At 44.5% G+C, this 72,089-nt stretch overlaps 1 protein-coding gene across 1 annotated transcript; it reads right to left on the bottom strand.

Annotated features, from left to right (window-relative positions):
* Nucleotides 1-14,010: 14,010 nt before the first annotated feature.
* On the bottom strand, nucleotides 14,011-39,457 carry has2 (hyaluronan synthase 2). Its single transcript, XM_029743272.1, has 4 exons — nucleotides 38,673-39,457; nucleotides 26,153-26,779; nucleotides 20,008-20,109; nucleotides 14,011-16,623 (listed from the first exon to the last, which is right to left on the bottom strand). Exons 2-4 carry the CDS (start codon nucleotides 26,777-26,779, stop codon nucleotides 15,688-15,690), a joined length of 1,665 nt encoding a protein of 554 aa, XP_029599132.1. The 5' UTR covers nucleotides 38,673-39,457; the 3' UTR covers nucleotides 14,011-15,687.
* Between the last annotated feature and the right edge of the window lie 32,632 nt (nucleotides 39,458-72,089).

The raw sequence follows: 72,089 nt of genomic DNA, 5'->3' as shown, positions 1-72,089 counted from the left end.
CAACACATGGTTTATAGTGAACCCTGATAACCCCACCCAACACATGGTTTATAGTGAACCCTGATAACCCCACCCAACACATGGTTTATAGTGAACCCTGATAACCCCACCCAACACATGGTTTATAGTGAACCCTGATAACTCCACCCAACACATGGTTTATAGTGAACACTGATAAACCCACCCAACACATGGTTTATAGTGAACCCTGATAACTCCACCCAACACATGGTTTATAGTGAACCCTGATAACCCCACCCAACACATGGTTTATAGTGAACCCTGATAACTCCACCCAACACATGGTTTATAGTGAACCCTGATAACCCCACCCAACACATGGTTTATAGTGAACCCTGATAACTCCACCTAACACATGGTTTATAGTGAACCCTGATAACTCCACCCAACACATGGTTTATAGTGAACCCCTGATAACCCCACCCAACACATGGTTTATAGTGAACCCTGATAACTCCACCCAACACATGGTTTATAGTGAACCTCTGATAACTCCACCCAACACATGGTTTATAGTGAACCCTGATAACTCCACCCAACACATGGTTTATAGTGAACCCTGATAACTCCACCCAACACATGGTTTATAGTGAACCCTGATAACCCCACCCAACACATGGTTATAGTGAACCCTGATAACTCCACCCAACACATGGTTTATAGTGAACCCTGATAACCCCACCCAACACATGGTTTATAGTGAACCCTGATAACTCCACCCAACACATGGTTTATAGTGAACCCTGATAACCCCACCCAACACATGGTTTATAGTGAACCCTGATAACCCCACCCAACACATGGTTTATAGTGAACCCTGATAACCCCACCCAACACATGGTTTATAGTGAACCCTGATAACTCCACCCAACACATGGTTTATAGTGAACACTGATAAACCCACCCAACACATGGTTTATAGTGAACCCTGATAACTCCACCCAACACATGGTTTATAGTGAACCCTGATAACTCCACCCAACACATGGTTTATAGTGAACCCTGATAACCCCACCCAACACATGGTTTATAGTGAACCCTGATAACTCCACCTAACACATGGTTTATAGTGAACCCTGATAACTCCACCCAACACATGGTTTATAGTGAACCCCTGATAACCCCACCCAACACATGGTTTATAGTGAACCCTGATAACTCCACCCAACACATGGTTTATAGTGAACCTCTGATAACTCCACCCAACACATGGTTTATAGTGAACCCTGATAACTCCACCCAACACATGGTTTATAGTGAACCCTGATAACTCCACCCAACACATGGTTTATAGTGAACCCTGATAACCCCACCCAACACATGGTTTATAGTGAACCCTGATAACTCCACCCAACACATGGTTTATAGTGAACCCTGATAACCCCACCCAACACATGGTTTATAGTGAACCCTGATAACTCCACCCAACACATGGTTTATAGTGAACCCTGATAACCCCACCCAACACATGGTTTATAGTGAACCCTGATAACTCCACCCAACACATGGTTTATAGTGAACCCTGATAACCCCACCCAACACATGGTTTATAGTGAACCCTGATAACTCCACCCAACACATGGTTTCTAGTGAACCCTGATAATCCCACCCAACACATGGTTTATAGTGAACCCTGATAACTCCACCCAACACATGGTTTATAGTGAACCTTGATAACTCCACCCAACACATGGTTTATAGTGAACCCTGATAACTCCACCCAACACATGGTTTATAGTGAACCCTGATAACTCCACCCAACACATGGTTTATAGTGAACCCTGATAACTCCACCCAACACATGGTTTATAGTGAATCCTGATAATCCCACCCAACACATGGTTTATAGTGAACCCTGATAACTCCACCCAACACATGGTTTATAGTGAACCCTGATAATCCCACCCAACACATGGTTTATAGTGAACCCTGATAACCCCACCCAACACATGGTTTATAGTGAACCCTGATAACCCCACCCAACACATGGTTTATAGTGAACCCTGATAACCCCACCCAACACATGGTTTATAGTGAACCCTGATAACCCCACCCAACACATGGTTTATAGTGAACCCTGATAACTCCACCCAACACATGGTTTATATTTAAACCCTGATAACTCCACCCAACACATGGTTTATAGTGAACCCTGATAACTCCACCCAACACATGGTTTATAGTGAACCCTGATAACTCCACCCAACACATGGTTTATAGTGAACCCTGATAACCCCACCCAACACATGGTTTATAGTGAACCCTGATAACTCCACCCAACACATGGTTTATATTTAAACCCTGATAACTCCACCCAACACATGGTTTATAGTGAACCCTGATAACCCCACCCAACACATGGTTTATAGTGAACCCTGATAACTCCACCCAACACATGGTTTATAGTGAACCCTGATAACTCCACCCAACACATGGTTTATAGTGAACCCTGATAACTCCACCCAACACATGGTTTATAGTGAACCCTGATAACCCCACCCAGTGTATAGGGGAACTGTTCCAAACTGACTACATACAGAGAAAGACACTAGACAACCTCTGCAGTGTTTACAGAGTTTTAAATGAGCTCTCCTTGGTAAGGTCCACAACATTTAAAACTACATTTCCTCCAATACGCCACACACAGAGATGATAGTGCAATACGTAAAGGTCCAAGCAAGGTCAAATAATAAAGGTCAATAATTGGTTCAACTCTGGCGTGGTATCTTGTAATATATCTACTACTACTATCTAGAAATCATTGGATAATCATTTAGACCCTCAGACATCATTGTGAATACATTCAATTAATCATCTTTGACAAACCCTTGTTCCATACCCATGTTCTTCCAGACATAATGTTGGCAGCAGCACATTAATTAAAAAGCTCACAAGATGGTGTGCATTGACTTCCTGTCCTACAGCCATTCATCAACAGTCAAACACGAAATTACTTACAATGTTCATTCATTTGATTTCTGGCACAATGATCTCCAATGCCCAGTATTGGCTGTAGTAAGTAAATGCAGGTGGTGGTAGACCGTCCAGTCGAGACCTGTAGGGTTCAAGTACTACTTGAAATCTTTCAAACACTTGTAACGTTTGCTTTAGTTTGCCTGGAGTGCCAGGTGGGTGAGGTTTGCAGTTTTGTGACTATTCCATTAGTCCCATTGTGCCAGGCCAGCTCAATCAAGCCCAGATAAAGTATGTGAAATGATAACAAATAGTCTTTGAACCCAGGTCTGAGTCCGATCAGCCTCTCATGCTGTGTATTTTCCTCAGTGTTATGACATAATGTTTTCTTTATAAATGTGATATTCTTTTCAATCAACAGAGCAGCTGATTGCTGGCAAACCCCAATGATCTGGACTGGGGCAATCGGATATATTTGGAAAACTATCCCAAGTGGTTTACCCAATGGGAAAAGGGAAACTGCAAATCTCATTGCCAATATACTGTACATTTTATAAATCCTGTTTTTCAGGGTTGATCCATCATGTCAGTGTCTTTACTGTCATTTATCATCCTGTAGGGAGCAGCCCTGCTAGTAATGATATATAACCACGCTAAGTGACCTGCCATTGTGGAGTCACTAATTGACCTACCATTGTGGAGTCACAAATTTACTTGCCGTTGTGGAGTCACTAATTGACCTACCATTGTGGAGTCACACATTTACTTGCCATTGTGGAGTCACTAATTGACCTACCATTGTGGAGTCACAAATTTACTTGCCGTTGTGGAGTCACAAATTAACATACCATTGTGGAGTCAATAAATGACCTACCATTGTGGAGTCACTAATTGACCTACCATTGTGGAGTCACTAATTGATCTACCATTGTGGAGTCACTAATTGACTTGCCGTTGAGGAGTCACAAATTGACTTGCCGTTGTGGAGTCACAAATTAACATACCATTGTGGAGTCAAAAATTCACATACCATTGTGGAGTCACTAATTGACCTACCATTGTGGAGTCAAAAATTCACATACCATTGTGGAGTCACAAATGAACATACCATTGTGGAGTCACAAATTGACTTGCCATTGTGGAGTCAAAAATTGACTTGCCATTGTGGAGTCACAAATGTACTTGCCATTGTGGAGTCACTAATTGACCTACCATTGTGGAGTCACTAATTGACCTACCATTGTGGAGCATAAGCAAAGCGTCTTGATTCTTTCCAGACACTACTGCCCTGGGGCAGCCATGGTAAATCCCATTGACTTCTCCCTCCCAATGTTACGGGTGGTCGGGCTCATCTGGCCTGGTGCTGCACAATCAAAGTATCCACTCTAGTGTTTTTTCCTTCCCTTCTTCAGACCCTCTCTACTTAACCACTAATAACATCATTATCTATTCACCAGAACTTAACTACATAATTAGATGGAATCACCAGAACTTAACTACATAATTAGATGGAATCACCAGAAGGTAATGAGTTGATAACTCCCTTTTGTTGCAGCCAGCCAGGGCTTCAGTATGACGGGGGACGTTGGTAAACTCCGTCTGCTGCTCTACCAGAGGTTTGTGGTTGACCACCCAGGGTTCCCCCACAGAAACACCATGTCTGTATCTCAAATGGCACCCTATTCCCTACTATGGGCCAAAGGCCCTGGTCAAAAGTAGTGCCCTATATAGGGAATAGGGTGCCATTTGGGATGTAACACCATCAAAGTGGGGCAACCGTGGGATATACAGTTTAACCCTGTTAAAACACAATGGGTTCTTCTATGGTTGTAAACCTGATTCAGGGCAGACAAGCAGACAGGATGGCTGAGTCAGCCATATGGGATCCAGTCAGGATGGCTGAGTCAGCCATATGGGATCCAGTCAGGATGGCTGAGTCAGCCATATGGGATCCAGTCAGGATGGCTGAGTCAGCCATATGGGATCCAGTCAGGATGGCTGAGTCAGCCATATGGGATCCAGTCAGGATGGCTGAGTCAGCTATATGGGATCCAATCAGGATGGCTGAGTCAGCCATATGGGATCCAGTCAGGATGGCTGAGTCAGCTATATGGGATCCAGTCAGGATGGCTGAGTCAGCCATATGGGATCCAGTCAGGATGGCTGAGTCAGCTATATGGGATCCAGTCAGGATGGCTGAGTCAGCCATATGGGATCCAGTCAGGATGGCTGAGTCAGCCATATGGGATCCAGTCAGGATGGCTGAGTCAGCCATATGGGATCCAGTCAGGATGGCTGAGTCAGCCATATGGGATCCAGTCAGGATGGCAGAGTCAGCCATATGGGATCCAGTCAGGATGGCTGAGTCAGCCATATGGGATCCAGTCAGGATGGCTGAGTCAGTCATTTGGGATCCAGTCAGGATGGCAGAGTCAGTCATTTGGGATCCAGTCAGGATGGCTGAGTCAGTCATATGGGATCCAGTCAGGATGGCTGAGTCAGCTATATGGGATCCAGTCAGGATGGCTGAGTCAGCCATATGGGATCCAGTCAGGATGGCTGAGTCAGTCATATGGGATCCAGACAATAGCAACTGTATAAAAGAGGACAGGCGGCGTTGCCTTCAGCTGTGTGTGTGTGTGCGTGTGTGTCCTGTGTGTGTTTATGTATGTGCGTGTGTGTGCGTGTGTGTCCTGTGTGTGTTTATGTGTGTGCGAGTGTGTGCGTGTGTTGTTCCACATACCCCATGCCCATCAGGAGAGTCCTGACTTTTCACTGTTTTCAGATGGAGCTCACAGCTGTTTTAGCAGGGAGGGGAACGACAGCAGGCTGTTTTAGCAGGGAGGGGAACGACAGCAGGCTGTTTTAGCAGGGAGGGGAACGACAGCAGGCTGTTTTAGCAGGGAGGGGAACAACAGCAGGCTGTTTTAGCAGGGAGAGAACGACAGCAGGCTGTTTTAGCAGGGAGGGGAACGACAGCAGGCTGTTTTAGCAGGGAGGGGAACGACAGCAGGCTGTTTTAGCAGGGAGGGGAACGACAGCAGGCTGTTTTAGCAGGGAGGGGAACAACAGCAGGCTGTTTTAGCAGGGAGGGGAACAACAGCAGGCTGTTTTAGCAGGGAGAGAACGACAGCAGGCTGTTTTAGCAGGGAGGGGAACGACAGCAGGCTGTTTTAGCAGGGAGGGGAACGACAGCAGGCTGTTTTAGCAGGGAGGGGGACGACAGCAGGCTGTTTTAGCAGGGAGGGGAACGACAGCAGGCTGTTTTAGCAGGGAGGGGAACGACAGCAGGCTGTTTTAGCAGGGAGGGGAACGACAGCAGGCTGTGCGTTTCGTTGATTCTAGGTTCCAGTTCCATCTGTGATTTTATTAACGGCAGCAGGGTAAATATGATTTCTCTGAATGGCCTGTTGGTCAGGAAAGACTAATGACGACAGTTAGTAAATAATTGCTGTTGAGGGGAGGGGGGGTCTCTTCATGTGTTGTCACGCCCTGACCGGGTGAACTCGGGTGTTTTGGGTCAGGGTGGTTTATGTTGGGTGGTTTTCCTGTGTTTGTTTTCTGTTTTGCGTTGGAGCCTTGTGTTGGCTCTATTGGGGAGTATTTCTATGTTGGTTTCTGTCTTCCCAATCAGAGACAGCTGTCGCTAGTTCTCTCTGATTGGGATCTCATTTAAGTTCATTTTCCCCCACGCTGTTCGTGGGGAATTGTATTTGCATTGCTATTCGTAGCCTGTGAAGCTGTTCGTTCATGGTATCGTTTATTGTTTTGCTGGTTCACCGTTCTAATAAAAATGATGATGAACCAAACCTCCGCTGCGCCTTGGTCCCTCTATAACGACGAACGTTACAGAATTCCCCACCGAACCAGGACCAAGCAGCGGGAGGAAAAGGAGCGCGAGAGATGGGCTCGCGAGGGAAAGGAGTTCTGGACCTGGGAGGAGATCATGTCGGGGAGAGGACCCTGGCGGAAGGATTCCCAGGTCGAGGAGGAAAAGCCAGCCGGTAGACGGAGTCGCAGGCGGCGGTCGAGGAGGCCCGGAAAACAGCCCCAAGAAATTTTTTGGGGGGGGCTAATGGGGTGGTCCGGTAGGGCAGAGGAAGAGCCCAGACCACTGCTCTCGTGGGGGATGACGGCGGAGGAAGAGACGAGGATGAGGCAGTTGATTGAGGACCTGCAGAGGGAAGATCTGGAGGAGGAGCCCTGGTATGCGGAGTTGCGCGCTGTGTCGCCAGTGCGCCCGCACAGCCCAGTGCGTCCGGTGGACAGACCCAGCACATGCCGTGCTAAGATGGGAATCCAGCCGGGACGAGTGGCTAAACCAGCTCCACGCTACAGGTCACCTATACGTGTTCACAGTCCTGTCTGGCCCGTCCCTGCTCCCCGCACCAAGCCCACGGTGCGTGTCCACAGTCCTGTCCGGCCCGTCCCTGCTCCCCGCTCCAGGCCACGGGAAGCGGAGTTGCGCGATGTGTCGCCAGTGCGCCCGCACAGCCCGGTACGTCCGGTGGACATGCCCAGCACATGCCGTGCTAGGATGGGCATCCAGCCAGGACGAGTGGCTAAACCGGCTCCACGCTTCAGGGCACCAGTACGTGTTCACAGTCCTGTCTGGCCCGTCCCTGCTCCCCGCACCAGGTTAGTGGTGCGTGTCCCCAGTCCTGTCCGGCCCGTCCCTGCTCCCACGCACCAAGTCAGTGGCGCGTGTCCCCAGTCCTGTCCGGCCCGTCCCTGCTCCCCGCACCAGGTTAGTGGTGCGTGTCCCCAGTCCTGTCCGGTCCGTCCCTGCTCCCCGCACCAGGTTAGTGGTGCGTGTCCCCAGTCCTGTCCGGCCCGTCCCTGCTCCCCGCACCAGGTTAGTGGTGCGTGTCCCCAGTCCTGTCCGGCCCGTTCCTGCTCCCCGCACCAGGTTAGTGGTGCGTGTCCCCAGTCCTGTCCGGCCCGTCCCTGCTCCCCGCAACAAGTCAGTGGTGCGTGTCCCCAGTCCTGTCCGGCCCGTCCCTGCTCCCCGCACCAGGTTAGTGGTGCGTGTCCCCAGTCCTGTCCGGCCCGTCCCTGCTCCCCGCACCAGGTTAGTGGTGCGTGTCCCCAGTCCTGTCCGGCCCGTCCCTGCTCCCCGCACCAAGTCAGTGGTGCGTGTCCCCAGTCCTGTCCAGCCCGTCCCTGCTGCCCGCACCAAACCAGTGGTGCGTGTTCCCGGTCCGGCACGGCCCGGGTCCGGTCCACCGGTGCCCAATCCTGTTCCGGGCGACGGCTCCGCTCCAGAGCCTGGGCATGCCGCTCCACAGTGGTCCAGTCCGGGCCAGAGGGGTAGGGCTAAGGTGGAGGCGGGGGGGGAGAACACGCCCGGGGCCAGAGCCTCCACCGAGGGTGAGGCGCCCACCCGGATTCCCCCCCCTAATAGACTTAAGTTTGGTGCGCCGGGAGTACGCACCGTTGAGGGGGGGGTACTGTCACGCCCTGACCGGGTGAACTCGGGTGTTTTGGGTCAGGGTGGTTTATGTTGGGTGGTTTTCCTGTGTTTGTTTTCTGTTTTGCGTTGGAGCCTTGTGTTGGCTCTATTGGGGAGTATTTCTATGTTGGTTTCTGTCTTCCCAATCAGAGACAGCTGTCGCTAGTTCTCTCTGATTGGGATCTCATTTAAGTTCATTTTCCCCCACGCTGTTCGTGGGGAATTGTATTTGCATTGCTATTCGTAGCCTGTGAAGCTGTTCGTTCATGGTATCGTTTATTGTTTTGCTGGTTCACCGTTCTAATAAAAATGATGATGAACCAAACCTCCGCTGCGCCTTGGTCCCTCTATAACGACGAACGTTACATGTGTCTCTGTTTGGACCTTTCCCTGCTGAGCGAAACAATGAAACAAGTGAAATAAAACACATGTTAATTGTTGGGAGGCAAGAGACAAAACCCCCTGGAGATAAGTGAACAGGACATCTTGAGAACAGACACTTGAATGGTAGATGACGTTGAATGGTAGATGACGTTGAATGGTAGATGACATTGAATGGTAGATGACATTGAATGGTAGATGCCATTGAATGGTAGATGACGTTGAATGGTAGATGACGTTGAATGGCAGATGACGTTGAATGGTAGATAAAGGTTAAATAAAACATAAAAAATAATAAATGACTCAAATGTAAATATATAAGCATGGGAAGCAATAGTTCATGCTGAATCAAACACAGCTATTAAGACTCAGATCTTATGGCCTTGGATAACCTTTTCTATGTGGATAGATGTTATGTATTTATTTACATATATACCCTCATTAAGTATGTATTTTGGCCTCTCAAAACCATGGGAAACTGATAATGGTATAGTGGCCAGCCACATTTGAGTGTCTTGAGGAAAGAGACCTATAAAATGTACTGTAATGACCTCTAGATTCCTAACAATTATTCAGTGTCTTCTTCATCTAGCCTGAGTTTTTATAGCTTACAGTAACCATGCTCAAGTATGTCCCAAATCTAATTGTCCTATTAAGGCCAACAGTTGTAAGGAACATTGAAGTCACAAGTATAAACCTAAAACAGAAATGAATTCAGTGGAAATCAAACCTTTCTGCTCTTTCTTTTAACGTTAAGTGCCACAGTACTGTAGATTAATGTAAGGTTGGCCTGTAGATGAATGTAAGGTTGGCCTAGTATATACTGTAGATTTATGTAAGGTTGGCCTAGTGTATACTGTAGATTTATGTAAGGTTGGCCTAGTATATACTGTAGATTTATGTAAGGTTGGCCTAGTGTATACTGTAGATTTATGTAAGGTTGGCCTAGTATATACTGTAGATTTATGTAAGGTTGGCCTAGTATATACTGTAGATTCATGTAAGGTTGGCCTAGTGTATACTGTAGATTTATGTAAGGTTGGCCTAGTATATACTGTAGATTTATGTAAGGTTGGCCTAGTGTATACTGTAGATTTATGTAAGGTTGGCCTAGTATATACTGTAGATTCATGTAAGGTTGGCCTAGTGTATACTGTAGATTTATGTAAGGTTGGCCTAGTATATACTGTAGATTTATGTAAGGTTGGCCTAGTGTATACTGTAGATTTATGTAAGGTTGGCCTAGTATATACTGTAGATTTATGTAAGGTTGGCCTAGTGTATACTGTAGATTTATGTAAGGTTGGCCTAGTGTATACTGTAGATTTATGTAAGGTTGGGCCTAGTGTATACTGTAGATGAATGTAAGGTTGGCCTAGTGTATACTGTAGATTTATGTAAGGTTGGCCTAGTGTATACTGTAGATTCATGTAAGGTTGGCCTAGTGTATACTGTAGATGAATGTAAGGTTGGCCTAGTGTATACTGTAGATTTATGTAAGGTTGGCCTAGTGTATACTGTAGATTCATGTAAGGTTGGCCTAGTGTATACTGTAGATTCATGTAAGGTTGGCCTAGTGTATACTGTAGATGAATGTAAGGTTAGCCTAGTGTATACTGTAGATTCATGTAAGGTTGGCCTAGTGTATACTGTAGATTCATGTAAGGTTGGCCTAGTATAATCAAATCAAAATCAAATCAAAGTTCATTTGTCACGTGCGCCGAATACAACAGGTGAAATGCTTACTTACAGGCTCTAACCAATAGTGCGGGGGAAAAAAAGGTGTGTGTTTGTAGGTAAGTAAAGAAATAGAACAACAGTAAAAATACATTTGAAAATAACAGTAGCAAGGCTAAATACAGACACCGGTTAGTCAGGTTTATTGAGGTAGTATGTACATGTGGGTATGGTTAAAGTGACTATGCATATATGATGAACAGAGAGTAGCAGTAGCGTAAAAGAGGGGTTGGCAGGTGGTGGGACACAGTGCAGATAGCCCGGTTAGCCAATGTGCGGGAGCACTGGTTGGTCGGGCCAATTGAGGTAGTATGTACATGAATGTATAGTTAAAGTGACTATGCATATAAGATAAACAGAGAGTAGCAGCAGTGTAAAAGAGGGGTTGGGGGGGGGCACACAATGTAAATAGTCCGGGTAACCATTTGGTTACCTGTTCAGGAGTCTTATGGCTTGGGGGTAAAAACTGTTGAGAAGCCTTTTTGTCCTAGACTTGGCACTCCGGTACCGCTTGCCATGCGGTAGTAGAGAGAACAGTCTATGACTGGGGTGGCTGGGGTCTTTGACAATCTTCAGGGCCTTCCTCTGACACCGCCTGGTGTAGAGGTCTTGGATGGCAGGCAGCTTTGCCCCGGTGATGTACTGGGCCGTACACACTACCCTCTGAAGTGCCTTGCGGTCGGAGGCCGGTCAGGATGCTCTCGATGTTGCAGCTGTAGAACCTTTTGAGGATCTCAGGACCCATGCCAAATCTTTTTAGTTTACTGAGAGGGAATAGGCTTTGTTGTGCCCTCTTCACAATTGTATATACTGTATATTTATGTAAGGTTGGCCTAGTGCATACTGTACAACGCTCCCAAACGACCGAATAACCTTTGACCTCGTTAACAGTTAACTTTTATAACATAGCTTCAACATATACAGTTGAAGTCGGAAGTTTCCATACACTTAGGTTGGAGTCATTAAAACTTGTTTTTCAACCACTCCACAAGTTTCTTGTTAACAAACTATAGTTTTGGCAAGTCATTTAGGACATCTAGTTTGTGCATGACACAAGTCATTTTTCCAACAATTGTTTACAGACAGATTATTTCACTTATAATTCATTGTATCACAATTCCAGTGGGTCAGAAGTTTACATACACTAAGTTGACTGTGCCTTTAAACAGCCAAGGCCTTTCTCCCCCAATTGCTCAGTTTGGCTGGGCGGCCAACTCTAGGAAGAGTCTTGATGGTTCCAAACTTCTTACATTTAAGAATGATGGAGGCCACTGTGTTCTTGGAGACCTTCAATGCTGCAGAAATGTTTTGGTACCCTTCCCCAGATCTGTGCCTCGACACAATCCTGTCTCGGAGCTCTACGGACAATTCCTTCGACCTCACGGCTTGGTTTTTGCTCTGACATGCACTGTCAACTGTGGGACCTTATATAGACAGTTGTGTGCCTTTCCAAATCATGTCCATTCAATTGAATTTAAGACCGGTGGACTCCAATCAAGTTGTAGAAACATCTCAAGGATGATCAATGGAAACAGGATGCACCTGAGCTCAATTTTGAGTCTCATAGCAAAAGGGTCTGAATACTTATGTAAATAAGGTATTTCTGTTTTCTATTTTTAATACATTTGCTAAAATTCTATAAACCTGTTTTCACATTGTCATTATGTGTATTGTGTGTAGATTGAGGAAATCGTTTTTATTGAATCCATTTTAGAAGAAGGGTGTAACGTAACAAAATGTGGGAAAAGGGAAGGGGTCTGCATACTTTCCCAATGCTCTGGATCTTGTTTTGCAACAACATGTGATGGTTTGTCTCTCTGACATGAAACCACGTAGTGATAGGTGTCAAACACACCCATCTGTCATTCAACAACCCCGATCCATGATTAGATGGCGAAAACACACCAATCTCTTTCGTAAATTCTTTGAACAAAAAAAGCGAATTTTCGAAAGCGAATTATGAAAATGCATATATAACGTTTTGGAATGAAACTCTTCACATCTGTTCTATATCTACAGTATGAGTAGAACATTCACAACAGCCAATGTGTTCTTTAGAGTCTCAATGGTTTCTAGAACGGTTGAGTCATTCAGTCCCACAGATCCTCATGGTATATGTATCAGCTGTACTGCTAATGATTCCACTGTGCAGAGTCTGGCAGCTCTGACCAAGAACTGGAGCTCTGCATGCAGGAGAACATGACATGAGTTCCATACATTAATTCCCACAGACAGAGGGGAATAGCTGCAGCTCTGAGCGCTACTTTAATGCCTCTGGCAGAGCTGGGAATGGCGTTTCCCTGCTGACGCACTGCAGACCCTGGGTTCAAGTACTATTCCAAATCTTTTGCATACTTTCAGCATTTGCTTTAGCCTGCCTGGAGTGCCAGATGGGCGGGGTTTTACACTTTTGGAATGATTCCATTGGTTCCATTTCGCCAGGCAAGCTCAATCAAACATAGACAAAGTATGTATAATGATTTCGGATAGTTTTTGAACCCAGGTGTGACGCACTGGGGGACTTGGCTCCGGTGTTGCCCACATGTGCCGTTCTGGATGTATGACTGGGTCTCTCAGTCTGTTACTACAGTGAGGTAGCTAGACAGAGAAAACACAGCTGGCTTGGTGGCTGTGCAGCACTGAGAGAATTCACATTTACTTTTTCTTTCCATGACCCAACCAACCAGGAAGAAGCTGGATTTTTTTGACCACCTGTTGAAAGTGGTATATTACAGTGTTGTGGTTCCAGTTTTCCCCTTATGGTCTGAGACCAGACAAGAGTTTTCATCACAAATGGAACCCTATTCCCTATATAGTGTACTCCTTTTGACTAGGGCCATTTGGGAGCCACGTTGGAGACTGGACAGAAATACAGCAGATCTCAGGAGGATTTTAACAGCAGGTGTTCAATCCAATGTTAGTCTAGGAGGACTTGAACATGTCATATTGTGTGAGTAATAACCTAGTTCTGTACTCTGGAATGGGCTGCCTTGAATAATAGAGTATTGAGTTAGAGTTCTGTGGGAAAATTCTGTGAGAGAATTCTGTTCATTAAAGAAAAAGCAAAATCTTCCCCATTAATACCGTGTGATGTATCTCATTCAAAGTGAGCTTCCTGGACGATCTGGGAAGATTAGTGAGAGGATTCTTATGGAATGGCCAAGCCTAGACGACTGATTTCACTACTCTGCTACTTTCTACTAAAATGTTTGTGTGTACAATAAATAAGCTTCTCTGCCATGACAACTCTCCACCCCCTGAAACTTGTCTGGAGAAAAGCCTTGTATTCTCCAGATTCAGCTGTCTCCATTGAAACAATAAAACACAACAACAGCCAAACAGCAACATCCGCCAATGAAAACTAACACTACTACACTAGTGAGAATGTCTCATTTTATGTGCAAACAAGTGTGTTTTACTGACCATCAGTGTTATAAGACACGAGGGAGTCACACGTATTCATTATGACATAGGTAGTATTACAGATTAATAATGACAACTTTCTAAACATAGTAAGACATTGTTTTTTATTTTTTGGCACAACACAAAAGTGCTTCATGATAGTACTACCCATGATCCCAAAGTCACGGTTCAATATTCGGTCTGATCAATTCTAATAAGATGGACTAAAATGTGTTCTTAAACTCTCTAAAGAGTAAATACTCTGGAATAGATCATTACATAGATACATGATACATGAAAATGTATCTTTTGGGATTTTAATCTGATGTGGATTAACGCATTGTTTATACAATTTTCAGAATGCATCATGTGACGAATGTCCTCATGTGAACTCGTATGAAACCTTGAAACCTATTTCAGGAAGTCCGACAGTAAGGCAAGAGGTGGTCAAAACCGCCGCCTGAAGAGATACTGCGTGGCAGGCTTTTGCTCCAGCCCTGCCCTGCAGTAACAGTTAGCCTGGTCCCAGATCAGCTTGTGCTGATCAGTAGAATAGAGTGTGTTAGAGCTAGCCTGGTCCCAGATCTGTTTGTGCTGTCTTGCTCATTTAGATTTGCGAAAGGCTATGTTAAGATTAGGGCTGGAGCAAAATCCTGCAGAACGGCTACCTCTCCAAAACGAGCATTGGTCTCTATAAGGTCTGAAATGTATATTATCAAATATATAATTATCTATAAACCACAGAATGTTCTTATAAATATTGCTGGTTATCTCTCAATGTACATAAAAAACACAGGTTAATCACCCTTCTTGTATTCAATAATTTATCCCTAGAATTGCATTTTATTGTTATCATTGCAGACAAAAACCCAGCTGTTAACTTCACATTTTTTGGTCAGATACACATCATTGTTATAACAGTTGAATGCACAATGCATTTTTTTCTCCCCATCTTATATAAAAATGAATGAAAATAAAGAATCTTTGGTGGTTATTAAAGCAAAAATATAATTAAAAAAGTCTATATAAAAAGGCATTCAAATATAATATGTAACTTACAAAGTAACAAGTCAACAGATACAGCATGGCCAAAAGAACTGAGAAATTCCAGCTTTGACTTTCATTAAGAACTGTGTATAAAAAAAGGACAAATATGACATAAAACATCATAAATTATGTTATGATCAAGAACGAGCCATTTTCTGGGTGCATCCCGATCACTCACTCATACAATGAAAAGCATAACCACTGAGGTATTTCATCTTCAAATGACTCTGTCAAGCATTATGCACAATGGGAGTGAGACGTAAAAGTGCATAGGACATTATGCATATCATCTCTGTGTATCTATGTGGAAAAACAGGATGTCCATTTGGTGGTTTTCCATTTGGCAAAACACATCACCAACAAGAGTTCCATTTTTTATTTCTTTTTTACCTCATCATCATAATATTTCAGAAGGAAATATCTGTAGTTTCTTGTATCAGTCAGTCACAGCAGCAATGATATCGCTCTTCTGGCATCGTCACTTCACGTCACCTGCCGAGAGTCCAACAATCAATGAGCAGTTTGAGATTCTTCACTTTGTAAACGTTGAGAGGGAGAATGTCTGCATCTCAAACTGCACCCTGGTCCCTAAAAAGTGTGTTACTTTTTGACCAGAGCCCTGTATGGACCCTGGTCAAAAGTAGTGCACTATACAGGAAATAGAGTGGCGTTTAAGACCCAATCGAGGAGTTTCAGGGGAGGAGGAGGAGGAGGAGGAGGAAAGGAGGGAGATGTCATACATCCAGCACCATATCATACTGCTGTTCTTTCTTCCTCTTGCCACATTTAGTGATCAGTACCATGTACAACGTCAAGAGCATGACCCAGTAGCTGGCGTACACTATCGCACCAACGATTAAGACTATCTTTTCAGAGTCTGGAAAAGGAAAATCTTTTCTGGTTTCCTGGACGACCGTATAGATAATGCCAAGGAAGAGGATGGTGAACCAGACCGATATGGGAACGAGCCCTACGAAGTTAGTCACGATCGTCTTCCTCCCTGACGTGCCCCAGCCAGCCTTGTTTATGGTGGCGATAGCGAACATCTTGGCCGGTAGCAGACTGGACATGTACAACACTGAGTAGAAGGACATGAAGACCATGACGATGTTGCCCCTCATGCAGGAGGCAAAGGAGGACTTGATGAGGGCGACCGCCTGGATGATCAATAGGAAGAGAAGGATATTCCAGATCCTCCCCTGGTAGAACAGCTGTATCGCCGTGGCGATGAGGAAGAAGGGGAAGAACCCAGTGATGACAGCCTCGTAGGTCATCCAGAGGTGGTGTTTGTGGAACCACATGGCGTTGTAGAGCCACTCTCTGAAATAGGACTTACTCCAGCGGGTCTGCTGGTTCAGCCAGCGCAGGTAGGTGATGGGGGTCTCGGTCAGGCACTTGGACCGGGCCGTGTACTTGGTGGCGTAGCCCAGGCTCAGCACGCGGTTGGTGAGGTGGCGGTCATCGCCGAAGCTACAATGGCTGCCCATGAAGGTCTGGTTGTACCAATCCTCTATGAACTCGTGGAGCAGGTTGTTCCTGTACATTCCCAGTGGTCCGCTGATGCACTGGACGCAGCCGAAGTAGGACTGACACGCTCGCTCGATGTTGAAGGCCATCCAGTAACGGACGCTGCTAAGAAACGAGATCCAGGACTCGTATTTGTTCAGGATCTGTGGAGGAAGAAAGACACATAGGGTCAGGGTATTTAAGTTGGTTAACAACTGCTGTAAACACATTCTATAGTATTAGCATAGCAACCAAACGGCACAATCGTGGGCAATTGGTTTAAGGACCCCTAATTAGCAAAAGAAAATGGTATCAACTCTCCCAGAGCTCTTACAAATGTTCCACCTATCAACCTGCTATTGTGTAGAATTCTCACATGAGAGTAATCAATGTAAGCCTAAGGTATAGGCTAACTCAATTTTGTCAAGGAATGTCCTGTTGTGTAGATTCATTTTTATAGTTTGTATTATTTGGTATTCAGGGAACTTTAAATTCAATAAGGCCAGATTTGGTCCTCAACAACTGTGTAGGCTTAACCATTACTCTTTCTCTTGTCCAGAAATACTTTACAGGATCATAAAAGAAAGCACTAAAGCTTTATTTTATGTACTGAAGCTTACTTGTTGAAAAAGCTATCAAAATACTATTAAGAGGTTTGTGTTTATTTCTTTGTAACTTCTAAATGTGGGTCGTAAAGGCATCAACCATCACTACATCAGTTAATAAACCACAGTGTGAGAAGATTCTCTCAGTTTAACCCGGAGCAAATCTGAAGATTCTCTCAGTTTAACCGGAGCAAATCTGAAGATTCTCTCAGTTTAACCGGAGCAAATCTGAAGATTCTCTCAGCTTAACACGGAGCAAATCAGAAGATTCTCTCAGTTTAACCCGGAGCAAATCAGAAGATTCTCTCAGTTTAACCCGGAGCAAATCTGAAGATTCTCTCAGTTTAACCCGGAGCAAATCAGAAGATTCTCTCTCAGTTTAACTGGAGCAAATCTGAAGATTCTCTCAGTTTAACCCGGAGCACATCAGAAGATTCTCTCAGCTTAACCGGAGAAAATCTGAAGATTCCCACAGCCTCCCTATATCCACTACTGTTGGCCAGAGCCCAAATTGTGCTTATGGATCAAAAGGCTCTAGGTAAAGTAGTGCATTCTATAGAGAATAGAGTTCAATTTAGGCAGTGTAGACACGTAGACTACAGCAGTGTACTATATAAGGCAGGGGTCTCCAACCCCGAGTCCTGGAGAGCTACTGGGTGGTCAGGCTTTTTGGTCCAGCAGTAACACACCTGAATCTGCCAATCACGGTCCAGACTGAAGATCAGTATAATTGTTTACCAGCTTTGTTAGTGATGGGTCAGATCAGTGGAGGCTGCTGAGGGGAGGACGGCTCATGGTTTTCATGTGTTTGATACCATTTCATTCACTCCATTCCAGACATTATTATGAGTCGTCCTTCCCTCAGCAGACTCCACTGGGTTAGATGACCCACCTGCACACCCAGTACATCTCTGAAAGCAGTTGGACAACCCTAGCTGTGTATTCATGCCGTATGTACTGTAGGTGCTGAACCCAACACTAGTCTTCAATCAACAGAAGACTGGAGCTGGTTTCAGCACCTACAGTACGGTACCAGGCTAGGAGAACACCGTCTCAGACCAACAGACTAGTCAATAACAATGGAGACTGGAGCTGGTTTCAGCACCTACAGTACGGTACCAGGCTAGGAGAACACCGTCTCAGACCAACTAGTCAATAACAATGGAGACTGGAGCTGGTTTCAGCACCTACAGTACGGTACCAGGCTAGGAGAACACCGTCTCAGACCAACTAATCAATAACAATGGAGACTGGAGCTGGTTTCAGCACCTACAGTACGGTACCAGGCTAGGAGAACACCGTCTCAGACCAACAGACTAGTCAATAACAATGGAGACTGGAGCTGGTTTCAGCACCTACAGTACGGTACCAGGCTAGGAGAACACCGTCTCAGACCAACTAGTCAATAACAATGGAGACTGGAGCTGGTTTCAGCACCTACAGTACGGTACCAGGCTAGGAGAACACCGTCTCAGACCAACAGACTAGTCAATAACAATGGAGACTGGAGCTGGTTTCAGCACCTACAGTACGGTACCAGGCTAGGAGAACACCGTCTCAGACCAACTAGTCAATAACAATGGAGACTGGAGCTGGTTTCAGCACCTACAGTACGGTACCAGGCTAGGAGAACACCGTCTCAGACCAACAGACTAGTCAATAACAATGGAGACTGGAGCTGGTTTCAGCACCTACAGTACGGTACCAGGCTAGGAGAACACCGTCTCAGACCAACAGACTAGTCAATAACAATGGAGACTGGAGCTGGTTTCAGCACCTACAGTACGGTACCAGGCTAGGAGAACACCGTCTCAGACCAACTAGTCAATAACAATGGAGACTGGAGCTGGTTTCAGCACCTACAGTACGGTACCAGGCTAGGAGAACACCGTCTCAGACCAACTAGTCAATAACAATGGAGACTGGAGCTGGTTTCAGCACCTACAGTACGGTACCAGGCTAGGAGAACACCGTCTCAGACCAACTAGTCAATAACAATGGAGACTGGAGCTGGTTTCAGCACCTACAGTACGGTACCAGGCTAGGAGAACACCGTCTCAGACAAACAGACTAGTCAATAACAATGGAGACTGGAGCTGGTTTCAGCACCTACAGTAACGGTACCAGGCTAGGAGAACACCGTCTCAGACCAACTATTCAATAACAATGGAGACTGGAGCTGGTTTCAGCACCTACAGTACGGTACCAGGCTAGGAGAAACACCGTCTCAAGACCAACAGACTAGTCAATAACATGGAGACTGGAGCTGGTTTCAGCACCTACAGTAACGGTACCATGCTAGGAGAACACCGTCTCAGACCAACTAGTCAATAACAATGGAGACTGGAGCTGGTTTTCAGCACCTACAGTACGGTACCAGGCTAGGAGAACACCGTCTCAGACCAACAGACTATCAATAACAATGGAGACTGGAGCTGGTTTCAGCACCTACAGTACGGTACCAGGCCTAGGAGAACACCGTCTCAGACCAACAGACTAGTCATAACAATGGAGACTGGAGCTGGTTTCAGCACCTACAGTACGGTACCAGGCTAGGAGAACACCGTCTCAGACCAACTAGTCAATAACAATGGAGACTGGAGCTGGTTTCAGCACCTACAGTACGGTACCAGTCTAGGAGAACACCGTCTCAGACCAACTAGTCAATAACAATGGAGACTGGAGCTGGTTTCAGCACCTACAGTACGGTACCAGGCTAGGAGAACACCGTCTCAGACCAACAGACTAGTCAATAACAATGGAGACTGGAGCTGGTTTCAGCACCTACAGTACGGTACCAGGCTAGGAGAACACCGTCTCAGACCAACAGACTAGTCAATAACAATGGAGACTGGAGCTGGTTTCAGCACCTACAGTACGGTACCAGGCTAGGAGAACACCGTCTCAGACCAACAGACTAGTCAATAACAATGGAGACATTACCTGGACGTCTCCTCCCACTCCTCCCACCATGGGGTCTTCCTCCAGAACCTTCACCATCTCCACAGAGGACGCAGGATCCAGCATAGTGTCAGAGTCACACACCTGAAACACAAGGGGGACACACGATCCTGTTGAATCCACAAAACACTTTACCCAAAACACTTCTCACGCTCTCTCTCTCTCACAACACAAAGTTAGAAAGTTAAACTAGTCCAGAAGATCTCGTTACACGGACAAAGAGTCCTTCATCAAGTTTTTGGGCGGGATATGTTTGCTTTACATTGGCCAATTTGACCAATCAGCAGCTCATTAATTACACTGATTACTGATGTACGGTGTTGGTACATTAATTACACTGATTACTGATGTACAGTGTTGGTGCATTAATTACACTGATTACTGGTGTACGGTGTTGGTACATTAATTACACTGATTACTGGTGTACGGTGTTGGTACATTAATTACACTGATTACTGATGTACGGTGTTGGTACATTAATTACACTGATTACTGATGTACAGTGTTGGTACATTAATTACACTGATTACTGATGTACAGTGTTGGTGCATTAATTAAACTGATTACTGATGTACGATGTTGCTTTGTGTTTCTTTGAAACTCTTTTTGATGTCAAGTTGAAGATTTGTTTGCAACGTGGATGTTTCCCCGGAAAGATTGTTCCAAAACAAGTTGGTGTCAAGTGGGAAGGTCCGTCAGTTGGTCAACAACCAACCGTGTGAGTAAAGTCATATTTGCAGCGATCTCTTCACAGATCAGAAAGGTTTCTTCAGTCACTCCTTAATTGGGAATGATTTCATTGGGGAAGTGAAGTCATTGGGGCCGGTGTAAGGAGGGCTGGGGTTTGGCTGGAAGGCTGGAAGGAAGGTTGATGTGCTGTTTGGGACGGCTTCCTAGACTGGAAGTGATACAGTAAGGTTGTGTTCTGACTGAGAGGGCTGGGTTGTGATTGGTTGTGTTCTGACTGAGAGAGGGTTGTGATTGGTTGTGTTCTGACTGAGAGAGGGTTGTGATTGGTTGTGTTCTGACTGAGAGGGCTGGGTTGTGATTGGTTGTGTTCTGACTGAGAGAGGGTTGTGATTGGTTGTGTTCTGACTGAGAGAGGGTTGTGATTGGTTGTGTTCTGACTGAGAGGGCTGGGTTGTGATTGGTTGTGTTCTGACTAAGAGAGGGGTTGTGAGTGGTTGTTGTTCTGACTGAGACAGGGTTGTGATTGGTTGTGTTCTGGACTGAGAGAGGGTTTTGAGTGGTTGTGTTCTGACTGGGAGAGGGTTGTGAGTGGTTGTGTTCTGACCTGAAGAAAGGGTTGTGGTTGTGATTGGTTGTGTTCTGACTGAGAGAGGGTTTCTGATTGGTTGTGGTTCTGACTGGGAGAGGGTTTGTGTTAGGATTGGTTGTGTTCTGACTGGGAGAGGGTTTTGAATTGGTTGGTTCTGACGGGAGAGGCGTTGTGGTTGGATTGTGTTCTGTACTGAGAGAGGGTTGTGATTGGTGTGTTCCTGACTGTAGAAGGGTTGTTGTTAGTGGATTGGTTGTGTTCTGGACTGGGAGAAGTTTGGTTTGTACGGAGAGAGTGTTGATTGGTTGTGTTCTTACTGAGAGAGGGTTGGATTGGTTGTGTTCTGACTGAGAGAGGGTTGTGTTGTGATTGGTTGTGTTCTGATTGAGAGAGGGTTGTGTTGTGATTGGTTGTTTTCTGATGGTGACAGAGATTTTGTAGTATAGCTGTATAGCTGTTTCAAAATGGTCATATATGGAGAAAGATCAAGACAGCTGTTTGAATTGTTTGAAAAGGAATATATTTTGATCATGTAGCGCTGTGATAATTTAATTCTTTCTACTGTAAGAGAAATGTATTAAAACACAAATGGCATGAAAGGAGAGTAACTAAAGAGAATGATATGGCCAGAAGATAATCAAACCACTTCAGGAATAGACTTCTGTACCCCTAACCAGTCTATTGGTTTTGATACACAGAACACCAACACACATTCTCCCTTTCCCGGTGAGAACAGATACTCATGTGTAGTTTGGCATAGCCTGTTGGCACGTCTGCTAATGTGCACAACATTCCTCATGTTATTTTCATCATCTGTAGAGTGTTTGATTAAGCGATGCTGCATCACTACCATAGAAATGGAATTCTATTTCTTTGATCACTGCCCCTTGGCAACCAGTCCCATAGCAACGTTAGCACCAAACCTGTTCTGACAGGTCCATAAATGGCATGAATATTCACAGATCACCCGCAACAAATCACTGCAAAGACTACAGATGCTGAAAACGAAGGGGGAAAGTCTCATTTAATATTTATAGTTTGACTGTAAAAGAGGTAACAGATTGCAGCTGTAACGAGCCTCAGCTTGGGGAGATGACATGAAAACCGCTAATAATGAGTTGTTCCTTCGATAAGAGGTTATGGGAAATAGGTTGTGTAAAAGGTCTCCTCAGTAAAACATGTTCAATCTGGCGTCAGTCGGTTGACCTGTGCCACAAATACCACAGGGTTTTGACATCACAAAAGGCTAAGGTCGGGGGTCATAAAGTCAGCAGACGAACAATGGATTCACTGATGTTCCACCTGGATCCATACTACACGTAGGACATGTCCTCTGTCCGACAGACAGCGTTGTAGTCCTTCTCCTAACGTAGGACATGTCCTCTGTCCGACAGACAGCGTTGTAGTCCTTCTCCTAACGTAGGACATGTCCTCTGTCCGACAGACAGCGTTGTAGTCCTTCTCCTAACGTAGGACATGTCCTCTGTCCGACAGACAGCGTTGTAGTCCTTCTCCTAACGTAGGACATGTCCTCTGTCCGACAGACAGCGTTGTAGTCCTTCTCCTAACGTAGGACATGTCCTCTGTCCGACAGACAGCGTTGTAGTCCTTCTCCTAACGTAGGACATGTCCTCTGTCCGACAGACAGCGTTGTAGTCCTTCTCCTAACGTAGGACATGTCCTCTGTCCGACAGACAGCGTTGTAGTCCTTCTCCTAACGTAGGACATGTCCTCTGTCCGACAGACAGCGTTGTAGTCCTTCTCCTAACGTAGGACATGTCCTCTGTCTGACAGACAGCGTTGTAGTCCTTCTCCTAACGTAGGACATGTCCTCTGTCCGACAGACAGCGTTGTAGTCCTTCTCCTAACGCCGTAGTACGCCGGTCACATGGAGCTAGTCCTCGAACAAACGAGGGGTTGTCTGAGGACAGCTTGGGTGTCCTGGGGGGCTTTCCTCTCACAGTGTGGTGAATATTACCCATAATGTACCTGTCAACAGAATAATGACACCGCAAAGCAATGCCGGGTAACACCTTACACTAAGTTTCTCTTACGCCTGTGTAGTTAAGTGTTACCCTTTGCCACAATATCAATACATTCACACACAGTTATGGTGAGAATATAAGGTTTAGTTCTTTTGACCCTATGGGCCCTGGTCAAAAGTAATGCACTATATAGGGAAAAAGGGGTGCTATTTGGGACGCATTCGGGCCATGTTAGTTTATTGTGATGATCATGCAGCAGCCGGTAGCTAAATAAAGGTCACGTCAAGTTCATCCACTGATGCAACATATCTTATCCGACATAACAGGACTGCTAAGAGGAATTCTTAAAGGGACAACTCAATGTCATAGCCATCATCTCCAGCACCACTCCAACATCAACATATTTGAAAATGGCACGTTTCTATGTTTAGTAGTAAAAAAAGATGGAGGAAGGTAGGTGTTTCCAATGACATCATAAACTAATTAGTAGACAATTAGTAGGTAATTAGTAGGTAATGCCTCCTCACAATTGGTTAAAATCACATGATGCACACCGATGATGTCATTGGAAACACATCTTCTTCTATCTATTTTACTACAAAACATAGAAATGTGCAATTTTCACATATGTTGACGCAGGGATGGTTCTGGAGATAATGACTATGATGTAGATATTTTTTTTCATTTATTTCCATTTAAGCAATTTGGAGTAATTCAGTTTAAACTACCTTTGAAAGGACATGGCCTTAGAGAACAATCTGTCATGTCTGTGTTGAACTGTCGAGGCCCTCTGCTCCAATAGTAGCTAAAAGGAATAAAAGCGTCAGCATGCTTCAATTCGGCTGAATCTTCACCCAGGAATGCTTTTCCAACAGTCTTGAAGGAGTTCCCACTTATGCTGAGCACTTGTTGGCTGAAGCTAGTCGAACCGAACGAGTGTGCTCGCATACTCCCTTAAAAAGACCTTCACTTTAAAAATGATAAAAGAGCGGCAATAGTACTGTTTGTCCATTTTGAGACGCCGTAGCCAGTATACACTTCCTCAAAATAGTCTGAAATAATCTAAGATAACTCAAGAAATCTGTTTTTTGACGAAGTGATCTTAGTCACACAATTTTACATCTAACTAAGATGTTTGATGCAGTGTTTTTCAATAAAAAAATGTGAATGAAAACAAGTCGTCTTATGTTGAATGACAACAAAGACTTTATTGAAGAATCCCTACCGTTGACCAATCACCGACGAAAGGGTGGAAACTTCAGACACCGAACTTAGGCTTGCCTCCAGAAAAAAAATGTGTGTGCACGAACAGCTGAAAAAACCCTGACCGAAGTCCAAAACGAACAAAAATGTCACAAAATGTTGTTATAATACAGTATATCCACGAACTCTACCGAACTGTTTTGGCACCCTATTTCCTATATACTGCACTACTTTTGACCAGGGCCCTTAGGGTAGTGATCAAAAGTAGTGCACTATGTTTGGGAATAGGGTGCCATTTGGGACGTAACCTAAGTCAAGACAAGTAAGTCATCTGTGTGTTGCCAAGCCAAGGCTTTAACCGTCACGATCAGGTACGTTAGACAGACGACCCCACAGTGAGAATAACCACACAGGTCTGGTAGCTAATAGCTAGCTAAAACAGATCTGTGACAAGGCCAACACAGTTAGCCCTCCATAAGCTTTGGATCAGAGGTTAGAATTATAACTGAAACCAGGAGTTTACGGTGGAAAGACAGCAGTGTACTAGGCTGCGTCCCAAATGGAGCCCTAGGGGCCCTGGACAAAAGTAGTGCACTGAATAGATGCCATACACTCCAGTATTATCCAGAGCAGTTTGATCAGACCAACACTCCAGTATTATCCAGAACAGTTTGGAGGACCTACACTCCAGTATTATCCAGAACAGTTTGGAGGACCTACACTCCAGTATTATCCAGAGCAGTTTGATCAGACCTACACTCCAGTATTATACAGAGCAGTTTGATCAGACATACACTCCAGTATTATCCAGAGCAGTTTGATCAGACCTACACTCCAGTATTATCTAGAGCAGTTTGGAGGACCGACATTTCAGTATTGTCCAGAGCAGTTTGGAGGACCGACATTCCAGTATTATCTAGAGCAGTTTGGAGGACCGACATTCCAGTATTATCTAGAGCAGTTTGATCAGACCTACACTCCACTTTATCCAGAGCAGTTTGATCAGACCTACACTCCAGTATTATCCAGAGCAGTTTGGAGGACCAACACTCCAGTATTATCCAGAGCAGTTTGATCAGACCTACACTCCAGCATTATCCAGAGCAGTTTGATCAGACCTACACTCCAGTATTATCCAGAGCAGTTTGATCAGACCTATACTCCAGTATTATCCAGAGTAGTTTGGAGGACCTACACTCCAGTATTATCCAGAGCAGTTTGGAGGACCTACTCTACAGTATTACTGTATAACTATTCACAATGTAGTATATACAGCACAGTTGGTGCTGTTTACTTAGTAAATGTTAATGAAGGAACTTAATACACGTCTTGGGATAGTAGCTAATGCGGATACTGTCACTTTTAAAGTTCCTCACTGAGAATACTGTGTGTTTTGACACGATGCTATGCAACATGATCTGACTCCAACCTATTAGCCTACAGGTCTCCCCACTTTGTCTGAGTTGGACTGAGTGCAGAAACATATGTAAATGGGTTTCACGCTGAGCTCTAGCACTCTGTGAACAGCATTAGCTTTACAGCCGTAGGGCTACAGTACATACACAAGGCCTCCACACCATCCTTTTAAAGAAAGAAAGCACAAAGGATCTTTGTGTTCCCCACCGCCCCCCCTCCAACCCCTCCTCCCCCCAGGACTTACCTGAACATAGTCCACACTCCTCCCCAGGGCTTTGAAGGCTGTGTACATTACTTCCCTCTTGCCTCCCCACTTCTGCATGATGCAGACACATTTATTATTGAGCACAAGGCGCGAGATGGCCTGTAGGCTCTCAGCGTACATCTCGTCCGTCTCCTCAGGTCCCCGGTGGTGGTAGTTGTTTTTCCAGACGTACGTGGTGGCTTTATCCCACCCCATGATCTCCCGGAAGATCTCCATCATGTAGTTGTCGTCCTCGTTATTCCCGTCGATCACCATGATGACCTTGATGCCCGGGTAGGTCAACCTCTTGACCGATACCAAACACTTCCTCAGGTAGGCCGGGTCCTCCTGATAGGCTGCAATGCACAGGGCCAGTGATTTGGTGAGTTTGATGGGCGTCTCCAGGGATCTCCTCATGTTCCGGTGTTCTAGGACAGCAAACAGGCTCTGGATGATGAGGTGGATGACCAGGATGGCCCCGTACAGCCCGAAGGACAAGTGGTTTCGTGCCGTGGTGAAAAACTGGTAGCCCATGATGTAGGCGGTAGAGATTCCCACAAGTAGCGAGACTCCAAACATTGTCGTCCCGAAAATTCTTAGGTAGGTGAGAGCTTTGTCACATTTCATCTGGAAAAGCAAACCAGAACAGAATCATTGTCAATGTCAAATGAGATGACAGTAGAGACATACAGTGGGATCAATAAAGAGATGACAGTAGAGACACTGGGAGGACATTGATACGGTAATTACTAAATGAACACAGCTTCAGATATTAATTGGTCAACTTGTTAGAAATATACAGAAGACATAATGATGATAATGATGATATATGTACCTAATAATCCCCATAATGATGATAATGATGATATATGTACCTAATAATCACCATAATGATGATAATGATGATAACTGTACCTAATAATCACCATAATGATGTGTCACAGTAAAAGCTCTAACTCTACTCTGTCACCATAGCAACAGACTCCATGTTTTACAACAACAAAAAAACAGGATAAGACAGACTGTAAACAGACTCCTTCCATCCCTCTCTCCCTACATCCCCCTCCCCAAAATCCCCCTCTAAATGTCAGATGGTTCTCTATGGCCGATTGTTCCAAGTCTCTTTATTAATGCTGCATCCCATCTGCTGGGCAGACGTAAGAGTGGAGCGAGAGAGCGAGCACCACCCTCTGACATCATCTGTTTATATCTCCGTGGGAAGACAAGAGCAGGGAAATCTAAAACGCTGCCTCTCCAGTAAAGACCCTTCTGTCACATTGAAGAATATGCTGCTACATTTGATCAGTTTAGGCAGTAGGAGGGTGGCACCTTTTGTTTAAGGCTTAGACATGTGATAGTTTAAGTGACACTTCAAGGTGTCTAATGCCGTTGAAAAGCAATGAAACACTATCATGTCTTGTTTTATTTAAATGGCAGTTTTTTGGGTCTCCACTAAAGACCCTTCTGTCACAGTGATGCAGGTAGTAGTGCATCTTGTTACTTTGTTTTAATTAAAGATCTTGGATCTATCATAAGTGACACTTTGATGTGTCCAATGCTGCCTGCATGGGTCTGTCCAGTAACACTAAAGACCCATCTGTCACAATGGAGCACAAAGTGGTACGCCTTGGTCAAGTAAAGGCTGAGGTCGTCTTGGTAGACTAAATTAAAGGCTGAGGGCGTCTTGGTAGACTATATTAAAGGCTGCGATCGTCTTGGTAGACTATATTAAAGGCTGAGGTCATCTTGGTAGGCTATATTAAATGAAGAGGTAATCTTGGTAGGCTATATTAAAGGCTGAGGGCGTCTTGGTAGGCTATATTAAAGTATGAGGTCGTCTTGGTAGGCTATATTAAAGGCTGAGGGCGTCTTGGTGGGCTATATTAAAGGCTGAGGGCGTCTTGGTAGGCTATATTAAAGGCAGAGGTCGTCTGGGTAGTCTATATTAAAGGCTGAGGTCGTCTTGGTAGGCTATATTAAAGGTTGAGGTCGTCTTGGTAGGCTATATTAAAGGCTGAGATCGTCTTGGTAGGCTATATTAAGGGCTGAGGTCGTCTGGGTAGGCTATATTAAAGGCTGAGGTCGTCTTGGTAGGCTATATTAAAGACTGAGGTCGTCTTGGTAGACTATATTAAAGGCTTGTAGTATAAGTTGCAGTCCAAGGCTGTCCAAGGCTGTCTAAAAGCAAAGAAACCCTGACATGTCTTGTTTGACTTGAGTACTAGTTATTTGAGTTTTTAAATCAGCCGCCTACTTGACTTGGAATAAGGACTAGATTCCCTAGATTCCCTACATACTGGTCTGAAACTAGATTCCCTACATACTGGTCTGAAACTAGATTACCTACATACTGGTCTGAAACTAGATTCCCTACAGTACATCCTGGTCTTGACGAGAAGGAAATAAACTGTCGGGGGAGTTTCTCTTCTGCACTGTTCAACCAATCCAGTAAATGTGGAGGATGAGTTAAGATGGAGTGTCTCCTTGTTAACATCCAAAAGTGGAAGTCACGCGAAGTCACAGGCTCTCTTTCCATTTCCCCTGAAAACTGGAACATCCATCCGGTTGTTAGGGACTCAGCAGAGGCTACTCTCCATGAAAGACCCCTCTATCTGTCACAGTGAAGAAGAAGGTGGTACATCGTGGTTAAAGTCTTGGATATTTGATTGCATAAGTGACACCTTGAAGTGTTTCGATGCTGTTGTGAAGCAAAGAAACCCTGATATGCCTTGTGTCTAGACTGTAGTTTGGTTTCTTTTTATAAAATCAGCCACCTTCTTGGCATGGATTAAGGCCTGGATCACTTGATACAGGATGAAAAGTGGATGTAATCAGTGTGTGAGGCAAGCTGAGTGCTGAACTGGCATGTTTCTAGACTTTAAGCGTCATCACATTTACAAGACCTCTGACTCCATTCCCCTCCATATGTTCCAAGTCCCCACCCCTTGGCCAACTGGTTAACCTAACGCATTGGTGTTAACGTCTGTAGTGTTAAACCAGTACAAAGAGTGTCCCAACCCTAAAATCTTTATTTTCAAGTCTCACTGTTGTAGGCTACACTTTGTGTGAACTGTGAACCTAAACCCCCCATTCAGAGGGTGCTAAAACAGCCTAGATAGCTAAACCCTGCAGGCCAGACGCAGAAGTATTAACCACTAATGTGTGTGTGAAGTGACGTTTTGCCCCCCCCCCCTCCTTCTCTTAACCCCCTTGTTGTTCCGGACCCTATGTAGATCTAAACCCTGGTTTGATGTTGATGATGATGTGTTTTTCTGTGTGCCAAACACCAGATATTGTTGTTGATGGGGGCTGGGGTGAAGTGCTCATCTTGGAAGTGGGCTGCTCATTTGACGGCTACTTGGAGCAGGCCTTTGCCGAGAAGCTGCTTAAGCACCAGTCCCTCGTGGCACGCTTGGACAGCTTCGGGTGGAGCCTCCAGATTGTGGGCCTGACAAAAACTAGGACAAAGAAATTGGCTAGGTACTGCTCTGTTTCAGCTGTCGTGGGCTGTTTGGAGAAGGAGGTGCTTTCTGTACCCTTGAGTGCCATGCATACAGGGACCTTTGAAATGCTTGAATTGAATGGTGGATTGAAATAAAATGTAATTGGTGGATGTAAATAAAGTATTTCAAGTGTGTGTGTGTGTGTGTGTTTGTGTGTGCAACATTGAGGGTGTCATCAACGTATTGAGATGATGTCACCTCACAGTTGCACAAGGCCCTGTGTGTGATGTCCCTGGGCTGTTTGCTGGTGGGTTAGCTTGAACACTTCCAGACTGACAATACGTCCCAAATGGCACCCTATTCCCTGTATAGTGCACTATTTTTGACCAGAACCATATGAGCCCTTGTTAAAAAGTAGTGCACTAAATAGTGTGCCATTTGTGATGCGGCCTGACTGACGCACTGTGTCGGCTGGGGCTGGGTCTGGGCCTGGGTCTGGGTCTGGGCGGGACACTCCCTTTGCCTGAGATAACACCGCCAATGATCTCAATTGATAGTGAGTAAGGCTGAGTAAGTGAAGGGGGATGTGGGAGAGTGAAGGCTGAGTAAGTGAAGGGGGACGTAGGAGAGTGAAGGCTGAGTAAGTGAAGGGGGATGTTGGAGAGTGAAGGCTGAGTAAGTGAAGAGGGATGTTGGAGAGTGAAGGCTGAGTAAGTGAAGGGGGATGTTGGAGAGTGAAGGCTGAGTAAGTGAAGAGGGATGTTGGAGAGTGAAGGCTGAGTAAGTGTAGGAGAGTGAAGATAACCAATAAAAACCTTGTGGCTGCAGCCAACAGCAAGTCTAACACGTCATGTTATACTGTACTGTACCTTCAGCTGAGGTAGAGTGAGTGAGTGTGTGTGTGTGTGTGTGTGTATCTGTGTTTGTGCTCACGTGTGTGTGTGTGTGTATATGTGTGTGTGTATCTGTGTTTGTGCTTGCGTGTGTGTGTGTGAGCCTGTATGTGCATGTGCGCACATGTGTGTGTGTTTCTGTAGGCTATAGCGTAATGTATCTGCCATGTTGGTGAAACGGCATGGTAGCTGACATGTAAAGACTTCATATTTACACCTGTTGTCTGACTACATGTCTGAGAATCCAACATGAAGACCATTAGTTTGATTCTGCTGGAGCTGGACCTGTTCCAGGAGGGGTATAAAGGCTAGGCGGACACAGGGAGGGGTTCCTGTGCTGAGCTGGATAGACTCAACGGAGAGTTGAATCATGGTCAGTGGGGAAAACCTAAACTCCAAGGCTTTGACGGTTTAGATGAAATACAACACCGCGGCCAGAGCAGAACTGAGCAAAGCTGAAACTGGGCCAAGAGGACTTGAGGTCTGTTCTGTTCAACAACTGAAATATAATCGTGGCAATGACTGTGGTCAATGGACTTTACAGCTCTAAAAGGAATACCTGCTGTAGTCAAAAACACTTTATTAATGTAGTGGTCTACCGCCGTGGAGGTGCAGCTCACACCTGGTCAGCTACAGCTGTAAGAAGTGCACTAGATAGGGAATAGGGTGCCATTTCGGACACAACCACGCCCACCCTTGATATAACTTTAATAACCCTTGTCTTGGTAACACTTGTCTTGCTAACAGTTGTCTTGGTAATAGTTGTCTTGGTAACACTTGTCTTTCTAACAGTTGTCTTGGTAAACACTTATCTTGCTAACCATTGTCTTGCTAACCATTATCTTGCTAACACTTGTCTTGGTAACACTTGTCTTTCTAACAGTTGTCTTGGTAAACACTTATCTTGCTAACCATTGTCTTGCTAACCATTATCTTGCTAACACTTGTCTTGGTAACACTTGTCTTCGTAACACTTGTCTTGCTAACAGCTGTCATGCTAAAAGTTGTCTTGCTAACAGTTGTCTTGCTAACAGTTGTCTTGCTAATACGTGTCTTGCTAACACTTATCTTGCTAACAGCTGTCTTGCTAACACTTGTCTTGGTAACATTTGCTTGCTAAATGTTGTCTTAATAACCCTTGTCTTGCTAACACTTGTCTTGCTAACAGCTGTCTTGCTAACACTTGTCTTGCTAATACGTGTCTTGCTAACACTTGTCTTGCTAACACGTATCTTGCTAACACTTGTCTTGCTAAAATGTGTCTTGCTAACACTTGTCTTGCTAACACTTGTCTTGCTAACAGCTGTCTTGCTAACACTTGTCTTGGTAACAGTTGCATGCTAAATGTTGTATTAATAACCCTTGTCTTGCTAACACTTGTCTTGCTAATATTTGTCTTGCTAATACTTGTCTTGCTAACACTTGCCTTGCTAACAGTTGTCTTGCTAACACTTGTCTTGCTAACAGCTGTCTTGCTAACAGTTGTCTTGCTAACACTTGTCTTGGTAACAGTTGTCTTGGTAACAGTTGCCTTGCTAACAGTATGTGTAGAAGGAGGATGAAAGGATAGAAGAGGAGTGTTGAATGAAAAAATAAGACATTGAATTGACATACTGAGGTGTATGGTGAGGTGAAACTTCATGTGGGGAATAATCAATCAATCAATCAAATGGTGTACCATCACCATGAATATATGGCTTCAATGGCACTTACACCTTACAGCATGTGCAGAAGGGAGAAATATATCTGGATAGAAGGGGGTTGTTGAAGGAAAAAAATCAGTTGGTGTCCTGTATTTAATAAATGTTAAAGCGATGTCCTTGTGTTGCTGGATGGGATTTAGTGTAGCACTTACAGACTGCACGCTGAAGTGGAACCTCATGTGTAGTCATGAAGACTAGTAAAGTTAGATCCTCATTCCATTATTTATGGTTTCATAACGCATCTGTGTTACATGCTAATACAGTAACGGTACTATATTACAGTACTATAGTTCAAGTCTACAGAGATTCCACTTCATGTCTGAGAGGCACAGCTGCAGTAAAATGAAGATGGCCCTCAATACTGCCATTATAAATGGCAGGAAACACATGCCTCATGACGACTATTCTATAGCAGATTAAAAGACAGGAACGCCTGGAATGACCAGGGATCCTTGTACAAGATGTTAATTATATATACAGTACTGTACTATCTTAAAGCTTGCTACTGTAGTTAGTAACTTGTAGTTCTTGCTAGGCTTGCTACTGTTGTTAGCAACTTCTAGTTCTTGCTTGCTTCTGTAGTTAGCTACTTGTAGTTCTTGCTTGCTTCTATAGTTAGCTACTTGTAGTTCTTGCTAGGCTTGCTTCTGTAGTTAGCTACTTGTAGGTCTTGCTAGGCTTGCTTCTGCAGTTAGCTACTTGTAGTTCTTGCTTGCTTCTGTAGTTATCTACTTGTAGTTCTTGCTTGCTTCTGTAGTTAGCTACTTGTAGTTCTTGCTTGCTTCTGTAGTTAGCTGCTTGTAGTTCTTGCTAGGCTTGCTTCTGTAGTTAGCTACTTGTAGTTCTTGCTAGGCTTGCTTCTGTAGTTAGCTACTTGTAGTTCTTGCTTGCTTCTGTAGTTAGATACTTGTAGTTCTATCTGGGCTTACTACTGTAGTTAGTTCAGATCGAACCTTCTCTTGAACTGGACTTAAAAGCAAACTCAATGAACAAAAGTCACTGAGGTTCTGAAACGTGATTAAGAGACAACTAGTAATATGTCAAAAGGGTGTGTGTGTGTGTGTGTGTGTGTGTGTGTGTGTGTGTGTGTGTGTGTGTGTGTGTGTGTGGTTGTGTGTGTGTGAAGTGACGTCCCCGTCCCCCCCTCCTCCCCTTAACCCTCTTGTAGTTCCGGAACCCTATGTAGATGTAAGGCCTTTCCCTGTGGCTGCAGTATTCTCACCGGTGTGGGAATCATGTTGTCATTAAGTGTTCCATCATTAAATGGAACACCCTACTCCTCTTCCTCTCCTGATTGGAATCAGCTGTAGTAGTTACCGTACAACACAGAGTCTTCCCTCATACAGCTCCCTCTCTCTTTCTGGATGGGTTGAACCTCAGGAAGAGGAGGAGACTGTGTGTGATGTTGAACTTGGGCGGTGGTGGCGCCTTGCCATCCTTGGCTCCTGGATGCTTTCCTGATTCAGCTAGCTCTCTGACTCATCCATCACATCTCTCTATCCCTCCCTCCATCCTGTCTGGTCTGGTCAGTGATCCTCCACCACTACTACTTATTGTTGCTCCAGCTCCCTGACTTTCTGCTACTCACCCCCTCTTTATGCTTCCCTCCTTCGCTGCTTCCATCGCTCCTATCTTCCCTCCTTCCAAGCTTCCCTCCCTCCCAGCTTCCCTCCTTCCCTCCCTCCCAGCCTCCCAGCCTTTCTCCTTCCCTGCATCCCTCTTACCCAGGTTCCTTCATTCCCTGCTTTCCTTCTTCCCAGCTTCCCTCTTACCCAGCTTCTTTCCTACCCTGCTTCCTTCCTTCCCTCCCTCCCATCTTCCTTCCTTCCCTGCCTCCCAGCTTCCCTGCCTACCTGCTTCCCAGCATGCAGTGTTTAAGCATGGCTGGCAAGGCCCTGACTGGGAGCACTAATACGGAACAGGCGTGGAATGCTTCCTGTGAAAATACACAAACTAACTCATTAGTGGATAGTGCTACAGAACTCTTCCTCTGTAAATACACAAACTAACTCATTAGTGGATAGTCCTACAGAACTCTTCCTCTGTAAATACACAAACCACCTCATTGGTGGATATTCCACAGAGCTCTTCCTCTGTAATTACACAAACCACCTCATTGGTGGATAGTCCTAAAGAGCTCTTCCTCTGTAAATACACTAACCACCTCATTGGTGGATAGTCCTAAAGAGCTCTTCCTCTGTAAATACACAAACCACCTCATTGGTGGATATTCCTACAGAGCTCTTCCTCTGTAAGAACACAAACCACCTCATTGGTAGATAGAACCTACAGAGACCTTGATTGCACACTGTATATACTGTAGGTGGGATTAGATAGAGAGTACGCCTACTAGAAATGAGATAAATGGTAGTCTGAAATGCAGACATAAACAATGCATTAGTTTGTGTGTGTTGCCATCTCTCTGTGTAAGTTGTTGAGCAATGGCCCACACGTAGCCATGGGCATGCTGAGTCATGACTTTCCTCATAGTAAGTAAGAGTAAGTAACCTTGACCGAGCCAGAACGGACAAATGACTTCCCTCATAGGCAGCAGGCTTATTGTGACAAAGTTATTGTTCAACTATAAATGTGTACTGGTCCGGTAGATCAGGGATTCCCAAACTTGGTCCTGGAGCCCCCCCCCCCCCCCCCTCCCTTGGGTGTACGTTTAGTTTTTTCCCCTAGCACTACACACCCGATTCAAAGTGTTGATTATTTAAATCGGTTGTGTAGAGCTAAGGCAAAAAACAAAACGTGCACCCATGGGGGGGGGGGGGGCTCCAGGACTGAGTTTGTGGAACACTGCGGTAGATGACAGTGGTCTTAACTAGATGTCTGGATGTTTCAGTTTTAAGACAGTATTGCCATTGTGACATTCTATGTAGTGATGTTCAACCATTTAATAACAATGTCATAACTGTGGCTGAGGGAGTAGATAAAAGCTCGGTATCTGACCTATAATGCCTGCCATCTGTCATAACAATGTTGACAATATAGTGACATAAATTGAAAGGGAAGTCGGCCCACAGGTTTATGTCGTGGCTGTGTTAAACCTAGAATTCTTAGTTGCTACATTCATTTTGGGACTTTTTAATGAATGAATAAAAAAACAGAGGCGGGTGGCTGCTTTGTTATTGTTTCAACTGAGGATTCCAGCTTTAAGCATCTCCATATATGTTGAGTTGAGGACTACCATGTCTCAACAGGAGTCTTCATGCGGTTAAAATGAATGGCAGCATGTACTCTTGCAGTCATGTGGTTTTGTTTTCACACGGTTCAAAGCATGTATTTTATAATTTTACCATTTACAGTCATATCCCACTGGGCACACACTGGTAGAAAGAACATTGTTTCCACATAATTTTAATGAAATTAAGTTGAACCAATGTGGAATTAAATGACGTTGAACCAACGTAGCATAGACGTTGAATTGACATCTGTGCCCAGTGGGATATTTTACTTTCAGAAATGAAAATAGTCTACTGTATACTGTAGGTGTACATCTTTGAAAAAAATTCTAATCCCTACACAACAGATGAGATATGAATATCTCCACAAAGTATAGGCTTATCATAAATGATAACAAAGAATATGGAATCAAGTCAACTCAAAACCACTAACTAAATAAACTGCTATGGAATCAAGTCAACTCAAAACCACTAACTAAATAAACTGCTATGGAATCAAGTCAACTCAAAACCACTAGCTAAATAAACTGCTATGGAATCAAGTCAACTCAAAACCACTAACTAAATAAACTGCTATGGAATCAAATCAACTCAAAACCACTAACTAAATAAACTGCTATGGAATCAAATCAACTCAAAACCACTAGCTAAATAAACTGCTATGGAATCAAATCAACTCAAAACCACTAACTAAATAAACTGCTATGGAATCAAGTCAACTCAAAACCACTAACTAAATAAACTGCTATGGAATCAAGTCAACTCAAAACCACTAACTAAATAAACTGCTATGGAATCAAGTCAACTCAAAACCACTAGCTAAATAAACTGCTATAGAATCAAGTCAACTCAAAACCACTAACTAAATAAACTGCTATGGAATCAAGTCAACTCAAAACCACTAACTAAATAAACTGCTATGGAATCAAATCAACTCAAAACCACTAACTAAATAAACTGCTATGGAATCAAGTCAACTCAAAACCACTAACTAAATAAACTGCTATGGAATCAAGTCAACTCAAAACCACTAACTAAATAAACTGCAATGGAATCAAGTCAACTCAAAACCACTAACTAAATAAACTGCTATGGAATCAAATCAACTCAAAACCACTAGCTAAATAAACTGCTATGGAATCAAATCAACTCAAAACCACTAACTAAATAAACTGCTATGGAATCAAGTCAACTCAAAACCACTAACTAAATAAACTGCTATGGAATCAAATCAACTCAAAACCACTAACTAAATAAACTGCTATGGAATCAAGTCAACTCAAAACCACTAACTAAATAAACTGCTATGGAATCAAATCAACTCAAAACCACTAGCTAAATAAACTGCTATGGAATCAAATCAACTCAAAACCACTAACTAAATAAACTGCTATGGAATCAAGTCAACTCAAAACCACTAACTAAATAAACTGCTATGGAATCAAATCAACTCAAAACCACTAACTAAATAAACTGCTATGGAATCAAATCAACTCAAAACCACTAACTAAATAAACTGCTATGGAATCAAGTCAACTCAAAACCACTAGCTAAATAAACTGCTATGGAATCAAGTCAACTCAAAACCACTAACTAAATAAACTGCTATGGAATCAAGTCAACTCAAAACCACTAACTAAATAAACTGCTATGGAATCAAATCAACTCAAAACCACTAACTAAATAAACTGCTATGGAATCAAGTCAACTCAAAACCACTAGCTAAATAAACTGCTATGGAATCAAGTCAACTCAAAACCACTAACTAAATAAACTGCTATGGAATCAAGTCAACTCAAAACCACTAGCTAAATAAACTGCTATGGAATCAAGTCAACTCAAAACCACTAGCTAAATAAACTGCTATGGAATCAAGTCAACTCAAAACCACTAGCTAAATAAACTGCTATGGAATCAAGTCAACTCAAAACCACTAACTAAATAAACTGCTATGGAATCAAGTCAACTCAAAACCACTAGCTAAATAAACTGCTATGGAATCAAGTCAACTCAAAACCTCTAACTAAATAAACTGCTATGGAATCAAATCAACTCAAAACCACTAACTAAATAAACTGCTATGGAATCAAGTCAACTCAAAACCACTAACTAAATAAACTGCTATGGAATCAAGTCAACTCAAAACCACTAGCTAAATAAACTGCTATGGAATCAAGTCAACTCAAAACCACTAACTAAATAAACTGCTATGGAATCAAGTCAACTCAAAACCACTAACTAAATAAACTGTTATGGAATCAAGTCAACTCAAAACCACTAGCTAAATAAACTGCTATGGAATCAAGTCAACTCAAAACCACTAACTAAATAAACTGTTATGGGATGAATGGTGGGCTGCTGTGTTTCGAACAGCGCGCGCATCCACCCTGAAGGTATAAAAAACCCTGAGCGGGAAAGGAAGGAAGTTCGAAGATCGTTGTGTCCTTCAATAAGGAGGGAACTTCACCCTAATTTGCTCCAGTACTACTGTGGCTGACCGTGTAAAACACAATATTTCACCGCATCTAACCTGTGTATGTGACAATAAATACTAAATAAAATACTGTATCCATGGAAAAAACGATATTTCTAACGTACTGAGTTTCTCTGAAGGAAACCCAATACCTGCCTTGTCATTGGCTCAAACACCCCTGCGATTCGAATGACGTATGAGGCCGTGACGTCGACATAAGTTTTATTCTAACCTTACAATAAATGATTTGGACAGTGATTATGCCCAGCCTCGACGGAGTACCGTGTGAATCCAGTTTACTCTAAAACGTTACGGTGCAGATTTTTTTCTCTCCCGTAGGCAGTAGGGAATAATAAAGAACTACCTTGTTTCGACTTTATAGTTAAACTATTTAATTTATCCACCGCATATTGGCTGAGATTAATGCAATACTTAAGTCTATAAAAAAAGCCTTAACCAAACCACACATCAACATGTCTACAGGACTGTTCTGTATGGCATAGTAGCCCTACGGTCTATATCCTACCATAGTACTTTAATATAACAAACACTACATCCTTCCCACACCCTGACAGATAAAGCATCACTTCAGAAACGATTCACTGATGTGGATTAAACCATGACTTGGCAACTACCGGAAAACCATGACATGTCAGTTAACTTTAGTTGACAAGTTTCACCCAAAGCTCCATTCATTGAATTCAAATTATTCTAAATGAAAATGTCAAACAAAATAAAAATGTATGTTCTCATAATGAAATAAAACAGTTAGTTGATAACAAAGTTGACAAAGTGAATACATTTGATGTGATGGGCATACCTTGAAGCAGCTGTGTGTGGCTGTGCCGTTTCTTTAAATGGATGCAGTCAGCATAGGCTCGGTTTGCAGCGTTCAACTTGGAGAAAACTTCTCAGCAACGTCCCTTCTTGAGTCACCTTTGCAGAAACACTCATGAAGCTTCTTAAAATGTTCTTCATAAAGAAAAAAGTTTGTGCAATTTACCAAGTCTCCTTGCTTTGAACGGTTGAAAAGATTCATTCAAGTATTGTATTTTTTGTTTCTACTTTTAACTTCTCTCTTTGCATACGTTAATAATATAATGTATACATTTTAAGTGTATACAAATCATCTTGTTAGTCAACTTTGGCATAAGTGTAATTTATACAATGAATAAAAGAAATAAAGAAAATAAAGAAAAAGAAAAAACTGTCATTCAACAGTAGTCAATGTTGGTGAGAAGAGCTGTAGGTAATACAGGTTAAAGTCATGAACTGCCCAACCACGCTAGTTTTACTACTTCTTCAGCGTCTAATTCCTTCCAGACGCCCCGGGTTTATGCTTCCTGCACGTAGCTCCTTACATTTCAAAAGACTCTTAACCAGGGAGGGTTTTTGGACTTGTTTTAATAAGGGGGGAAGGTTTGGGGATGAGGAGGAGCAACTTATTGAGGAGAAGAGAGAGAAAAAAAGTTGATGCCCACAAGTAAGTACCCAATTCAAACTTCTGAGACGTGGACATGGGGATGGAGACGTGCCTGAGGCTAATTCACCTGAATGTTCTTGGGGGAATACATGTAGAGAGATTGCATTCGATTTTGAATACGTGCAATATGCTTTCGAAATCTGCAAATAGTTTTTTTGCTACTTTGTGTGAGGGTTTTCCATGACAATGTCAGAGTATAGCCTACAGGTAAAACGCATCCTCCTTTAGCAAAACCAAAAAAAACACCACATTTATTCGTTGTTATATTAGCTCGAAATAATAGATATTATTTTTGCAATATAACTTGTAATATTTTCCTGCTATCTTTTCTGTGCCCGTAAAGACCGTAATTATCCATCTGGTATTTGTCTGCCATCCATCAGTAGGAGCGCAGTACAAACATTGGCCAGCAGGGAGCGCCATATAATTCTAAATCCAGTACTAGAGCCCTTGCCATGGAATAGTCTACTGCAGAGTCATGTAATAAGATCTAAATATATGACTCTGGTCTACTGTAGATGCACAGTCATTGGACAAGACACATTCCTCTACCTTGTGATGGAATTCAAATAGGAGTAAAAATAACATTATCAGTCATTCTAAAAGCTAATCAAATGGCTAGCCAGAGTATTTGCATTGCCCCCCCTCCCTTTTTCGCTGCTGCTATTCTCTGTTTATTATCTATGCATAGTGACCTTAACTCTACCTACAAGTACATATTACCTCAATTACCTCGACTAACCGGAGCCCCCGCACATTGACTCCGTACCGGTACCCCCTGTGTATAGCCTCGCTATTGTTATTTTACTGCTGCTCTTTAATGATTTGTTACTTTTATTTCTTATTTTTTAATTATCTATTTTTTACTTAACACATATTTTTCTTAAAACTGCATTGTTGGTTAAGGGCTTGTAAGTAAGCATTTCACTGTAAGGTCTACACCTGTATTTGGCGCATGTGACAAATAGAATTTGATGTGATTCATTAGCTCATGTTTTAACAGAGAAAAAGTGATTTTCATCTAGCGTCCCAAGAGCTTTGTACCTTATCATTATTGAATGGGACAGAAATTCCAAATTAAAAGTCACTTGGATGAAATTCCAAACATAATATATAAGATGAAAATAATATTGGTCGCTCACATTTCTTATTATTATAATCCCTGAGTTGAACAAGAACAGTGGGATCGAATGACATGCCATTGAAATACCCCATACAGCTGTGTGTGTTTATTTGTTCTGTATAAAACATATGCCTGTCAAGCTCAAATGACTTTCTCTGCCAGGGAGGGACATTGTCACGGCCTGTTTGACAGAGGGCCAAATATGAGGACCCTTATTTCTCCTGTCTATGTTGCCCAGCCACTATATTGATTTAAACAAGGATACACAATTACTTTTACCTTCCCCACGCACACGAACACATACACACACAAACACACGCACAATCGTTTCCCATCAGTGTTTCACTGTGAGCTTTGGTGTGTGTACGCATATGCGCTTGTGTGTGTGTGTGTGTGTGTGTGTGTGTGTATTGCTTCTGGGAAATGGCAGGCAGCTCCAGCTTAGTTGTAGAGCTGGGAGGAAGAGAGAGAGGGACAGAGAGACAGAGAGACAGAGAGACAGAGAGAGAGAGAGAGAGAAAGAGACAGAGAGAGAGAGACAGAGAGAGAGAGAGAGAGAGAGAGAGAGAGATAGATAGATAGAGAGAGAGAGACAGACAGAGAGAGAGAGAGAGACAGAGAGACAGAGAGAGAGAGAGAGAGAGAGACTGAGAGACAGAGACAGAGAGAGAGAGAGAGAGAGACAGACAGACAGAGAGAGACAGAGAGAGACAGAGAACATGAAGGGTTCTATGCTATTCCATCAGCCCAGAGAGGTGCTGAGGGCTGGGGAGTGATGAGTTCAGGCCTTCACTGGTTCTCTTAGGATGCGTCCCAAATGGCACCCTATTCCCTATATAGTGCACTACTTTTGATCAGAGCCCTATGGGATTCCCTATGGGCTATGGTCAAAAGTAGTTCACTAAATAGGTAATAGGGTGTCATTTGGGACGCTGGCTCTCCCTGACTTTGATGAACAGCAACCATATGTTTCCCAACTGAGGATGCCCAGAGCAGAAGCAATGGCAACAGGCTAGGACACAAACCATGTATTGTTTTAAGGCCTAGTCCGTCTCGCCAACCAAGCACCGATCTAAACATCACGCTGGCTTCCTCGCTGGTGATAAAACAATTATGACATAACATTAAATGTCTCTGTCCTTCCTAACAGTAGACTGTTGAGGTGTGCACTTTTAGTACTGTTCCATTGGTCAATTTGGTTCCAAATTGGTTAAGGGTGAAAAAAAGGCTTCTTGACAGGTTGTACTGATATATACAGTACTTTAGAATCATGGAATTGAGGCTTTGATTTGTTCTCTTCTCTCAAGGCCCCTCTAAAGTAATGCAGTGATGTCCAGGACCCTCTAAAGTAATGCAGTGATGTCCAGGACCCTCTAAAGTAATGCAGTGATCTCCAGGACCCTCTAAAGTAATGCAGTGATCTCCAGGACCCTCTAAAGTAATGCAGTGATCTCCAGGACCCTCTAAAGTAATGCAGTGATCTCCAGGACCCTCTAAAGTAATGCAGTGATCTCCAGGACCCTCTAAAGTAATGCAGTGATCTCCAGGACCCTCTAAAGTAATGCAGTGATCTCCAGGACCCTCTAAAGTAATGCAGTGATCTCCAGGACCCTCTAAAGTAATGCAGTGATCTCCAGGCCCCTCTAAAGTAATGCAGTGATCTCCAGGCCCCTCTAAAGTAATGCAGTGATCTCAAGGCCCCTCTAAAGTAATGCAGTGATCTCCAGGACCCTCTAAAGTAATGCAGTGATCTCCAGGCCCCTCTAAAGTAATGCAGTGATCTCCAGGACCCTCTAAAGTAATGCAGTGATCTCCAGGACCCTCTAAAGTAATGCAGTGATCTCCAGGACCCTCTAAAGTAATGCAGTGATCTCCAGGACCCTCTAAAGTAATGCAGTGATCTCCAGGACCCTCTAAAGTAATGCAGTGATCTCCAGGCCCCTCTAAAGTAATGCAGTGATCTCCAGGCCCCTCTAAAGTAATGCAGTGATCTCAAGGCCCCTCTAAAGTAATGCAGTGATCTCCAGGACCCTCTAAAGTAATGCAGTGATCTCCAGGCCCCTCTAAAGTAATGCAGTGATCTCCAGGCCCCTCTAAAGTAATGCAGTGATGTCCAGGACCCTCTAAAGTAATGCAGTGAGCTCCAGGACCCTCTAAAGTAATGCAGTGATCTCAAGGCCCCTCTAAAGTAATGCAGTGATCTCCAGGCCCCTCTAAAGTAATGCAGTGATCTCAAGGCCCCTCTAAAGTAATGCAGTGATCTCCAGGCCCCTCTAAAGTAATGCAGTGTTTGTTTTTTTATTATAGAAAAAAATGCTCTCCTCACCAAAACACAATCAGTCAGAGAAAAATCATATTTGGCATGGAGTCCTAAGGTAAACATTACTCCCTCTCATTAACATACAGTAAATACATAGAGTTAAATCAATAACACTCCATTATACTATAGAACGACGTCATCACATATTGTCATGCCTCCTCCCGCTCTCCCTCTCTGGCGCTCGAGGGTGCCAGACCTCCCTTCACTATGCACACATGTCACCATCATTATGCACATCAGCGCTCATTGGACTCACCCCTGGACTCCCTCACCTTGTTGATTGCCCCGTCTATATCTGTCTGTTTCTCTATTGGTTCCCCATGTCAGCATTAATGTCGTTATGTTTTCCTTGTCCAGACACTGTCCGTATTCTGTTCCTGTCTGTGTTTCATTAAATGTTCACTCATTGTACTTGCTTCTCGTCCTTACACATACTGTACATAACCAATACATAGACGTATTTAACCTTCATTTATAGGCTTAAAATTATCTCAATTCAGACCTGGGTCTCTTTTTCAATGGTGTCCACTGTTACAACTATCAACAATCCAAACAGATTAAACAGAAACAAACTACAGACTTAAATGTTAACGAATGGTAAAGAAAGCCGTACTCATACAGTTGACACATAATGAATGTCCCTTTCATGTATTACCATTTGTCCTAATGAACATTGAGAGCCAAACTCCTTATCCCACAGTTGGATAAGCATATCATTTGTTTAAAGCATGAGCCTGCTGAAAAGAGCACAATTGAGAGTAATAACAGGTCTTGATATTTAGATTCCCGGGTCCTGTTGCTAAGAAGATTATGTGGCTTAGGGATTATTTAGACAGGTTGCACTGAATCAGCCCCTTCCAATGTCTTGTAGGATTACTACTGTACTGTATCGCCCCAGACCGGAGACAGTGGGAGTGGATCGTGAGTAATGGGTACTAATGCCCTTTGAACTCTTTAAGGAAAGCACCTTACTATGCTTTGAGGTGGCCGGGCCGGTCTCTCACCATCACATTTTCCACAGTTATATCCCTGGCTAGCTCCTCTCCTCCTTCACTAGAGTCACGTTCTGGTCAGGGGCTTCCTTTCAGCTATAATCACTCTTTTCACTGAGACTCCATTATCACTGACTAATCAGAGACATGGGAGAGCTGCATGCAGCAGGCTGCAGAGAGAATGGATCCATTGACTAAAGGGCAGTTAGTTCATGTAAGACGTTGTGTTGTTGAGTTGAGTGTCCGACTGTTTTTGCGTGTCTGCTACGTCCCCGAAGAGTTATCTTCTCCAAACGAAACATGTGTTCTTTAGTGTGGGAAGATTAAGATGACGATAGACTACACCCCTACTCTTCCTCCGCCTCCTCCTCCTCCTCCTCCGCCCTCTCCTCATCGCTTGTTTTTAGCGTTTCCCAGGCGACGGCTCAGAGAACAGCTCACTATAGTGCAGAATAACAGAAGACAGATCACTGTGATGGGAAGGGAGGGAGTTGGCAGGGAAACAACACAACATGAATAATAATGTAAAGATGAAAGTCAAAGGATCAGGTCTGTAATAACTGTAGTCAAGCCCCCTCAACACAGCAACATTCTTCTGATTTATCAGTGTCCATTGGCAAGTATTTTGATCGTGTTGTAAACAATGTTTTGAATGGCCGTGTATATCATTCCACCATATTTTTATACTGATTTAATGTCATTTTTAGGATGATTTACAATCCAAAAACTCCACAAATCACAATGTTGTTGTTCCTAAAGTCGCAAATCCAAGTCAGTTGTCACCAATGACTTACATAAACCCTGGATTGCTGATGCTTTGTATTGGCCAATGAGAGGCTTTGAAACCACTGGTCGACCATATTGGCACTCCCCAGAAGAAGCAGTGCTCCATAAGAATGAATGGAATTCTACAGTATTTCAATTAAGTGTTTCAATGACAAAATTACATGTATTTAAGTATTATGTTGTTGTAGTGCGCTCAGTAACATTAAAACTTTTTTTTTAAATATACTTTTGCGAAGATGGACGTGCGGTGGCTTCAAACAGCTCCTCCTGTCAGTTATCTAGTGTACATATAAATCACTGGTTGACACCATGCAATACGACTTGGTTTACTTTTGTAGTCCTGAAGGTTTCCTTTGAAGTGACTGGAGCCATTTGAGCCATGATGGAGTCACGGTCGCATTGCGTCAGTATTGCTTCATTACTGTATGGAAGCCCCTGAGAGGTCACAGAGTTAATCAATGCCCCTACGACAGACAGGAAGTCACAATACTGCTCTTTACTGCTTCGCTTCCACCCTGAGTCACTCTCCTCAGCTTCAAAGAGAAGCTTTATTACTACTACAGCAATAAGGGCAGTCTACAGACTGATTGTTCATGACTGTGGTTGTCTGTCATTGGCAGGACAGGACACAGTGATATGCAACTAAACAACAGGTTAAAGGGATGTATCAAGCAACGTTCCCACAAAAATGTTTTGGCACTGAGAAAAGGTCTTGAGAGAGGAAAAGTTCATTTTGTCAGCATTCTGTGTAACTTCTGGCGTGTGTTAACTGTGAACACTGAGGCTGTACCTGCTTGAAGTTACAGTTTCAGACAGTGGCCAAAAGGCTATTGTAGCTATCAGAGCAGGTAGGGCTATCAGAGTGGAGCAAATGCCATAACATTTCCACATGGATATAGCTATTGACTTTTGTGATATTGTCTACAATAGCCAATATTTGGTGTTCAATGAAGGCCTTTTTAAAACCTTATGCATGGCTTAACCATTTCATGACTGATGTTTACGTTGTAAGACATTATCTAAAACAATTGGCCAAATAGATGACTGACAAATGGAATTATATTGTGTTACATGATGCAAGAAACCACTTTACAAAAAATGCAATTCATTGTCATCATTATTATTACTACTGTATTTAAGCGTCTCAAAATAGGACACTGCCCCTTTAAGACAAAAAAAATGATCTGATTCTGATCACAGGAGGCATGTTGTCTCCAGTGATTATACACAGCGCTCCACACGTTTCCCACATTTACATTTGATAGTGAAAAAGGAAGAGAGAGCGTGACGTGTTGACCTCATTATCACTCCCCTGACCTGCAACTCTCTCTAGAAGCCTTCCTAGAACAACCAGTCAAAGGGTCACCTTTCCACCCTCAGGGGCTCTCAGCCTCTCGTCTCAGAGCCAGCTGGACATGGGATCAAATAGTATACATTTTCCTTCAAATTGAGTGTTTGCTACGAGTCTTCCTGGAATGCCAGATTGGGTGGGGTTTTGACTTTCGACCAGATTCTGCTTGACTTTAGGTTCAGCCAAAGCCTTTGAAGAACAGGCAGGCGAGTCGTGGAACACCTCTATTAAACGAACATCGGTCACCATCGGCATCGGTTTGAATTGTAACTGACAGCTGTGGCATCGAGTGGTGACTCCTGGGTGAAATAAACCTGCTCACACTGGCCTCTTCTCACCTTACTGGTTCACATCTTCTCACCTTACTGGTTCACATCTTCTCACCTTACTGGTTCACATCTCACTAGAGACCCTGACGTGTCTGAGAGGGATGAAACAACCACACATCATGAAGTTCGGATCTACACTCTTAGGGGGGAAAAAAGGTGCTATCTAGAACCTTTTGGTTCCAGGTCAAACCTTTTTGAGTTATATGTAGGAGCCTTTACACAGAAAAGGTTCTAACAGGAACCAAAAAGGGTTCTCCTATGGGGACAGGACGAAGAACCTTTTGGAACTCTTTTTTCTAAGAGTGTGACATCCTTAGCTGAGTGGACGGCTAAAAGACCCCTTTTAAGAGGCCATGATGTTTGAAAGCCCAGTATTATTGGACATGATGTTTGGTACCCCAGTATTAGAGACAATGATGTTAGAAACCCCAGTATTAGAGGACATGATGTTTGGTACCCCAGTATTAGAGACAATGATGTTAGAAACCCCAGTATTAGAGGACATGATGTTTGGTACCCCAGTATTAGAGGACAAGATGTTTGGTACCCCAGTATTAGAAGCCATGATGTAAAGAAACCCCAGTACTAGAGTTCATAATGTTAGAAACCCCAGTATCAGAGGCCAAGATGTTAGAAACCCCAGTATTAGAGACCCATGATGTCAGAAACCCCAGTATTAGAGACCCATGATGTCAGAAACCCCAGTATTAGAGGCCAAGATGTTAGAAACCCCAGTATTAGAGGCCATGATGTTAGAAACCCCAGTATTAGAGGCCATGATGTTAGAAACCCCAGTATTAGAGACCCATGATGTCAGAAACCCCAGTATTAGAGACCCATGATGTCAGAAACCCCAGTATTAGAGGCCAAGATGTTAGAAACCCCAGTATTAGAGGCCAAGATGTTAGAAACCCCAGTATTAGAGTCCAAGATGTTAGAAACCCCAGTATTAGAGACCAAGATGTTAGAAACCCCAGTATTAGAGGCCATGATGTTAGAAACCCCAGTATTAGAGACCAAGATGTTAGAAACCCCAGTATTAGAGAACATGATGTTAGAAACCCCAGTATTAGAGAACATGATGTTAGAAACCCCAGTATTAGAGGCCATGATGTTAGAAACCCCAGTATTAGAGAACATGATGTTAGAAACCCCAGTATTAGAGAACATGATGTTAGAAACCCCAGTATTAGAGGCCATGATGTTAGAAACCCCAGTATTAGAGGCCATGATGTTAGAAACCCCAGTATTAGAGACCAAGATGTTAGAAACCCCAGTATTAGAGACCAAGATGTTAGAAACCCCAGTATTAGAGAACATGATGTTAGAAACCCCAGTATTAGAGAACATGATGTTAGAAACCCCAGTATTAGAGGCCATGATGTTAGAAACCCCAGTATTAGAGAACATGATGTTAGAAACCCCAGTATTAGAGAACATGATGTTAGAAACCCCAGTATTAGAGGCCATGATGTTAGAAACCCCAGTATTAGAGGCCATGATGTTAGAAACCCCAGTATTAGAGGCCATGATGTTAGAAACCCCAGTATTAGAGGCCATGATGTTAGAAACCCCAGTATTAGAGGCCATGATGTTAGAAACCCCAGTATTAGAGGCCATGATGTTAGAAACCCCAGTATTAGAGACCAAGATGTTAGAAACCCCAGTATTAGAGGCCATGATGTTAGAAACCCCAGTATTAGAGACCTCACGTCACCCCGCTCTTCCGCTCTCTCCACTGGCTTCCAGTTGAAGCTCGCATCCGCTACAAGACCTCCGTACCTTCAGGCTCTGATCAGGCCCTACACCCAACAAGGGCACTGCGTTCACCCACCTCTGGCCTGCTGGCCCCCCTACCTCTGAGGAAGCACAGTTCCCGCTCAGCCCAGTCAAAACTGTTCGCTGCTCTGGCACCCCAATGGTGGAACAAGCTCCCTCACGACGCCAGGACAGCGGAGTCAATCACCACCTTCCGGAGACACCTGAAACCCCACCTCTTTAAGTAATACCTGGGATAGGATTAAGTAATCCTTCTAACCCCCCTACCCTCCCCCCCCCAAAAAAGATATAGATGTACTATTGTAAAGTGGTTGTTCCACTGGATATCATAAGGTGAATGCACCAATTTGTAAGTCGCTCTGGATAAGAGCGTCTGCTAAATGACTTAAATGTAAAAATGGAAATGGAAAATGATGTTGGAAACCCCAGTATTAGAGAACATGATGTTAGAAACCCCAGTATTAGAGGCCAAGATGTTTGAAACCCCAGTATTAGAGGCCAAGATGTTTGAAACCCCAGTATAAGAGCCATCATGTTTGGTACCCCAGTATTAGAGGCCAAGATGTTTGAAACACCAATATTAGAGGCCATAATGTTTGAAACCCCAGTATTAGAGGCCATGATGTTTGAAACCCCAATATTAGAGACCATGATGTTTGACACCCCAGTATTAGAGGCCATGATGTTTGACACCCCAATATTAGAGGCCATGATGTTTGAAACACCAATATTAGAGGCCATGATGTTTGAAACCCCAGTATTAGAGGCCATGCTGTTAGAAACCCCAGTATTAGAGGACATGACACAGCAAAGGAGTGACAATATAACCACACCTCCTGATTAGGGCACTGCTCCTCCAAGGGATTTCCAGTGTGATTTAGGTACAGTACTTCTAGAGGTCAAGCTAGATCACATGAGAGCATGTCCATATTTTTAAGCTGTCAGATTCAATTGATATCAGTGACTTTTTAACTCTACTACTGTATGTAATGTGGCCACAGCCAGGGCCTGATGCCTCATAGTGGATGTCAGTATGTAATGTGGCCACAGCCAGGGCCTGATGCCTCATAGTGGATGTCAGTGTGTAATGTGATGACAGCCAGGGCCTGATGCCTCATAGTGGATGTCAGTATGTAATGTGATGACAGCCAGGGCCTGATGCCTCATAGTGGATGTCAGTATGTAATGTGGCCACAGCCAGGGCCTGATGCCTCATAGTGGATGTCAGGGAGACAGCTGACCAGTCTCCCTGACATCAACCCCTACTCCCTGATCCCTAACCTTCCCACCAGCCATCCTTACCCTCAACCCCTACTATCCTAACCCTAACCTTCCCACCACCCATCCTTACCCTCAACCCCTACTCCCTGATCCCTGGTCAGTTCAACATCACTGGGTAGGGTTGCAAAATTCCAGTAATGTTCCCAAGATTCCCAGGTTTTCCAGAAATCCTGGTTGGAAGATTCCCAGATTTCCTGCTTATTCTTTCCTGATACCAGCAATCTTCCAACTGGGATTCCTGGAAAACCTGGAGTTTTCGGAAAGTCACCAGCATTTTGCAACCCTATCACTGGCTCAGTGCTGTCACAGAGTGGGGATAATGGTGTCGTGAACCCAACAGCCACTTCCGTCCCCCTTACTGGGGAGATGGGTTTCTGTTTCCTACTAGTAAGTACACAGATTTAAAACTAAGGTCTTGACCACTTCCCTGAAGCAGTAAAGTACAGATGATAAATGATGTTGATGGTGATCACTATGCGTCCAATCCTGTAACTTCTTCTTAAGAATGTTCTCTTAGTGATGTATTGATATCAATGAGAGAATAATAGAGTATTGTATTGTATTTGCATGGACATATGAAGACATGGACATATGAAGACATGACATATGAGGACATGGACATATGAAGACATGGACATATGAAGACATGACATATGAGGACATGGACATATGAAGACATGGACATATGAGGACATGGACATATGAAGACATGGACATATGAAGACATGGACATATGAGGACATTGACATATGAAGACATGGACATATGAGGACATGGACATATGAAGACATGGATATATGAGGACATGGATATATGAAGACATGGATATATGAAGACATGGACATATGAAGAAACGGAGTTATGAGGGCATGGACATATGAGGGCATGGACATATGAGGGCATGGACATATGAGGACATTGACATATGAGGACATTGACATATGAAGACATGGACATATGAAGACATGGACATATGAGGACATGGACATATGAAGAAACTGAGTTATGAGGGCATGGACATATGAGGACATGGACATATGAGGACATTGACATATGAGGACATGGACATATGAAGACATGGACATATGAGGACATGGACATATGAAGAAACAGAGTTATGAAGACATGGACATATGAGGACATGGACATATGAGGACATGGACATATGAAGACCTGGACATATGAGGACATGGACATATGAGGAAATGGACAATGCCAACGACATAAAATTGGGAAACAATTTTACGGTAAAGTTTTTTATTTTCTTTGTAGTGTCTTATGCTCCTGACTCAGTATCCATGATATGGCCCAGCGTCGTCCGGGTTTGGCCGGGGTAGGCCGTCATTGTAAATAAGAATAATACTTTACTATACAACGATACCAGTCAAACGTTTGGACACACCTACTCATTCAAGGATTTTTCTTATATTGTTACTATTTTCTACATTGTAGAATAATAGTGAAGACATCAACACTATGAAATAACACATATTGAATCATGTAATAACCAAAAAAAATTTAAACAAATCAACATATATTTTATATTTGAGATTCTTCAAAGTAGCCACCCTTTGCCTTGATGACAGCGTTGCTCACTCCTTGTGCTGAAAAAAATCAAAACCGCCATGAAATGAAACCCTGCCATTACAAATTACCAGATATTTCAAAGGATCCATTTGAATTTCTTTCTTACTCTCCATCCAGACGCACATTCTATTACCCACCGACGTCATGTTTTTGGAAATACGTAAACAGTGGAGCCGGCTGCCACTGTGGTAACACAATTATTACACAGGGGATCTGCTGTGTGATTTCCCAACAATAAGTATGAACATATGAGCTTTAAACCCTCGTCCAAGCATACTGCAGTGCTCTGCTCACCCAGCGAGCTCCAGCTCTGGATGCATCACCCAAACAGCACCCTATTCTCTATATAGTGCACTACGTTTGACCAGAGCCCATAGGGAACATATCGGGAATAGGGTTCCGTTTAGGACGCATAAAGATTTGTTTGTGTTTGTGTTCAGGCCAGGCTCAGAGAGGGACAGACAACTCCAGCTTGAAACACCGCAGGACCAAAACAAAGCCGTTTGCCACAGTGAAAATTAACCTTTCCTCCACCTCCTAGTTATTTCTGTAGGAAGACAGACAACTACACAGTTTACACTGGGAAGTTAAACCTTCACCTGTTTTAATCGTCATGTTAAACAATCTGAACTTTAGTGACTTGCGGTAATGAAATACTATAGAGGCTTAACTATCAAGTCAATACTATAGAGGTTTAACTATCAAGTCAATACTATAGAGGTTTAACTATCAAGTCAATACTATAGAGGCTTAACTATCAAGTCAATACTATAGAGGCTTAACTATCAAGTCAATACTATAGAGGCTTAACTATCAAGTCAATACTATAGAGGCTTAACTATCAAGTCAATACCATAGAGGCTTAACTATCAAGTCAATACTATAGAGGCTTAACTATCAAGTCAATACTATAGAGGCTTAACTATCAAGTCAATACTATAGAGGCTTAACTATCAAGTCAATACTATAGAGGCTTTACTATCAAGTCAATACTATAGAGGCTTAACTATCAAGTCATATCATATTCATAGATTGCATCTGCATGTTTAGTGTAGTAGTATAGACTCTATAGTGTAGTAGTATAGGTCCTATAGTGTAGTAGTATAGACCTTATAGTGTAGTAGTATAGACCCTATAGTGTAGTAGTATAGACCCTATAGTGTAGTAGTATAGGTCCTATAGTGTAGTAGTATAGGTCCTATAGTGTAGTAGTATAGACCCTATAGTGTAGTAGTATAGACTCTATAGTGTAGTAGTATAGACTCTATAGTGTAGTAGTATAGACTCTATAGTGTAGTAGTATAGACTCTATAGTGTAGTAGTATAGACTCTATAGTGTAGTAGTATAGGTTCTATAGTGTAGTAGTATAGACTCTATAGTGTAGTAGTATAGACTCTATAGTGTAGTAGTATAGACCCTATAGTGTAGTAGTATAGACCCTATAGTGTAGTAGTATAGACCCTATAGTGTAGTAGTATAGACACTATAGTGTAGTAGTATAGGTCCTATAGTGTAGTAGTATAGACCCTATGGTGTAGTAGTATAGACTCTATAGTGTAGTAGTATAGACCCTATAGTGTAGTAGTATAGACCCTATAGTGTAGTAGTATAGACTCTATAGTGTAGTAGTATAGACCCTATAGTGTAGTAGTATAGACCCTATAGTGTAGTAGTATAGGTTCTATAGTGTAGTAGTATAGACTCTATAGTGTAGTAGTATAGACTCTATAGTGTAGTAGTATAGACTCTATAGTGTAGTAGTATAGGTTCTATAGTGTAGTAGTATAGACTCTATAGTGTAGTAGTATAGACTCTATGAATCTGGGGGGGTCTATGTTGAAATAAAGGGATCCTTTGGGAGTCACAATACTATGAAATGTTGGCAGTACGTGGTGGATTACAGCAACTACAGTGTTTTGCCAGCCAGGCCAGCATACCATTACACAAGCACACTCGCACACACACACACACACACACACACACACACACACACACACACACACACACACACACACACACACACACACACACACACACACACACACACACACACACACACACACACACACACACACACACACACACACACACAGCCAGGATGCCACTCTTTACCCCAGCTGGAATTGTTTAACAGAACGATCAAACAATGTCTAAGAGATCACCTTTTTGCCTCGTACGATCACTCCCTTCCAGGTTGGCGTTGGGATCTCTGTGTGTGGATGTGTGGCTGAATAATGTGTTCTGGTTCTATGTCACCGGGGGATAAGAGATAATATATTCTTCCCTTCCTCTTTGGACAGGCCTCAATGTTTTCAAAACATGGTAGTGGCCATACATCTTTGAGGGATGGGATGCTCGTGATCATTGTTGGTAACACAGAACAGGATTCTATGTCCAATGGGGATTATTCTTCCTGTTCATCCTCTTGTTTTTCCAAACATAGAAGTGGCCATACATCTTTCAGAGAGATGGGATCAAATCAGTAGATGAATGAATGCTCAGTACTGTCTTCTGAAATCATTCTCATTCTCATGTGCGTTGGTAACACTGGATTTACCCTCAAAACAATATGAATTGGGTTTGTCATCAACATGTTGCAGAAATGTGTTTTCAATGTTGTGAATTATGGTTGTTCTTACATGTAACAAAGGAGATCCAGACCTCTTATATTCATGGTATTGTGTACCGCAGGAAGACATTTAGAGGTTCAGAGAACTGCACGGTGGGGTCTGTGTCCTTTCACATTGCTCGTTGATGGAGAACACATTTAGTCAAACCAAACTGGGTATATATCCTACACGGCCTTTGAGGCACATCCTGGTACCTATACACCATGGGGAACATCTGGTCTCATCAATTATTGTGCTATTACGCAAAGAAAGAAGCTATTGTTTAACCCACTTAGCTATATGGGAGTGCTGCATGATCTGCAGAGGAAGCATCTGAATCCTAGAGGTGCCTCGAGATCCCTTTGAAATCATTCACAGTGTCGGTCGGCTCCTATCAAACCCATTACAGTACTTTCTTACCCCACGATGCAGCCTGTTGCTGCAAGACAAACTGTGTGGACTGAAGTCATTCACAGTGTCGGTCGGTTCCTATCAAACCCATTACAGTACTTTCTTACCCCACGATGCAGCCTGTTGCTGCAAGACAAACTGTGTGGACTGAAGTCATTCAAGGAAGATGTGCTGCAAGTTGTTGGGGATAAGTGTTGGATTTAGAGGAAATAAATGATTGTTAGCTGTCAGTCAGCCAGTTACACTGTATCATATTATTCATTCAGGGTGACTAAAGGTGACGCATGGATTGAGAGAAATACCACTTTGTCACGATTCCCACCGAAGGTGGCGCCCCCTCCTGCTCGGGTGGCGCTCGGCGGTCGTCGTCACCGGCCTACTAGCTGCCACTGATTCCCTTTTTGTTTTCCCCCTCTCTGTTATTGTTTGCACCTGTTCTTAGTGGGGGTGATTAGCGGGGCTATATGAGCTAGCTGGCCCGCCTGCTCTTTGTGTGGGATTGTTTATCTGTTGTATGCTTGTGTACACGCTGGTTGTGTTTTTGCGCTAGTGCGTTGGTTTTGCGCCGACTGTGTTTTCCCCTGTGTTTGGGACACTTTGTTTTGTGTGCGCTCTCATCGCTGTTTGGGGTGGCTTGTGTTTTTCGCCATTTGGCCCATTAAAAGCCACTACCCTGTATTCGCTGCTTCCTGCGTTTGATTCCTCACCCACGACGCCCGAGCATTACACGCTTGACTTGGCAGTAGATCTTTTAATAATGTGTACAACTGTAGGAACCTGGAGAGTAGGGTTGACAGTAGGGAAAAGTAGAACAATTATTGGCAGTTGCTTCCCATGTCACGCCGCCGACTACTCCAAATGTCTCACTAAGCATAAAATACTGTATGCTACACCACTCCCACTTGTAGACGTGAGAGACACTCAGACATCAGATGACTAAGGCTGGTGCTGTGTACCAAATGGAACCCTATTTCCTATATAGTGCATTACATGACATGAGTAGGATCTGCAAAATTGCCTGGAGGCCAGTAAATGGCTGCCACATATAACTGAAATAAGAAAATAAACTTTGATGTTTATAAAAACATTGCCAACGGTTTTTACTTACAGGTGTAAATCAAATCATCTCTGGTTGAAAAAGACTGGTATTTTCAAAAGAGATTCAAAATGGACCCCACTGGGCACAGCGTCAGTTCAACGTCTAGTTTTGATAAAAATTTGGTTGAGTTGTCAACTAACGTGAATTTATCGTGAAATAAAAAAATAATAATGTCATTGTATTTAGGTTAAAAGTTGTGTGAAAAAAATACAAAATGCCATTACACTGATGAATTTTTCCTAATCTAATTAATTTTCCATGTTGATTCAAATTCATCACCTAGATTTTTTGGGTTGAAATGACATGGAAAGAACGTTTATTCAACCAGTTTTTGGCCAGTGGGAAATAACCCCTCAACTCCACGACCATGATCCTTCCACACAGCACAGTGCCTGTAACGTTTAAACCCCTTGCCAGATCCTCCCTCCTCCAGTCTAGTAACAGTAACACCCCAACATCCAACAACACTGAGGTCTGTGTCGGAGTGAGGCCTGTGTCTGCGAGAGAGAGAGAGAGAGAGAGAGAGAGAGAGACTGAGACTGTGGGATTACTGCATGGCTCTGCAGGGCCAGGCGCGTGGAGCTCAATGATGATGTCACTGGGGAACAGGGCATGGTAGTCGCCGGACCAACGAGGGCGGGTCCTTCAGGAGCCGACGCCCCAGTTGGACCAAGTCAGTCAGCTGTGAGTGTGTCTCTCTGTGTCTGTGTGTGTGTGTGTGTGTGTGTGTGTGTGTGTGTGTGTGTGTGTGTGTGTGTGTGTGTGTGTGTGTGTGTGTGTGTGTGTGTGTGTGCGTGCGTGCGTGCGTGTGTGTGTGTGTGTGTCGGTTACCTGTCTGCTGACACCATCCACCCGTATCCTGACATCATCAGAGCAGCTCAGAGAATAATGAAATACGGGGAAACTCCCTGTAATAAGTCAAAACAATGACCTCCTTTTAATCTCCTCCCTTATGTTTTGTGAGAAAGAGACACACAGGACTTTTGGCTAGAATGAAAGGAGGAGATGTTAGTAGCATGTAGACATTGGAGGACAACTCAAGTTGTTTAGAACACAAATACCCTGAGGTGTGTACTGTTAGAAAGGACGATGTCAAAGGCTCAGTTTCTTTAAAAATACAAAATCTAATTTGTTGAACTCTCTAGAGACTATTGAATATACGCACCAAGTAAAACATGTTTATATTCAAGTTGAGTGATCTTGATGGTAGGCTTAGATTGGATACCCAGGGTCTGAGGACTAGATTGGATACCCAGGGTCTGAGGAATAGATTGGATACCCAGGGTCTGAGGACTAGATTGGATACCCAGGGTCTGAGGAATAGATTGGATACCCAGGGTCTGAGGAATAGATTGGATATCCAGGGTCTGAGGAATAGATTGGATACCCAGGGTCTGAGGAATAGATTGGATACCCAGGGTCTGAAGACTAGATTGGATACCCAGGGTCTGAGGAATAGATTGGATACCCAGGGTCTGAGGACTAGATTGGATACCCAGTGTCTGAGGAATAGATTGGATACCCAGGGTCTGAGGAATAGATTGGATACCCAGGGTCTGAGGAATAGATTGGATACCCAGGGTCTGAGGAATAGATTGGATACCCTGGGTCTGAGGAATAGATTGGATACCCAGGGTCTGAGGACTAGATTGGATACCCAGGGTCTGAGGAATAGATTGGATACCCAGGGTCTGAGGAATAGATTGGATACCCAGGGTCTGAGGAATAGATTGGATGCCCAGGGTCTGAGGAATAGATTGGATACCCTGGGTCTGAGGAATAGATTGGATACCCAGGGTCTGAGGAATAGATTGGATACCCAGGGTCTGAGGAATAGATTGGATACCCAGGGTCTGAGGAATAGATTGGATACCCAGGGTCTGAGGAATAGATTGGATACCCAGGGTCTGAGGAATAGATTGGATACCCAGGGTCTGAGGAATAGATTGGATACCCAGGGTCTGAGGAATAGATTGGATACCCAGGGTCTGAGGAATAGATTACCAGGCTGTATCATCTCAAAACAGAGGCTTCATTTGTATAGGTACGTTACAGTAAGTGTTAGGGTCTCTTGACAACTCAACACTGTTGTTACGTCGACCTGTCATTATTTAATATGATCTACTGGGTGAGTGGGTGCGGAGAACATCATATCCCTTTCTGACTCAGTGCATGTCAGTAAAGACTAGTAGTACAGAGGCCAGAGCAAACATTGTCAACCTCACAGAGCATAGCATGACGCTGGTTCAGGGTGGGATCTTGTTAGCTAGCAACACTGGGCTGCTTTGGTTTGGACTCCTCGACAACCGGCCCAGCAACAGAAGCAGAACGAGTTGATTTCATCGTGCCGAGTGCTGTCACTCTGTTCCATTATACCAGAACCACCTATTATTGTTTAACAGGCCCCATGAGATCACAAACAGGACTGTATTTCTCATGGACACACACACACACACACATACACACGTGCCTTCTTCTTCGTCTGTATTGGTGAGCTCACTATGAACTGCACCCCATTTTACACTGGGCTGGCAAAGCTTGGGTATATATATATTAAGATTTTCCAGTAGGCAGGCAGTAGGCTTACAGGCCAGGCCACGTTTGAGAGGATTATACCTCTAGTTTGGTATTAATCTCTAATGGTTGAGCTAGGACGCTCATGGTTGAGCTAGGACGCTCATGGTTGAGCTAGGGCGCTCATGGTTGAGCTAGGGCTCTCATGGTTTAGCTCTCATGGTTGAGCTAGGACGCTCATGGTTGAGCTAGGGCGCTCATGGTTGAGCTAGGGCTCTCATGGTTTAGCTCTCATGGTTGAGCTAGGACGCTCATGGTTGAGCTAGGGCTCTCATGGTTGAGCTAGGGCTCTCATGGTTTAGCTCTCATGGTTGAGCTAGGGCTCTCATGGTTGAGCTAGGGCTCTCATGGTTTAGCTCTCATGGTTGAGCTCGGATGCTCATGGTTGAGCTAGGGCTCTCATGGTTTAGCTCTCATGGTTGAGCTATTACGCTCATGGTTGAGCTACGGCTCTCATGGTTGAGCTAGGATGCTCATGGTTTAGCTCTCATGGTTGAGCTAGGGCTCTCATGGTTGAGCTAGGACGCTCGCTCATGGTTGAGCTAGGACGCTCATGGTTGAGCTAGGACGCTCATGGTTGAGCTAGGGCTCTCATGGTTTAGCTCTCATGGTTGAGCTAGGACGCTCATGGTTGAGCTAGGACGCTCATGGTTGAGCTAGGACGCTCATGGTTGAGCTAGGACGCGCTCTCATGTTTGAGCTAGGGCTCTCATGGTTGAGCTCTCATGGTTGAGCTAGGACGCTCATGGTTGAGCTAGGACGCTCATGGTTGAGCTAGGACGCTCATGGTTGAGCTAGGGCTCTCATGGTTTAGCTCTCATGGTTGAGCTAGGGCGCTCATGGTTGAGCTAGGGCTCTCATGGTTGAGCTAGGGCTCTCATGGTTGAGCTAGGGCTCTCATGGTTGAGCTCTCATGGTTTAGCTAGGGCTCTCATGGTTGAGCTCTCATGGTTTAGCTAGGGCGCTCATGGTTGAGCTAGGGCTCTCATGGTTTAGCTAGGGTGCTCATGGTTGAGCTAGGGCTCTTTACCTCTGAGGTTAGTGACTATGGTAGTGGAGTCAATTACATTTAGACAGTTGGAAATAGTGTTGCAAAATTCCGGTAACTTTCCCAAAATTGCCATATTTTCCAGAAATATTGGGAAGTTTCAAGACCCTAGCTGGAAACAATACAGTGGGAATTCCACTTATCCTGACAGAAGGCAAGTTCTTATTTACAAACCCGGATGACGCTGGGCCAATTGTGTGCTTCCCTATTGGACTCCCAATCACAGCTGGTTGTGATACAGCCTGGATTCGAACTAGGGTGTCTGTAGTGACGCCTCGAGCACTGAGATGCAGTGCCTTAGACCGCTGCGCCACTCGGGACCGGTTGATTCATTACCATATTGCTTATACCCTACTTAGTAACACTTTCTGTGAACTTTAGGACACAGTGAAAACAGGCATGCCAATAGATTATTTGAGTTACAGCGTAGTTGATCTCCTCCGCGGTCATTTATTCCAGATTGCTACATTTCTCTGACCAGTTCTCTCAATGGGGCTCAACCCTCAGGTAGACGTTGGGTCAGGTTTCTAGGCTGTTAATTACCCATAACCACAATGGTGAAATAAACGAGATGTACCGGAAACTACTAAGTTATGTTGCGTGGGGGAATTAAATGTGATATTGCAACTCGACATGAGCTGTGTCCCAAATGGCAACCTATTACCTAAGTAGTGCACTAATTTTGACCAGGGCACATAGGGATAAATGAAGCAGTTTACTGAATAGGGAGCCAAAAGGGGGCCAATCTGGGACACAGCCAAAAAAGGGGGCCAATCTGGGACAGCTGTAAGGTTTTTTGTGTGTGTGTGGGGGGGGGAGCAAACCTGTAGGATTTACACTATGGGGTCACCATGAATCATAGCTGTTATCGTGGCACTCGCTCTATGCTCTACTGAGAGCCATACATCTCCCTATTACCGTGACAACTGCTAACTGATTCTTTCACTTAGCATAGCATGGTCCTGAATTAAATCAATTGAAGATACTGTATAGGGAAACAGCACTGTGGGCTCATTCAGAATTGTTATATTTACTGTATTTTTATGGACAGTTGTGGTTTTTTGTTAATATCCAATGATAATTTTCATGAGCAGTAAAGCTTGAGAATGTGTAAAGTTTTATACGGTTCACACCTTAGATGCAGCATAAACAGCTTAGACACAAACTGAACCTGTAATGTGGTTTTCATTTATATGCAATTGATTGAATTGGGTCTTAGGCAGTGGTAGGTCTGGAGAGAGTCGACAGTGGTAGGTCTGGAGAGAGTCTACAGTGGTAGGTCTGGAGAGAGTCTACAGTGGCAGGTCTGGAGAGAGTCTACAGTGGTAGGTCTGGAGAGAGTACAGTGGCAGGTCTGGAGAGAGTCTGGCTCAATAACATGACCATATACAGTGGTTGGTCTGGGGAGACTCTGTCTTAATAACATGACCATAGACAGTGGTAGGTCTGGAGAGAGTCTACAGTGGTAGGTCTGGAGAGAGTCTACAGTGGTAGGTCTGGAGAGAGTCTACAGTGTTAGGTCTGGAGAGAGTCTACAGTGGTAGGTCTAGGGAGACTCTGTCTTAATAACATGACCATAGACAGTGGTAGGTCTGGGGACAGTCTACAGTGGTAGGTCAATGTGGATGACGGGCATGCTCACCCATTGAGCGAACGGTTGTTGTCCTGGCACCACACTGCTAGGTCACTGCCCTCCTCCCTGTAGGCTGTCTGTTCGTCAGCAAACTTGATGATGGGGTTGGAGTCGTGCGTGTCCACCCAGTCATGGGTGAACAGGGAGTACAGGAAGGGGAATAAGCACACACCCGTTTGGGGCCGCTTACCCTCACCACCTGGGGTCGGCCCGTCAGGAAGTCCAGGACCCTCACCACCTGGGGTCAGCCCCTCAGGAAGTCCAGGATCCAGTTGTAGAGGGAGGGAGGGACCATGAATATACCTGCCAGCTGTTCTGCACACGCTCTGAGAATGCGCCCTGGAGTATCGTCCGGCCCCGCGGCCTTGCAAGTGTCGACTTGATTAAAAACCTTACTCATGTTGGCCTCAGAGAGTCGAGATCACCCAATCCTCTCAATCGGCGGGGGCCCTCATGCATGGCTCGGTGTAGTTATTTTCAAAGCATGCATAAAATGCATTGAGTTTGTCTGGTAGAGAGGCATCGTTGGGCAGATCACGGCTGGGTCTTCCTTTGTAATCCGTAATGGGCTGTAACCGCTGCCACATGCGGCGGACGTTGGAGCCTGTATAATAGTATTCCACCTTGTTCCTATATTGTCCTTTTGCTTGTTTGATGGCTCTGCGGAGGTCGTAGCAGGACTTGTTCTTGTCCTCAGCTGTGGCCTCAGGGTTGTCTGCGATAGCCCTGTGTGCGGTAGCCCTGTCCTTCAATTTAGCGCCAACCTCAGGGTTAATGCAGGGCTTTGATTGGATAAGCAGCGAACCTTCACTGTGGGGATAACATCAACGATGCATTTCCTATTGAAGCCGGTGACGGAGGTGGTTAACTCACCGATGCTATCGGCGGAGTCCCGGAACATATTCTAGTCAGCGCTAGCAAAGCAGTCTTGTAGCATAGCCTCCGATTCGGAGGACTATTTCTGTACGAAGCACGTCACGGTACTTCCTGTTTTAGCTTCTGCTAGTAGACAGGAAGCAGAAGTATAGTATGCTACCAGTGACCGAAGCAAGACAGACAAAATGACAAAAGTAAGCAAAAGAAGCATATATTGTCATATAAAGTGTATGAATTCACAATCCCAATTCAATTAGACCCCAAATAAAGTTCAGAATGTCCCAAGCCCAACAAACAAAATGGTCGCAAATCAAGAAAAAAGCTAAACATGAGCAATCCCCCTAAGTAATCCAAAAAGGTCCAAAATAAAACAGTCAACAGGATCAATCTCACCGGATGTTTCAGGAAGAGGAAAAGCCAGCCTGGTGGAGATTTCCTTAAAACAACTCAATGTTCATGGCATCCTCCAAAACAATCAACATATGATTTATTTGTCATTGGGGTTAACAATCCACAAGAATGAACAACAATTATTACTTAGAATGGCTAAAAGATTTTTCAAACGAATAGAAACTCAGCCAGGTACACACCAAACATTTATCAAAACTGTGTGTTTGCAACTATTCTATGTGCATTCCTCCAACTACTGTACAGGTGGAAAATAAAGATACCAAAATAAGAAAATGCGGGGTAAAAATTAAAACAAACTATCAATAAGGAAATGTTAATTAAACTAAATCAGCCTGCTTTTCTGTTTTAATCAGGTCCCTACACAGGCTCAGAAGGATCGTGTGATGAGGGACATTTCCTGGCGACAGTAGTCCTTGAGGTGCTTCTGCCGTTAAGTCTTGGTGGCCCAAAAAAACGTATTGGGTGCAGAGATCATGATGTCCAGCTTGTGCAGTACAATTAATAACTGTGGCTATAAACGCTACAAAATCCACCTTCTTCACAATAAGTGTATCCAGATCACTTGATTGACGTGAAACATTTGAAATTGGTTGAGGTCCATCCACCACCATATCTTCTTCAGACCTGTGACCTCTTACCCCTTCAACGCTCTTCACCACCTCCACATAGCAGATTTGATGTACAGTCCTGATCCTTGACACCTCAACCTCTTTCACTCTAACAGGGCACTCTGGGAATTTGGGAATATGATCCCCACCACAGTTGCAACATTTTACATTCCATAACATATTCCTTCCATCTGCAAACACTTGACACATGGCCAAACTTTTTACACTTCTGGCATTGCATGGGGTTTTGCACGAACGTTCTTACAGCGAATCTTATATATCCCAACTTTACATAGGGTGGTAAATACTCAGCAAACATCAATAATACAGATAAACGTTGCTTCTATTCCCATTCTCCATACGGGTCAAGCCACATGCATGAACTGCTCCTGGAAGGTTTTGCCTAAGATATTGATTGTCAATGTCCAATGGGATGCCAAAGATAACACCTTGCTCCAAAAATCAAAGCTGTCCACTTCATGCGTCGATAGAATTAGCGAACCACAATGCATCTTCCTTTTTATCTTTACATACACACGATATCGACACCATACCACTCTTGGTTACTTTGACTGCATCCACTTTTCCCAACATTTTCTTCACCATCCTCGTGACTTCAAAATGGTTTCCCAAATGAACATCCTTAATCAAAAACACATACTCCAACAAGCAACGATTCATCAGACTCATTTTTCCGCAACAATTTTTTGCCCTTTTTGTTTCATTCTTGGACTTCACTGTTGTCCACTCATCTTTTTCACTCTCCTCCATTTCTTCAAGAGACATGCCCTCTTAAAGGGATAGCTCACCAAAATGCTAATGGCAGCCATCTTAGATTTGACGGTGAAAATAACGCAGTCATAACTGGCAGATACATAATATAACAGCATGAAAATGAAAATACACATAAAGGTATAACCTTGCAAACTTTAAACCAGACAATTATATGTCTATGTGCCTATCACCTCACACTTGTGGCATCGTCACAGTGTCATGATCTGATTTCCCGACGGGGAGACAAGGGAGGGCCTTGTATGTTTACTTGTGGGTAGAGTAACAGTGGTCTAGGACTTTATCCCCCCGCCTCCGCGGTACAGTCAGCACACCATTTGCTGTTGATGAAGAGGCATACACCTCCCCCTCTCGATTTCCCTCAATTCAATGTCCTGTCTGTTCAGTGAATAGAGATTCCATCGAGTTGGATAACCATGGGGGGTATCATGTCCGAAAGCCATGTTTCAGAAAAGCAGAGAATATTGCAGTTACCAGAGACCCGTTAGTAGCAAATCCGAGATCTGAGGTCATCCATCTTATTATCACGTGACTGGCCAATAGAATGGAGGGAAGAGGTGGCCGGTTTTCCATTTGCCTGAATCTCACCAGGACTCCCCCTCTCCGGCGTTTCCTCTTGGGTAGCCTGAAAACTGGGTCAGAATTACACAAAGAAGTGGAGGTTGTAGCCAGATTTGAGGTGGGAAGGTGTGGGAAGGTGTGGGAAACATGGTTTCCGGGTGGGGAGGGAGGATGCAGGTGGATGGGGACTGAGGAGGTTTGGGGGAATGGGTTGTGGAGGGGGAGCGTTTTTCTGTTTATTTTCCAAAATACTAAATATTACACAACTGTTGATATTGGTGTTCATCTTTGTATGCATTTCTTTGATTGTTTGTTGTTACAATACAATATGTACAGGTATGTGAAAATATTAAATTTGAATATGATAACTGAATAAATGAGTGTATCTGCACCAATATGACTTTGAATGTTGTACCTGTATCTGTAATCCACTTCTGAAAAAATGACAAACTTTAACAAAAGTCGGTTACAAAAAGAAATCCATACCACATCTCTGAGCCCTCAGCTCTGCCAGTTTCATCAGGTTTTAGGCTTTGGATGAATTCCAAGGGTTAATACCTTTAACCATTCATGGCAGTAGATCCCTGAGCTTGTCAGAGTTTGGAGAATAAAAAAAATTCAACAGTATACTACTCACTTTTCACCCACATGTAAGCCTTTTCCTGGCACCAATGTCTGGTGAAAGCTGCCTTCCTGTGAGGCCAGCTCAGTTTATATCAAGGGATTACTTACCCCCTGCATCGACATCTGCCTCTAGCTACCACCACCACACAATGTTTCTACACTCTCTCTCTCTATCTCTCTCTTCCTCTCTTGTTCTCTCTCTCTCCTGTTCTCTCTCTCTCTCTCTCTCTTCCTCTCTTGTTCTCTATCTCTCCTGTTCTCTCTCTCTCCTGTTCTCTCTCTCTCGTTCTCTCTTGCTCTCTTGTTCTCTCTCTTGTTCTCTCTCTTGCTCTCTTGTTCTCTCTCTCCTCTGTCGGTCGGGGCTGCTGGGGGAGCAAGCAGCCCTAGAGGGGTAAAAGTATTTATAAGAGCTTGGCGTTGCACAACAATATTCCCTTTTCCTCCACAGTTTGCTGCTCTCTATTCTAAACAGGCCTGGTAGGGGGTTGACGGCATGGCAGGAGGGCCACAGGGCAGCAGTGCAGTTGGTACAAGGGTCCCTGTCAGTACCATTGTGGGTGCACACTATTCCTGTGTATGTGTCACATAGGGCTCTGGTGAAAAGTAGTGCACTAAATAGGGAATAGGGTGCCATTTGGGATGCAGGGTAGTTTACCACTAGACCCCTATGTTAACGACAATGATCGTTAAAAAACTGCCTATGAAAAGTTGTATTGTATATTGTATTGTGAACTAGTGAAAGCTGTCTGTAACTGCAGCTAGTGAAAGCTGTCTGTAACTGCAGCTAGTGAAAGCTGTCTGTAACTGGAGCTAGTGAAAGCTGTCTGTAACTGGAGCTAGTGAAAGCTGTCTGTAACTGGAGCTAGTGAAAGCTGTCTGTAACTGGAGCTAGTGAAAGCTGTCTGTAACTGGAACTAGTGAAAGCTGTCTGTAACTGGAGCTAGTGAAAGCTGTCTGTAACTGGAACTAGTGAAAGCTGTCTGTAACTGGAGGTAGTGAAAGCTGTCTGTAACTGGAGCTAGTGAAAGCTGTCTGTAACTGGAGGTAGTGAAAGCTGTCTGTAACTGGAACTAGTGAAAGCTGTCTGTAACTGGAACTAGTGAAAGCTGTCTGTAACTGGAACTAGTGAAAGCTGTCTGTAACTGGAACTAGTGAAAGCTGTCTGTAACTGGAGCTAGTGAAAGCTGTCTGTAACTGGAACTAGTGAAAGCTGTCTGTAACTGGAGCTAGTGAAAGCTGTCTGTAACTGGAGCTAGTGAAAGCTGTCTGTAACTGGAACTAGTGAAAGCTGTCTGTAACTGGAGGTAGTGAAAGCTGTCTGTAACCTGAACTAGTGAAAGCTGTCTGTAACTGGAGGTAGTGAAAGCTGTCTGTAACTGGAGCTAGTGAAAGCTGTCTGTAACTGGAGGTAGTGAAAGCTGTCTGTAACTGGAACTAGTGAAAGCTGTCTGTAACTGGAACTAGTGAAAGCTGTCTGTAACTGGAACTAGTGAAAGCTGTCTGTAACTGGAGGTAGTGAAAGCTGTCTGTAACTGGAACTAGTGAAAGCTGTCTGTAACTGGAGCTAGTGAAAGCTGTCTGTAACTGGAGCTAGTGAAAGCTGTCTGTAACTGCAGCTAGTGAAAGCTGTCTGTAACTGGAGCTAGTGAAAGCTGTCTGTAACTGGAGCTAGTGAAAGCTGTCTGTAACTGGAGCTAGTGAAAGCTGTCTGTAACTGGAGCTAGTGAAAGCTGTCTGTAACTGGAGCTAGTGAAAGCTGTCTGTAACTGGAGCTAGTGAAAGCTGTCTGTAACTGGAACTAGTGAAAGCTGTCTGTAACTGGAGCTAGTGAAAGCTGTCTGTAACTGGAGCTAGTGAAAGCTGTCTGTAACTGGAGCTAGTGAAAGCTGTCTGTAACTGGAACTAGTGAAAGCTGTCTGTAACTGGAGCTAGTGAAAGCTGTCTGTAACTGGAGCTAGTGAAAGCTGTCTGTAACTGGAGCTAGTGAAAGCTGTCTGTAACTGGAGCTAGTGAAAGCTGTCTGTAACTGGAGCTAGTGAAAGCTGTCTGTAACTGGAACTAGTGAAAGCTGTCTGTAACTGGAGCTAGTGAAAGCTGTCTGTAACTGGAGCTAGTGAAAGCTGTCTGTAACTGGAACTAGTGAAAGCTGTCTGTAACTGGAACTAGTGAAAGCTGTGGAGACCTAATAGAGCTGTTGTGTCGCAATGGAAGGGTTCATGTATCTTTGTCTATGATCCAAGAAGTTGTAGCCGTGTTAAGCTTCATTGATTAGCAGATATTGTAGGCTCCTGCTCTTCCATGAAAACAGCCCCATGTCCTGCTCTCAAAAATGTATTATAGTCCCATAGTTCCTTTTAGGGTAAACATTGTGTCTCTTGCTTTGAGCAATAACCTTTGGCTGTGTTGAGTCCATTCTGTGTGCCGGTCATTGTGTCTGGTGGAGGGGTGGAGAGATAGAGGGGTGGAAGGTCAGAGGGGTACGTCTGAGGGGTCTGAGGCGTTGCAAGGTTGGCCACCGGGTCTCTAAAAGCTTATCCTCCAAAGATGGATTGTTTTCCCATCAGATTCATTCAATAATTGAATAGAGAAGCATGAATACAGGCTTTATTTATCTGTCCCTTTCCCTCTACCAACACCAATCCATTGTGTGGGGCCCTGTCCCTGTCCCTCTACCAACACCAATCCATTGTGTGGGTCCCTGTCCCTGTCCCTTTCCCTCTACCAACACCAATCCATTGTGTGGGTCCCTGTCCCTGTCCCTCTACCAACACCAATCAATTGTGTGGGTCCCTGTCCCTCTACCAACACCAATCCATTGTGTGGGTCCCTGTCCCTGTCCCTGTCCCTCTACCAACACCAATCCATTGTGTGGGTCCCTGTCCCTGTCCCTCTACCAACACCAATCCATTGTGTGGGGCCCTGTCCCTGTCCCTCTACCAACACCAATCCATTGCGTGGAACCCTGTCCCTGTCCCTCTACCAACACCAATCCATTGTGTGGGTCCCTGTCCCTGTCCCTCTACCAACACCAATCCATTGTGTGGGTCCCTGTCCCTCTACCAACACCAATCCATTGTGTGGGTCCCTTTCCCTCTACCAAAACCAATCCATTGTGTGGGTCCCTGTCCCTGTCCCTCTACCAACACCAATCCATTGTGTGGGTCCCTGTCCCTCTACCAACAGTAATCCATTGTGTGGGTCCCTGTCCCTGTCCCTCTACCAACACCAATCCATTGTGTGGGTCCCTGTCCCTGTCCCTCTACGAACACCAATCCATTGTGTGGGGCCCTGTCCCTGTCCCTCTACCAACAGTAATCCATTGTGTGGGTCCCTGTCCCTGTCCCTCTACCAACACCAATCCATTGTGTGGGTCCCTGTCCCTGTCCCTCTACCAACACCAATCCATTGTGTGGGGCCCTGTCCCTGTCCCTCTACCAACACCAATCCATTGTGTGGGGCCCTGTCCCTGTCCCTCTACCAACAGTAATCCATTGTGTGGGTCCCTGTCCCTGTCCCTCTACCAACACCAATCCATTGTGTGGGTACCTGTCCCTGTCCCTCTACGAACACCAATCCATTGTGTGGGGCCCTGTCCCTGTCCCTCTACCAACAGTAATCCATTGTGTGGGTCCCTGTCCCGGTCCCTCTACCAACACGAGTCCATTGTGTGGGTCCCTGTCCCTGTCCCTCTACCAACACCAATCCATTGTGTGGGGCCCTGTCCCTGTCCCTCTACCAACACCAATCCATTGTGTGGGGCCCTGCCCCTTTCCCTCTACCAACACCAATCCATTGTGTGGGGCCCTGTCCCTTTCCCTCTACCAACACCAATCCATTGTGTGGGGCCCTGTCCCTTTCCCTCTACCAACACCAATCCATTGTGTGGGGCCCTGTCCCTGTCCCTCTACCAACACCAATCCATTGTGTGGGGCCCTGTCCCTTTCCCTCTACCAACACCAATCCATTGTGTGGGGCCCTGTCCCTTTCCCTCTACCAACACCAATCCATTGTGTGGGGCCCTGTCCCTTTCCCTCTACCAACACCAATCCATTGTGTGGGGCCCTGTCCCTGTCCCTCTACCAACACCAATCCATTGTGTTGGGGCCTGACCCTGTCCCTCTACCAACACCAATCCATTGTGTGGGGCCCTGTCCCTTTTCCTCTACCAACACCAATCCATTGTGTGGGGCCCTGTCCCTTTCCCTCTACCAACACCAATCCATTGTGTGGGGCCCTGTCCCTGTCCCTCTACCAACACCAATCCATTGTGTGGGGCCCTGTCCCTGTCCCTGTCCCTCTACCAACACCAATCCATTGTGTGGGGCCCTGTCCCTTTCCCTCTACCAACACCAATCCATTGTGTGGGGCCCTGTCCCTTTCCCTCTACCAACACCAATCCATTGTGTGGGGCCCTGTCCCTGTCCCTCTACCAACACCAATCCATTGTGTTGGGCCCTGTCCCTGTCCCTCTACCAACACCAATCCATTGTGTGGGGCCCTGTCCCTTTTCCTCTACCAACACCAATCCATTGTGTGGGGCCCTGTCCCTTTCCCTCTACCAACACCAATCCATTGTATGGGGCCCTGTCCCTGTCCCTCTACCAACACCAATCCATTGTGTGGGGCCCTGTCCCTGTCCCTGTCCCTCTACCAACACCAATCCATTGTGTGGGGCCCTGTCCCTTTCCTTATACCAACACTAATCCATTGTGTGGGACCCTGTTAGTTACCTTTTCTATTCATGTTAATATTGAGCAATATTGCCCCAAAATGTCAGTGTCTCCATGACCCTGAGTTTTTGAGCTAGCTAAATTAAATCTTCCATATTAACCTACAAAAATGCAATCGAAATGTCTGGAGATAATAATCACAAAATCATAGCTGTCTTCAATTGCATTCTTTGTCTTGGAGCTATTGGAGAGAAATACCTTCTTACGTTATCTAATACAGAGTACTTGAATGCTGTCTTTTAAAGTCTGGACAAATATATGTCTGATGTTTGTTGACAGCCAGTTCAGTGTCCAGGTGACCATCATGCAGGGCCTGACAGTCTAATGTTTGTTGACAGCCAGTTCAGTCTCCAGAGGAACATCATGCAGGGCCTGACAGTCTGATGTTTGTTGACAGCCAGTTCAGTCTCCAGAGGAACATCATGCAGGGCCTGACAGTCTGATGTTTGTTGACAGCCAGTTCAGTCTCCAGAGGAACACCATGCAGGGCCTGACAGTCTGATGTTTATTGACAGCCAGTTCAGTGTCCAGAGGAACATCATGCAGGGCCTGACAGTCTGATGTTTGTTGACAGCCAGTTCAGTGTCCAGAGGAACATCATGCAGAGCCTGACAGTCTGATGTTTGTTGACAGCCAGTTCAGTCTCCAGAGGAACATCATGCAGAGCCTGACAGTCTGATGTTTGTTGACAGCCAGTTCAGTCTCCAGAGGAACATCATGCAGGGCCTGACAGTCTGATGTTTGTTGACAGCCAGTTCAGTCTCCAGAGGAACATCATGCAGGGCCTGACAGTCTGATGTTTGTTGACAGCCAGTTCAGTGTTCAGAGGAACATCATGCAGGGCCTGACAGTCTGATGTTTGTTGACAGCCAGTTCAGTCTCCAGAGGAACATCATGCAGGGCCTGACAGTCTGATGTTTGTTGACAGCCAGTTCAGTCTCCAGGTGAACATCATGCAGGGCCTGACAGTCTGATGTTTGTTGACAGCCAGTTCAGTCTCCAGAGGAACATCATGCAGGGCCTGACAGTCTGATGTTTGTTGACAGCCAGTTCAGTGTCCAGAGGAACACCATGCAGGGCCTGACAGTCTGATGTTTGTTGACAGCCAGTTCAGTCTCCAGAGGAACATCATGCAGGGCCTGACAGTCTGATGTTTGTTGACAGCCAGTTCAGTCTCCAGAGGAACACCATGCAGGGCCTGACAGTCTGATGTTTGTTGACAGCCAGTTCAGTCTCCAGAGGAACACCATGCAGGGTCTGATGTTTGTTGACACAGTCAAATTGTTGTATCCTTTTTACCGACGAATTAAACACTTCCACCTCCCCAACCTGTGGTTGAAAAAGTACCCAATTGTTATACTTGAGTAAAAGTAAACATCCCTTAATAGAAAATGACTCCTGTAAAAGTGAAAGTCACCCAGTAAAATACTGCTTGAGTAAAAGTCTGAAAGTATTTGGTTTTAAATATACTTAAGTATTAAAAGTAAATGTTATTGATAAAATATATTTAAGTATCAAAAGTAAAACTATAAATAAGATGGATCCTTTTTCCATCAGATTCATTCAATAACTGAATAGAGAAGCCTGTCCCTGTCCCTCTACCAACACCAATCCATTGTGTGGGGCCCTGTCCCTGTCCCTATACCAACACCAATCCACTGTGTGGGGCCCTGTCCCTGTCCCTTTCCCTCTACCAACACCAATCCATTGTGTGGGTCCCTGTCCCTGTCCCTCTACCAACACCAATCCATTGTGTGGGTCCCTGTCCCTTTCCCTATACCAACACCAATCCATTGTGTGGGGCCCTGTCCCTGTCCCTCTACCAACACCAATCCATTGTGTGGGGCCCTGTCCCTGTCCCTGTCCCTCTACCAACACCAATCCATTGTGTGGGTCCCTGTCCCTGTCCCTTTCCCTATACCAACACCAATCCATTGTGTGGGTCCCTGTCCCTGTCCCTTTCCCTATACCAACACCAATCCATTGTGTGGGTCCCTGTCCCTGTCCCTCTACCAACACCAATCCATTGTGTGGGGCCCTGTCCCTGTCCCTCTACCAACACCAATCCATTGTGTGGGGCCCTGTCCCTGTCCCTGTCCCTCTACCAACACCAATCCATTGTGTGGGGCCCTGTCCCTGTCCCTGTCCCTCTACCAACACCAATCCATTGTGTGGGGCCCTGTCCCTGTCCCTCTACCAACACCAATCCATTGTGTGGGGCCCTGTCCCTTTCCCTCTACCAACACCAATCCATTGTGTGGGGCCCTGTCCCTCTCCCAACACCAATCCATTGTGTGGGTCCCTGTCCCTCAACCAACACCAATCCATTGTGTGGGGCCCTGTCCCTTTCCCTCTACCAACACCAATCCATTGTGTTGGTCCCTGTCCCTGTCCCTCTACCAACACCAATCCATTGTGTGGGTCCCTGTCCCTCTACCAACACCAATCCATTGTGTGGGGCCCTGTCCCTGTCCCTCTACCAACACCAATCCATTGTGTGGGGCCCTGTCCCTGTCCCTGTCCCTCTACCAACACCAATCCATTGTGTGGGGCCCTGTCCTTGTCCCTGTCCCTCTACCAACACCAATCCATTGTGTGGGTCCCTGTCCCTGTCCCTCTACCAACACCAATCCATTGTGTGGGTCCCTGTCCCTGTCCCTCTACCAACACCAATCCATTGTGTGGGTCCCTGTCCCTGTCCCTGTCCCTTTCCCTATACCAACACCAATCCATTGTGTGGGTCCCTGTCCCTGTCCCTTTCCCTATACCAACACCAATCCATTGTGTGGGTCCCTGTCCCTGTCCCTCTACCAACACCAATCCATTGTGTGGGGCCCTGTCCCTGTCCCTCTACCAACACCAATCCATTGTGTGGGGCCCTGTCCCTGTCCCTGTCCCTCTACCAACACCAATCCATTGTGTGGGGCCCTGTCCCTGTCCCTCTACCAACACCAATCCATTGTGTGGGGCCCTGTCCCTTTCCCTCTACCAACACCAATCCATTGTGTGGGGCCCTGTCCCTCTACCAACACCAATCCATTGTGTGGGTCCCTGTCCCTCAACCAACACCAATCCATTGTGTGGGGCCCTGTCCCTGTCCCTTTCCCTCTACCAACACCAATCCATTGTGTTGGTCCCTGTCCCTGTCCCTCTACCAACACCAATCCATTGTGTGGGTCCCTGTCCCTGTCCCTCTACCAACACCAATCCATTGTGTGGGGCCCTGTCC

The sequence above is a fragment of the Salmo trutta genome, unplaced genomic scaffold (assembly GCF_901001165.1).
Source record: "Salmo trutta unplaced genomic scaffold, fSalTru1.1, whole genome shotgun sequence".
Taxonomy (NCBI): domain Eukaryota; kingdom Metazoa; phylum Chordata; class Actinopteri; order Salmoniformes; family Salmonidae; genus Salmo; species Salmo trutta.
This window is presented reverse-complemented; position numbering and strand designations above follow the sequence as displayed.

What these genes read in the sequence shown, in the direction of transcription:
- has2 (XM_029743272.1), bottom strand. Translation starts at nt 26,779, where the DNA reads ATGAAATGTGACAAAGCTCTCACCTACCTAAGAATTTTCGGGACGACA. An exon ending in GGAGTGTGGACTATGTTCAG is followed by an intron (nt 20,110 to 26,152) that starts GTAAGTCCTGGG and finishes CTTGTGTTTCAG; the next exon opens with GTGTGTGACTCTGACACTAT. An exon ending in GAGTGGGAGGAGACGTCCAG is followed by an intron (nt 16,624 to 20,007) that starts GTAATGTCTCCA and finishes CTTCCTCCACAG; the next exon opens with ATCCTGAACAAATACGAGTC.